Here is a 60948-nt window from a genome sequence, read left to right as displayed (position 1 = left end):
CAACGTACACCAAACATTTGAAGCAAGGCACACAGGATAAATTTCTTTGGCCGGGACTATATGAACTCTAGTCGAAATCTTACTTTTTCTGATGTTTTGCAGCAACCCAAAAAAGGTGCCACGCATGCCACAGAATTGCTTAACTGCGGGATACGTGTCGCCATTTAAGGAAAACAGAAGTAGCTTTGGATTCCTTCAGGCCAGGAACTAATACGCGAAGCAAATCTCCCTCATGTGCTGTGCATTTCAAAACGCACAGCTGCAGCTGCAATGCGTTGCTAGAATTATGTAGCGATAGCTACATTACGGTAGCATTTTGAGCATTCAGCGTGGCGGCGGCGCCACCCTGTGGCTGCGCCGCCACGCTGTCACGTGGGTGGTCAGGTGGTGCGGAGCAGCTGCCCGCGGCGCGGCGCCGTGGCTGATCAAGTGGTTCATCACGTGGTTGGTCACGTGACCAAGTACCACTCAGGCAGCTGTAGCTATTGCGTCACGCCAGGCTTAACGAGAGCTAAACCACCGGCAATTTTTTTTTTCTGCGCTCTCCACTGCATGCTGGTGCTGCGACAATCAAACATTGGGAGCTTTGCGCACTATAACGCGTCAGCCTTAAGGCTTCCACAGTGATGAAAATCCGGAGTCGTCGGCGTCGTCGTCGACGTTGAGTGCAATAAATAGGGTGGCGGATGCTGGCCCAGGCGGCCACGTCTAAAGAAGCGTGGTTGGCTGCTTAGGTCACGAGACCTTATAGCATCATGAAAGACTCTCCACAGAATTGTGTGAGACGTGAATACCCTCGCAGGTGGCAGGTAATGATTAAATACGGAAGTTTCTTGGGAAGAGGGGCCTGGATCGCATGAATCCCAATGGGGGCAGAGCCTGCCATCGCAGAGAAGTCGAGGATCTCTTAACCGCTTCACCATTGCTCAAGGAGTGGTATGGGGACTCCCAGGGGGTATGAATGTAAAGTTGAGAATGACGAATTCCGCATGTATGGACATTAACTCATTAACGCTAGCTCCTCATATAAGTAAGGTGGAGCTTAAGTGCCCCCTCCAATTTTTCTTTCGAGATATTGGCAAAAAAAAATTGTGGATTTATTTTCAGTCTCCAGTAAATATATTTGCAGATTTCGTAACTTTTAACAGGACAGTCCCAAATGCACGTTTTCAAGCAGACAAGAAGTACGTTATATTCTCCACATATTGTTTAGTGAATTCAAGAGCGCTTAATATGCAATTTTGAGGCATGCACTCGAATTTAACGCTCATTGTGAATTGGATCAAAAGCAAGTTACAATTCGTCTCGCAGCATATTGGGTGTCCTAGCTAAAGTAACCAAAATGTTTTGAATCCCAGCGCAGCCTATCCTACGCGGTTGGTCCTAGCTGTGAGTCCTCGGGAGTAATTTCTGCAAGTGTTCTTTATATTTTTTTGTGGAGCCTGAAAAGAAATGTTATAAACTAATTATCTATTCATCTTTCGCTCAGCCATTCGCTCTAGGAATGAAGTGCGAGTTGAAAAGTTGAAGATAACGTTGAAGAAGAAAGAATTGGTGCAAATGACTCGAGTTAAACGGGATGCCTTTCTGCTGAATTCAGATATATAAATTTTCAGCTGCTCGAGTTTACCACCGCATACCCACGGAGACCAGCAACTAACCGTGATAACAGCGGCATCACCGTTCATTACGTTGAAAACTCCGTTTTGGCACTCGCCGTCTGATTCCTCTTTCTGAGGCGCCAGGCGGGCCGTATTGAAATCATGTAGCCGCAGTTCTCGCCTTGCCGCAATGGCAAGCTACTGTCACTAAGCAGCTCCGAGATTCTTTTGAAAAGTTTTGAAGTATATTGAAGAGCGAGCAGGGCAAGGTCAAGTCAGCAAAGTCGCGTAAGCTTCACGTTACTCTTAATTCAATGTTTTTTAATAGAAACAGCCGATATTCTTTCTGAGCGCAGTTCATATCACTGTCACGTCGAGATAACTAGGGCAACATGGCTTAAACACAAAAATACTGAAATATCATTGAAATATTCCTGCTGTTATCCTACCGTTACAAAAGCCGGAAGTTTTTTCTAAAAATACTCTCCTGACTTCAATCCTAAGCTGCAGTGCCACGTGTGTGTGAGTGGCTGTTTTACAGATTTAGCAGCATACTGGAAAAACATAGTGGCTACACGTGCATAATGTATAGGGCAACAGACCATCAAGAAACGAAAACAAAAAAACCCACTCTCGCGTGCTAAACGCCAGCAGTGATATATCTCATTTAGAGGAAAATTGGGAATTTTTTTATTATCTACTGCTTCTATTTACGATGATACCTGCACGACAAATAAAAGAGCACCCATTTCGTTCCCGTGTTCAATAATTTCATTAAAAGCCATTAATGCAGTTTTTTGTTTCAGCCATCGTGGCGATGTTCCTAGTGGCCATTACATATGAACAACATGCCTGTGGCATGATTTTGTCGCCATTTCTGCTTCATACGCAGCGTTTCGAATCGCACGTAGGTGGCTGCGGCTGCCCAAAAAGGTTGAATTAGTGAGCATTGCAAGATTTTCTGCTAATGCTGATAATCGAATTAGATTAATAATCTTGAGAGCGCATAATTTCTTCTGCTGACAAGATTGTAGGTCAACCTTCGCTGGAAAGAGTGAAAACTTTCTTTGATATTTATGTTGCGGATAGCCGGTGTGATTTGGAGACAGGAGTTGTGCGGTTAATTATTGAATGGGGATAATAACATGTATCAGAAAAACAGAAAGCTCATGATGCGAAGGCTAGAAAAGATGTTTTTTGTTTAAATTTTTTTAAACGAGAGGGGGTGGTCAATCCAAAATTGTATGTTTACCTAGAGAGAGAGAGAGAGACTACAATAACCTCAAAAACAGGTTTTGAAAGATCAAATAATCAAATAACTTTTGTCGAAGTCGCCTTAGTTATCAGCTTGCTCTATTAATAAGTGTTTAAGGAAAACAGTGCTCACCATTAATGCAATCTTACACAGTTCATCAGCAAAGATTTGTCACCCACCCTGCTCCAATCAGTAAGTGAAAATAAGAATTATGAATCCAAAACTTAATTTCAACACAACCTTCAATACTGCATAGGCGATAAAGTAGATCGTTGACATTAAAGTGCGCACATATTATGTACATACTCCAGAAAGCATATTTAAAAATGGTAGCACAGTTTAATCGTACGAGATGATGGTGATGCATGAGTTTTTCGGCACAGCTATTATTCATGGCGCCCTGAGCGTCCGCCGTGCATAACCGTCCGAAATCTTGATTTACGCTGACATATTTAAATCCTATACGCCATACACTGACGAAATATTTTCACGCCATTTAATAAATACTACAAGAATTTTGGACTATGTCGACAACGTTTATTAAATAACCTTGTGTTTGAGGGCATTTTCTGCACAGATAGAGGGTGGGGCGAAGGGCGTGATTTTATTACAAAGGTGTTTAAGAAATTCGCACTCTTTAATGCATTTCCTCTTTCAGGTTGCCTCCTCCGCCATGAAGCTATCCAGGTGGTATGCGCCTTTGTTTTGAAATATTTGTTAATTATTGAGTGTATTTATAGATTCCGTTAATTATGCAACCTTAAGAATGTTGTCCAGGGCTACCCAGTTTACCGAGCCCGCCGCGGTGTCCGCGTACATCAAAGTATCAAATCTACTAGCATTTCACAGGTACGTGACAGAGAAGAGGGCAGGGAAAGAATGTTATAATATATCTTGGTTTTTTTATTTCGTTACTGGTTCTTTTTATTGTTCCGTAATTAAAGAAGATTTAGGTGGCAATGTCCTAAACTTGAATTCGCTATGTCCCTCTGGGCTGGAGTTCGTGCGGAAAGTTTGGTAGCGACGAATAAGCGGAATAATAATCGCACAGCTGACATGACTATGTCAGTGCTTATTTCAAGACCGCCAGAGCTTGAAAACGACACTTGTTCGAGCGGACAAAAAAGTGGGCAACGGAGGAATCATGACCAAACTATGCCTCGCAGACGAATGATGCCTTTTACTTTGTAACTTGAACAAAACTATTGCGATGAGCGTTTACTGCATTCGTTTCGCGCTATATTTTGATGTGATTGCAAACAAATTTTCATTTCTCAAAACCATACTAGCCTTCTTGCCTAAGTGAAATCGTGACGGAAGGCGAAGAAATAAAAGGGGCATATCGAGTTTTAATCTCACGTGAAGGGCACCAAATCGTTGCACAGACTAAGGAGCAGCAAGCCACAGCAAAAAAGGTGATTTCAGTCTTTTGAGTGTCCCTCAATGTGGGGCTCCTAATGGGGACAAGAAGAGTATTATTAGGAAATTAAAGGTATTGCGTAAAGTATCGAAAGTGAGCTAGAGAGGTATATGTGACTGTAGTCAGGATATTCAAATAGTCATTTCAGGTTTTTAATTTATTATTTCCATGATGCCACTCTCTAAATACTTTTAACATTCACACTTTTTTGCCGATTTTGATGAAAAATACACCATGTGCTTGGGATCACACCCGACAACATTTTTCCTCGTTATCTCTCATGCTCTATGCGCCTTGCAGGCTTTCAATGCGTAGCGCACGGTTAGAGGCTAAGTGAAAGCTTGTTTTATATATTTTTCCGAAATTCATTTTTATAGTACATCCGCCGAGCATTCTGAGAACTCTCAGTATTTAATGCGTCTCCTGGATGTACAAAGGGATAGTCAGCTGACTGTAATAGCATCCATGCTGATTGTGGTTGCTTCTGTACCATGCAAGGCAACTGTGCTCAGGTGGCATTCAACCTTGAGACCAAAAAGTGCGAGCAGTTCAAATGGGGAGGATGCTGCGCAAACCGCAACAATTTCGCCACGCTTGAGGAATGCCTCGCTACTTGCATTAGTTAATCATGGCATGCTGCTCGAGTCCCCTTTCTGTGTTTCGCATTTAGGAGAGGCAGAAACAGCGCTTTAAAGCAAATAACAAAATGGTCGAAGTGGAAGTTTTGGTTCTTTAGTGAAGTAAATATACTACCAGCCAAAAGCCGGCATCCAATTTTCCTTGTAAACTTGATAAAAGGCATGGGCACAATGGAAGGAAAAGTTGTATCTCTTGGTCTCTGCGGTGTTTGATTTCACCACTCGGCTATGGCGCAATCGATACTTTCCTTTCGAAGCACTGGTGTAAAGCACTACGGTGCGAGAGGGGGTAACCTTGTTGTGTAGATGTCAATTTTGGGCAACTTTTTTTTTGTGTCGAAACGCACAGCCTTACAGAAATGGAAGCCAGATACTAATCCTGTTCTATCCCTACCTGCTGGAAAAGGATTGCAGCTTGAGATTCTCCAATAGGCACGTTTTCATCACCCAGGGGGTTATAATTTTTTCTAGCATAACGGAACGGAACTCTCTACCGGTCATGCTATAGACGCCGTCTGGTCGATACGAATAAAAAAAATTGCCTTAAACGATAAATTGCGAGAATTCCATTGTGCCTTTGTTAAAGTTTCCGAAAAGAAACCGGTGAGTTTTTTTCACCATGCCGAAGGTGGGAAATATCGCGGTGCCAATCACGTGTTACGAAGCGTAACACTCCTGCCGGAGGGCTGCAGCCGGATTGAAATGGGCAAGTACCCCTGCCCGACGAGGGCCTTCTTTAGCATGCAGAAATACTAGAATACTGTCTCCTGCTTGTTCTCCCACACCCATCATGTGTTATTCTCTAGCAGCTTGTAATATGATGCAAGGACGTATGATAAGTTTGGTATGAACTTTGTGTAAAGCGTAAGCATGCGAACGGATGCGGGCAGCTGCTGCACATTTTGCGGATGATTGCTTCGATAGCTGCTCCGTCTGATGTAAACCCACACGGTCAGTTTGGTGACCTAAGTAGAAAACCGATGCCTGAAGAAATTTTCATTGTCCAGTTTGAGTTTAACTCCGCGCTCTCAGAAACCCTGGAGCACAAGCCTTAATGTATAGGCGCCGCCGTGTTGTTTCGATACTAGAATATCGTCGAGGTAAGCCTGGACACCTGACAAGCCCTGCAATACAGTGTCGATTTTTCACTGAACAATAGCAGGCGCGAAAGCTACACCGAAGTGCAAGCGGCTGTAGCAGGACAACGCGCGGTGCTTATTTATAACACACAGTTTCTTCGGCTGGTCATCGAGAGGGGCCTGATTATAGGGATCGCGCAGGTCAAGTGTGTTGAATTGTTCCCCACCATTCAAGACAAAAAAATGTCATCAATAACAAGCAGCGGGTATTGCTCCAACTAGCATAAAGGGTTTAGGGCTAGTTTGAAATGTGCGCAGATTAGAACAGTGCCATCTTTTTTCAGTACAGGCACAATCGGTGTTAATTGGTTTGATCATAGAAGGTTGTGGCCAAGTACTACACCAGGGTGGCCAAATCCTGTTCTGGTGAGAGAGTGCGTTGTCGGTTCTGGTCACCGAGATAAGGCCGCACTCCAGGCCTGGTTATGCAATTCCATCGACACGAGTTTTTTTTTTCTTTAAACCCGGTGGAGAATTGCGCGGCACCAGGATTCGAACCCCGGTCCTCCTGCACGCGAGGCGGATGTTCTACCTCTACGCCATCGCTGCATCGCTGCATCAAAGCAGCTGGGGAGGATCAGGTAACAGCAGATCTGTTGAAGGATGGAGGGGACATCGTGCTAGAGAAACTAGCCACCCTGTATACGCAATGCCTTATGACCTCGACTGTACCAGAAGCTTGGAAGAATGCAAACATTATCTTAATTCATAAGAAGGGAGACGCCAAGGACTTGAAAAATTACAGGCCGATCAGCTTACTATCCGTTGCCTACAAAGTATTTACTAAGGTGATCGCTAATAGAGTCAGGGCAACGTTAGACTTTAATCAACCAAATGATCAGGCAGGCTTTCGTAAAGGATATTCTACAATAGATCATATTCACACTATCAATCAGGTGATAGAGAAATGCGCAGAATATAACCAACCTCTATATATAGCTTTCATTGATTACGAGAAAGCATTCGACTCAGTGGAAACCTCAGCAGTCATACAGGCATTGCGTAATCAGGGGGTAGAAGAGCCTTATGTCAAAATACTGGAAGATATATATAGCAACTGCACAGCTACTATAGTCCTCCATAAAGTCAGCAATAAAATTCCAATAAGGAAGGGCGTTAGGCAAGGAGACACGATCTCGCCAATGCTGTTCACCGCATGTTTGCAGGAGGTAGTTCGAGGCCTGAATTGGGAAGAGTTGGGAATAAGAATAAATGGAGAATACCTAAATAATCTGAGATTTGCTGATGACATTGCCTTGCTGAGTCACTCAGGAGGTGAACTGCAAATCATGATCAACGAGTTAGACAGGCAGAGCAGATCGATGGGTCTAAAAATTAACATGCAGAAAACCAAGGTAATGTTCAACAGCCTAGCAAGGGAACAACAGTTCACAATTGGCAGCGAGGGCCTAGAAATGGTGCCGGAATACGTCTACTTAGGGCAGGTAGTGACAGCTGATCCGGATCATGAGAGGGAGATAACTAGAAGGATAAGAATGGGTTGGAGCGCATATGGCAAATTCTCGCAGATCATGAGTGGCAGTTTACCAATTTCCCTCAAGAGGAAAGTGTACAACAGCATAATCTTACCGGTACTCACCTACGGGGCAGAAACGTGGAGGCTAACGAAAAGAGTTCAGCTTAAGTTAAGGACAACGCAGCGAGCCATGGAAAGAAAAATGATAGGTGTAACGTTAAGAGATCGGAAGCGGGCAGAGTGGGTGAGGGAACAAACACGGGTTAATGACATCCTAGTCGAAATCAAGAGAAAGAAATGGGCTTGGGCAGGGCATGTAATGCGAAGGCAAGATAACCGCTGGTCTTTTAGGGTAACGGAGTGGGTTCCAAGAGAAAGTAAGCGTAGCAGGGGGCGGCAGAAGGTTAGATGGGCGGATGAGATTAAGAAGTTTGCAGGCAAAGCGTGGATGCAGCTGGCAAAGGATAGGGTTAATTGGAGAGACATGGGAGAGGCCTTTGCCCTGCAGTGGGTGTAGTAGGGCTGATGATGATGATGATGATGATGATGATGACAATCGGTGTAACACGCTCTGTGTTTGCTCCCGGGGACAGCACTCCGATGGTTCCAAGCCTTTCAATCACCGTATGCCTTATCGCGCTAAGCAAGTGGAAGAAATCGGGCCTTACAGAATTTTGGTGTGGTTCCTTCTTTAAGTTGGAGATGCACTGGCGGTGTGTCTGTCAAACCCAATTATGTGCTTAAGACGTCTTGTAAGTCCGAGATCACATAGTCTAGAGCTGATGCACCATTCTTCTCTGAGCTCTTGTCCAACTTCGCCCCGACACTGTGGACTGGCGACCTTGCGTTGTTAAGCTTTGTCATCAAGTCGCGTCAAACAGAGGCAGTCGAGAACAATTAATGAGCCCTCGACGAGAGTGCTGCTGTACGAAAGAGGGAGGTCAACTGTCGCAATATTGGCAAGGTTCCTAGGTAACAGGAAGGTATGATGTACCACTGTGACAATGGTAACGATTGTTACTTGTGCTGCTCAGCAAGCTGCCCAGGCACAGCTCAAACAGCCAAACTAGTATCGACGATCATCTGTATGATGCTGCCACACCACGTGAAAGTTCGGCAAATGGAGGTTCCATTTCAGATTTCATAGATGCAACTAAAGTCCAAATGTGCATGCTGTCGGCGGCGTCATCCGAGGTTTCTTCACTCACATTTGACGCCTGTATTTGCCTGTATTGAGCATAGTGTTTCTGGCGTTCCTTGCTTACGTCGCTAACACTCTTTTTGCAAGGTGACAGTGCTCGCCGCAGTGTGGTAACACGAAGCTTTCATCCAGCTGCATGCGTTCCCATTGTGTTTAGGGCTTCGGCCAGCGTCGACATTGTAATACCAGCTCGTCGAAGGACGGTCGCCGTGTGCTTATCTCGATTTCAGCTGCCAAGTGCAGAGCAATCGCTTTGGCACTCTTTCCTGCTGCCTCAGAGCTGAGCGCTATCGCTTCGGCATCCCGCAGGTTGATGCGAGTTTTCGCCAACAACTGTTTTTGCAAGGCACTTGACTTTACGCAGCAGACTATAGCTATCTTGTCACGAATAATTCTACCGAACATGCTTCCGAAGTTGCAGCTGTCCGCTATATGGCGAATTTCAACAACAAAATTATGAACAGACTCACCTTCAAACTGGCGCCTGTTGGAAAAGCGAAAACTGTTCGTTATCTCGTGGCGTTTTGGGGCAAAATACGTACTTAACATTTCGATTACTTCTCCCTACTTCAGCGCATTTGGCTTCTTCGGTGCGACTTTCCCTGAAAGCACTCCGACTGTGCGTGTGCTCAGCGCAGGAATGAATGCCCTCTTCATCACTGAATCGTCGATTTCGGTTGCATCGAAGTAGGCTTCAAGTTTCGTAAGATGCTCCCTGCAGTTCTCGCTCTGGTCGTTGTTGTCGGGAAGCTGGTACGACCATGACCGAAGCGGTTGTATTTACCGGCTCATTCTTGACCGTCGTGAGAGGTTGGTTCCCGTTGTGTTTTCTCTGTGCTCGTAACCACTGTTCCGTCGCAAGTACGCGCATTGCGTGTTTAGCGATTCCATGAAAAAAACGTTGGACGCTCAGGAAGGGAATCGTTCATTCGTACAATCAGTCGACATATATAGCATGACCGGTAGAGGGTCAGGCGGAAGATGTACCGTGAGAACGCGTAAAAATCTTGCGCTTTGGGTCTTTGCCAAGCTGATAAGGTGGCACGTTTACAACATAGACGCCAATTGTTTAAGCTTCCAATGGTTTTCGAACAAGCATTAGAAGGCTCGAACTGAACAAAGCTTACACGGGCGTGATATGTACAGAAGAATCTAAATCGTGTGAGAAAAGTTATTTTTACAACGAGTTGCGCTAAAACGTGGAGTTAGCCTCTTTCATGCCGCACATGCGGCAAGGCTTAAGGAAGCCATCTAGAAGCTTTAATAGAGAGCGGCACACAAGTTGTGCCTGACTGCTTTGATCTACGACTAAAATATGGCGATGACATCCAATCTCGAGCCAATGTCTTCATTCTTCTCTTGAAACGCGATGTGCCCATTTTGAACGCAGTCTGGGCAATAAGAGTTGGCGTTTAAAGCATGGGCCAGACCTGGCGAGGCGACTTTTTCTCACTGGCATGTTGCTGTCGCATGTGAAGCATTCTACTGTGTCCCCGGTTAACCAGGAAAAGCCACAACCATCGTTTTATTTAGATGCTTCATTATGACCAACGGACGCGAAAGGGAAGGAGCTCCCAGGCGAGCCGCCTACCACAGCCTTAATGCATGCTGTGGTTGATCACAGCACGCATGCCACGTTCGTCCTGTTGACCGCTTCGTCTATGGTCTGCAAGAGATCTAGTGCTCTCGCGAGCTCCAGCTTTAACCTGGGGGTCATGCTACTACTGTTTAAGGTGTAGTTTCAGAGAGCAACACTTTGTAGCACGTTCCTGGCTTGCACGGCATCGTCATTGTCAACGTAGCCCGTAGAGGTATAGCAAAGCAAAAAGCAAGGCGAAGCATGAAAGTAGGGCGCTAAAGAACGGATGGCGAGGATAAAAAGTAGGAGGAGATTGTAGTGGGGGCAGAGAAGGGCGAAAGTGTAAGGCAGAAAGCGGAGCCCTTGGGTACGGCGGGACAGGCCAGAGGGCTCGCAGTAAGAGGAGATTGCTGCGTCATGAGTTCCTAAGCCTGTTTGCATATAGCCTGTACCCCTATAACGTGCGCAGCAACCACCTGCGTAAAAGTAAGAGCCGATTGCTGCGTTATGACTTCCTAAGCCTGTTTGCACACAGCCGGTATGCCTAGAACGTGCGCCGCAACCACCTGCGCAAAGGTGACTGGTTAGAAAATTTGACAATCACAAGGAGACGAAAAGTCAGAACTGGGAACACATAGAATACTAGGCAATATGAATGTCATGACTGTGACCATGAGAAAAACACACTTGTACAGCAGAAAATGAATCTCTAATATACAAATGTAGAGAGATGAGATGAACATGAAAATTATCAACTGGGAGGTTAGAGGAATAAGGAAATGAAATCGCCTTCATAAATAGAACGTGAGACATGCATAATCTGTTTTATAATTTATATATATATATATATATATATATATATATATATATATATATATATATATATATATATATATATATATATATATATATATATATATATATATGCAGTGAGGTATTGGATTATCATTGTGATGCATACATGCAGGACACTTATGTTGACACATGATTCGACTAATAGAAGGTGATACAATGGGCGGGAGTAGGCATACTTAGTCCCAAACGACTGATGAGGTTATAAAAATCACCTCGGCCGAAGTAGAACTGTGACGAGTCCGTCGAATACGGATACGAAAGGGTATACGACCAATGGCGAACTTTTTTCCCAAGAAAAAAAAAAACTCTTCCGTAAGGAAGTTCGGGAGCTCCCCACGAAGGCACGCTATGATCGCAAATAGGGCACGCCAGCGTCGACTTGAGCCAACATCCACCCTTCGGCTGCATCAGAACACGAAAGGTCCCGCGACTATCAACAGTCGCGCAAAGCGGCCACGAGGACCACGACTGCTTGATCCAAACCACTAACTCCGATACCTTGACTGCCGGCATGCATCACTCTTCAAAGAACTCGACCACACACACATTCGTTCACTATGTGTCAGCCTGACTCCTAGAACGAGCAGTTAGGTTACTCTGTGTTCCGCACAACGCCCCAGTGGTGCAGCCGGTCCCTCGTAGGTAAGCCCTACACTCTTCAGGTGCCACATGAGTTAACGCAAGTGTCGAAGAAGAACGGGCGCAGTCACCAACAACCAAGAGGCGCACTGCGCCCGCCGCCGGCACTCTAGAGGCAGCAAAGTTGTAAGCAACATTCTCATGTACTGCATTACTGTTTCCGCGGAAAATTGGCGTTAAAAATTGGTTTTGAGGAAAGGAAATGACGCTGTAACGGTCTCACATATCTGTGTGGACATCCGAATTGCGCCGTAGGGGAAGTAATAAAAGAGGGAGTGAAAGAAGGATCGAAGAAAGGTGCTGTAGTAGAGGTCTCCGGTATAATTTCCACTACGTGGGGATCTTTAACGTGCAATCATATCGCACAGCACACGGGCGCCTTTCGTGTTTCTCCTCGATCGAAACGCGGCTGCTGCGGACGGGTTCGATCCCGGGTACTCCGAATTTACTGTTTTTTTAAACATAAAACGTCATACGCTAATATCGCTTTTGCACGTTGGTAATGCGGCCAGGCGGACACAAATTTGTGCAATAATTTTCCCCCAAATTTCCGTAATTAACTGTAATTAATTACCTCCATATTGGCTGAAGTTAGCGTGCATGTTTATATTGAGAACTTGGAGGCAATTGCTTTTGAGGGCTATTTTATACAATTTTCGACGCTGCGGCCCGCGCGTTCAATCTCCGAGCATCGTCCTCACCTCCCGATGCGGGCTCCGACCCCTGTTGGGCTTTAACCTTTAAGGAAATCGCTGAACATTGCCATTTCGGCCATGCAATCTTTCCTAAGCCCTGTAAGGACCTCAGGAAAGCAGAGGAGCGCTTGATCCTTCACCTCCATAATAAGACACTGTTGTGATCGATAGTTGTAACACATTTCGACCCCGCGTGCACAAAGAAGTGCCCACACTTTAAGGAAATGTGTTCGGACATTTTCCACATGATGTGGGCATTCGACTTTACCTCGCACCTTCTCCTATCCCCAGCCTTACTTGGGTGGCAGCCCTGCTCTGCTGCTCTGACCTTTCGAGCCAGAAGTCCCTGGTTGGGCGCACCCGAGCCGCAGATACAGCCAATGGGCTCCTCGAATGAGGAGGCCACCTAGTTTTTGTAAGGAAGGGCATTTTAAGGACCGCTCCCCACACTACCTGTAAATACTTCGGCCAAAAAAGTTTTCAGTCAGTCAGTGAGCAGGTTTCAAGTTACCACGGTGTGCAGGTTGTGACGACGGCACAAAGCAATGTACTTCTTTGGCCAATAAAAGCGGTCAATGGTAGGAGGTGGGTCACCTGATTTTTCGTGACACGGACGGACGAATACCTGCTTCTCTTGAAGATGGGACCTCTAATGCTACCGCATTAAGATCTGAGAAGCGTTGGGTTTAGTCACCGCTTCTGTTACGGCGTTAAGTTTTTTTTCAGAACGCGCAGCTGCAGGTGCAGTGTGCTGCTGGAATTTTCTCCGCATTCAACAGTATACGGGTGATGCGATGGTGACGCGTTGGCACCGTTTTACCGTATTCTTAAAGCAATAACGTTCAGTTTTCAGCAGTGAAGAAAATCCGCCGTCGTCGGGTGTTGTGAGCGATATATAGAGTAGCCTAGGATGGCCCAGGCGGCCACCACCGAAGAAGCGACCTATGTTGGCTACCTAGGTCACATGACCTTGTAGCGTCATCATGACCTGCCCACCGGATTGTGAGCAAACTAACCAGCCCCGCAAGTGACAGTTGAATTAATAATTAACCGCGAGCGGTTGCTCTGCAAAGACTCACTTAGATGGCACCTGACTGACCGGTGGCAGCACCTGCCATCGCAGAGAAGTGGAGCATCCCTTAACCGCAATACCATTGCGCAAGGAGTGGCATGAGGACTGCATGAGACATATGAATGTCGCACAATGACGCATTCAGAGTATATGGGTATTAAGTCGTTTACGCCATCGCGTCGAACACTTTTCCCTCTCCCTGTCCCCTCCAAATTTTGTTCCAGTGATTTCCGCAAAACTTTTGGAGATTTATTTTGGGCCCCCAGAAAATATGTTTGCAGATCTGGTAACTTTTAAAACCATAGTCTTTAATGCATGTTTTGAAGAAGACAAAAAATGCGCTACATAAGCGTCATAGTGCTTCAAATAGGGATCTCTTAATGTGCATCTGTGAGGCACGTACTCCATTAGAACCCTTATTACAAATAAGAGAGTCAGTTAACTTTTATATCTCGTAGTATAATGGGCGTCCTAGCTAAGAGTAACCAAAACTTGTGTAAACAGAGAGAGCCGTATAAATGCCAGTGCTTAATGTGTTTTAGTCGAGCGTAAAAATGAATATTCTGAAGTAATAATCTATATTTTATTTGTTGAGCTTTTGGCTTCAGGGACGAAGTGATGGTTGAACATTTAGAGTTAACATTGAGGAACAAACAACTCTAGCGTTTGCAATGCGGTACACTGGCGGGCTCGAGACAAGTGTGTTGAGTTAAACGGTAAGCCTCTCTTTTGAATTCAGATAACTAAATTTTCATCCCTTAATGTTTACTACCAATTACCACGGACAACAGGAACTGACGGTGTCAATAGCGGCATAACCGTTCATTATATTGGAAACTCTCTTCTGGCAGTCGCTGTCCGATGCCTATTTCTTATCCGCCAGGTGGTCCATATTGAAATCGCATAGCCGCTGTTCCCGGCTAACTACAGAGGCAAGCTAAAATCAGTAAGCATCTCCGCATTTCTTTCGAAATTCGCGAAAGTGCTCGAACAATGCGAAAACTTTACGTGAATCCTAATTCAAGGTTGCTTATAGAAAATGCCGATATTCGTACTGCGTACAATTCTTATCACTCCCACGTGGAGCTAACTGGTGTAAAAATGGCTTTAACACACAAAATACTCAAAATGTCATTGAAATATTGCTGCTTTTGTCATACCATTTCAGAGCAACAGCTTTCCTATAAAAATAGTCTGTTGACTTCACTCCAAAGCTGAGTACACACGTGTATGTGAGGCATAGTTTTACGAATTTAGCAGCATACCGGAAAAATATGGTCGCTGCACGTGTATAATTTATATCAGACCAGACGATCAAGAAAAAAAGACAAAGAAACGTATCCGCACATGCGCACTGCAGGGAGCGATGTATGGGAACTAGAGGAAAATTTTTGAATTTCGATATCCACTGCGTTTTACGATGATGCCCGCTCAGCATATAAAAGAGCACCCCTTTTATTGCCGTGTTGAATGATTTCATTAGGAGCCATGAACGCAGTATTTTTTTCAGCCATCGTGGTCGTTTTCCTAGCCGCCTATTCATGTGGCCAACAGGATTGTGGTAAGATTTTATTGCCATAGTTTCTTCATACGCAGGGTTTCGAACCAAATGTAGGTGACTGTCTAAAAAAGTTTGAAATTGAGAGCATTGCAGCAGTTTCCCTGAAAGGTGATTCTGACGTTAGATTATTTATCGCGAGAGCGCAAAATTGTATTTTTGGTAACGCAACGGCTGGTGAACATTCGCTGGAGACAAAATTTTGTTCGGCGTTTGTTTTGCGGATTGCTGGTGTGATTTCGAAACCGGAATTGTGCAATAATATTGAATCATGGATAATAACGATATGATTCACAAGAACGGAAAGCTTACGGTGTGAAGGCTAGGAAACGTAGCTGTTTTAGTAATGCTGTTGGGCCACATGCTGCGGTCAATACAACATTGTAACTTCACCGATAGAAACAACAAGAACTGCAATACAGGTTATCAATGAAAAAATTATCACTTAAATTTATTGAAGTCATATTTTTCAGCTTGCTGCATTGATAATGTTTAAGAAAAGGTGTTCCCACTAGTAATGCAATTCTAAACCAATCATGAGCGAAGTTTTGATACTTTGTCCTAATTTGGAACTGAAAATGAGTGTTAAAGTCAAAAGCTGGTATCCACACAAGCTGAAATCCTGCTGAGGAAAATATTGCATCGTTAAGAATAAAATGTGTAAATCACATACTGCATGTGCCAAAAAGCATTTATACAAAGATTGTTGGAAAATTAGTTTATACACGCGAGATGGTGGCGGAGAACAGTTTTGTGGCACAGCAATCGTTCCCGGGGCCCTAAGTATTTTTATTTTCATTTTTTATTTATTTGTTCCTCAAAGGTCCACGAGGGACATTACATGAGGAGTGGGCTGAGAAGACATTTAGCATGAATACAGATGACGTTCGAGGGCGGTTTTGAACCTGCTGTAGTCGATGATGGTTTCTACTTCGGACGGAAGGTCATTCCAGTCTCGGGCTGTTTTCAGAAAAAAAGACTGGTGATATGTTTCGGTGCGGCCTTTCACAGGGTAGACGGCGTTAGGGTGACAATTACGGGAAATACGATGAACGCGTGTGATAGGAATAACTTCGTGATTAAAGGTATGGAAAAACTTAAGATATAAGGAAAGACGGGCGACCTTGCGACTACAGGCCAATGTGGGGAGATTAAGCTGAGACTTTAGTGCGGAGACGCTAGTGGGATATGAAAAGTTAGAACAAATGAATCTTGCAGCGCGATTCTGGACTCATTCGAGCATGTCAATCAGGTTAGCAAAGTTAGGATCATAGGCGGAGCATGAAAACTCCAATTTCGACCGTACAAATATTAAGTAAGCAAGCAATTTTATGGAAGGCGGTGCTAAGGCAAGGTTACGGCGCAGGTACCCTAAAACTTCCAGTATGCATACCCGTCCGAAATCGTGATTAGCGCTGTCGCATTTAGAGCATATGCATGGTCCTCACAGGCGATATTCTCACGTCAGTTTACAAATACTAGAAGAAATTTGCACTTTGTCGACCATGTTTATTAAATATTTTTGACTTCTAGCACCTTTTTTTTTGTCTAGACAGAGGGTGAAATGAAGGGCGTGGCTTTATTACAAAGATATTAGGAAAGCTTGCCTTATTAATTCAAATCTCCTTTCAGGCGTACCACCGCCCCCGCCTTGCGTCTATCCTGATGGTATGTGTTTCAGTTTTGAAATTTGTCTGCAGTATTGACTCTTTATATATTTTGATAATTATGCAACCTTAAAGATGCTGTCCAGGGCTGCCGGAGTTTTGAGACCACCGCGCTCCCGCGTGCACCAAAAGATGAAATATAATGGTGTTTCTCAGTTACGTGCACATAGATGAGTGCTGAAAAAAAAAAATCTGGCACTCTCTTGAAGAGATTCGGAGTGACTTTAATGTTACATGAGCCGTGATGTAGAATTTATAATGGCAATCAGGCGTCCTCAAATCTGGTATAATGAGGGTACCTAGCAATCTAAACAATCCTGCCTCAGCTGACACACAGTCCTAAAGCAGTATACAAGGCTTTGCAGTTTCAATACGTAGAAAGTCAAATAACGTGGCTGGCTGACAATGGTTGTTTATGTCCTGTGTCATATAAAAAAATGGTGCCCTTTTTTATTCTATCACTAAAGGAAATTTAGGTGGGCTTGTCATGAACTTGAATTCACCATGTCCCTCTGAACGGAAGTTCATGTGGAGACTTGGCAAGCTGCGAAAAACCGGAATAATGCTTGCGTAGCTCATATGAACATGTCAGTTGTATGTTTATGCGCGCCTCTTTTTGAAACTTAACTTGCTAGATCGAAACAAAGTGGGCCAAGGAGGAATCATGACCGAAATATGCCTCTGAGAATAATGGTGCCTTTCACTTAGTATCTTGAGCAAAACCTTTTCGGGTAGCGTTTACTGCATTCATGTCGCGCTGCGTTTTCATTGATTGCAAAACCCATTTTGAGTTAAGGAAATTATACCAACTTTTTTGCTTGACTGAAATTGCCACGTAAGGCTTAAAATAAGCCGTCAACATCGAGTTTTAATTCTCACATGAAGGGCGCCACATGGTTGCAAGTACTAAGGAGTAGCAAGCCAGAGCAAGACGATGACTTCTGTCTTCTAAGGGTTCCTCAAATGAGAGCTGCCTATGCGGACAAGAAGAGTATTATTAGAAGGTAAAGAAGTTGCGTAGATACTGGACAATACATTTAGTTGAATATTTTAGGTTTTTAATTGAATATTTTCATGATTCCGCACTCTAAAATCTTTTACATACACACTTTTTGCTCATCTCGATGGAAAATACTCCAGGTGCTTGGGATAATATTTGACATCATTTTTTCCTCGTTATCCTCCATACTCTCAGTGCATTTCAGGATTTCAGTGCGTAGTACACGTTTAGCAGGAAAGTGCAGCTGGTGCTAAATATTTTACTGCTATTCATCTTTATTCCACATCATCCGAGGACCCTGTTAATAGTCAGCATTTAGTGTGCTTCTTAGAGGCAGCAAGGCTGTAGTCAGCGAACTGTTTTAGCATCAATGCTGTTCGGGTATCTTCTGTGCAGGTTGCAAGGAGCCGCAAAAAGTTGGACCATGCAATAAATTTGTGCTGAGGTACTATTTCAACCCTGTGACCAAGATGTGCGAGCAGTTCAAATGGGGTGGATGCTGCCCAAACTGCAACAATTTCGCAACGCTTCAGGAATGCCAAAGAACATGCGTTCGTTAATCTTCAAAAGCTGTTCGAGTTCCCTTTGCGTGTTTCGCATTGACCAGCGGCAAAGAGCGTTGTGAAATAAATAACAAAATGGTGGCAGTGGAATTTTTGGATCTCTTATCATTTAATGGTGATACCACACAAACGCCTGCATCCACGTGTCCTAGGAAACAACATATAAGGTATGAATTGTATGGAAGCGGGAGTCATACCTTTTGATCGTTGCGGTGTTTCATTTGACTGATCGTGATCTATACCCTACCTTGGAAGCACTGGTTTAAACCGCTACAGTGCGAGATGGGCAGCCTTGGTGCGAAGATGTCAATTTTGGGCAATTTTTCTGCTTGTGTCTAAACTCGCGGTCTTGGAGAAATGAAAACCCCGATCCTAACCCGGCTCTATCCAATGCTGCTGGACAAAGATTGAAGCTTGAGACTCTATAATAACCGCGTTTTCTCACTGAGGGAATTCTAATTTGTTTTCGTTTAAAGGAACGGCCTTCTCTACCGGTCATATAGCCGGCTTATAGGAACAAATAAACAAATTTCCTTAAGTGAAAATGAATTTTAAGAACTCCGTTCTGTCTTTGTTAAAGGTCGCGAAAGGAAACTTCTGTGCTTGTTCACCTTACCATACGTGTGGAATAGCGCGGCGCCAATCTCATGTTTCGAAGCGTCACACTGCAGCTTGAGGGCTGCAGCAGGATTGAAATGAGCAAGTACCCTGCCCTACAAATGCCTTCTTTACCTTGAAGAAATGCTGCCTCCTGCTCAAGTTCCCACACCCATCATCTACTTTTCTTTAGCAGCTTGTACAAAGGTGCCAGGACGGATCATAAGTTTGCCGTGAATATTGAGTAAAATGTAAGCATCAGCAAAAATTCGCGCAGCTGCTGCATATTTTGCGGATGATTGCTTCGATAGCTTCTTCGTCTTACGTAAACCGTCATAGTCAGTTCGGTGACCTAAGTAGAAAACAAATGCCTGACGAAATTTGTATTGTCCAGTTTGCGTTTAACCCCGTGCTCTTAGAAACGCTGGAGCACAAGCCTTAATGTATAAGCGCCTCCGTATTGTTTCCATACCAGAATATCGACGAGGTGAGCTTGGACACTTGACAAGCCCTGCAATACAGTGTCTATTTTCCACTGAAAAATAGCCGGCGGGGAAGCTATACCGAAGGGCAAGTGGCTGTAGCAGAACACCGCGCGGTGCTTTTTGATAGCACGCAGTTTCTTCGGCAGGTCGTCGAGAGAGATCTGATTATAGGTATCGCGCAGGTGAAGTGTGCTGAATTGCTCCGCACCATACAAGGCACTAAAATATCAACAATAACAGGTGGCGGGTATTGTTCCAACTCGCATGCAGGGTTTAGGGTTAGCTTGAAAAGTGCGCAGATCAGAACAGTGGCATCCTTTTTCAGTACAGGCACAATCAGTGTAGCCGGCTCTGAGTTTGTTATAGTGGGCAGCACTCCGATGGTTTCAAGCCTTTCAGTCTCTTCGTATACCTTATCACAAAAAAGAATTGAAAGATAACGGGCCTTACAAAATTTTGGTGTGGCCCCTTCTTTAATTTGCAGATGCACTGGTGGTGCGTCTATCAGCCCAATTCTATGCTGAACAAGTATCGCAAGTCCGAGATCCCATAGTTCGCAGCTGATGCACCGTTCTTCTCAGAACTGTCTTCCTACTTCGCCCCGACGTCGAGGACTTAAGGCTCTGCATTGCTAAGTTTTTTTTTATCAAGTCGAATTCGCAGAGGTTTGGCCCTGAGCAGTAGATAACAATTAAGAGCCCTGCGCGGCAGTCCCGCTGTGCGAAACAGGTATGTCCAACTGCCGCAGTACTGGAAACATCCCTAGGTAACGAAAGTTTCATGTGGCATGCCGACAGTGATGACCATTGTTACTTGTGCAGTTCAAAAAGTTGCCTAGGCGAAACACACCCAACCGAAACAGTATCGACGATTATCTGTGACTCGCTGTCACACCACATGAAAGCGGTGAGATTGGAGATTAAAATTAGATTTCCGAGGCGCAATTTGATTCCAGTGTATATGCTTTCGGCTGTGTTGTCCAAGGTTTCTTCACATTTAAAGCTTGGCCTCACCTACTTCAAGAATGTGGCTTCTGGCGTTCCTTGCTTACGTAGCTAAGGCGCTTTTTTTGCAAGATGACCGTACCTGCCGGATCGGTAACACCGAGCTTTCAACCAGCTACAACCGTTTCCATTGTGCTTTGTGCTTCCGCTAGCGTCCACACTGTAATACCGGCTCTTCGAAGGGCGGCCGCCGCATGGTTATCTTCATTACGGCTGTCAGGTGCGAAGAAATTGCGTTGACACACTTTCTTGCAGCCTCAGAGCTGAGCGCTGTCGCATCAGCCTTCTGCATGGTGAGGTTTCTTTTCGCCAACTGTTTCTGCAAGGCACTGGACCTTACCAGGAAAACATCTTGCCGCGACGCATTCTACCGAGCATGTTTCTGAAGTTGCAGCTGTCCGCTGTTCTGCGAATTTCAACAATTTGTGAACAGACTCACCTTCAAACTGGTGCCGGTTGAAAAAGGGAAACCTCTCCGGTATTTATTGGTATTTAGGGTCAGAATAGGCACTTAGGACTTCGATTACTCCTTTGTAGCTCAGTAAAGGAGTAGTAGTTAACAACTGGCTTCGGGGTGCTGGAAGTGGTAAAAGAATACTTAGTGCAGGTAGTGACAAGTGATCCGGGTCATGAGAGGGAAATAACCAGTAGGGTAAGATTGGGGTAGAGCACATATGGCATGTTCTATCAGATCATGAATGGCAGTCTACCGATATCCCTGAACAGAAAAGTGTGCAACAGCTGTATCTTACCGGCACTCACCAACGGGGCAGAAATTTGAAGGCTGATGATGATGACGATGACTTCAGCGCATTTGGCTTCTTCGGTGCGACTTTCCCTGAAAGCTCTTCTAGCGTGTGTGTGCTCAGTGCAGACGCAAGCAACGACATCTTATTCACTGAATCGTCGAAATCAACAGGAAATAATGGGCTTGGCCATGGAATGAATGCGAAGGTAAGATAAGCGCTGGTCCTCAAGGGTAACGGAGTGAATTCCAAGAGAAAGCAAGCATTGTAGGGGCGGATGAGATTAAGAAGTTTGCAGGCATAGGGTAGACACAGCTGACAAAGGACAGGGTTAATTGGAGAGACATGGGAGAGGCCTTTGCCCTGCAGTAGGTGTAGTCAGGCTGATGATGATGATGATGATGAATTAAGCGATTTGGCTTCTTCGATGGAACTTTCCCTGAAAGCACTGTTAGTGTGCGTGTGCTCACTGCAGAAACGAGCAACGCTATCTTATTCACTGAATCCTCGACCGCGGTTGCTTCGAAGTAGGCTTCAGCTTTCGTAAGATACGCCCTCCACTTGTCACTCTGATTGTCGTACTCGGGAAGCTTGTGATGCCCCATGACCGAAGCGGTTTTACCCAGCGCCTCAGTCTCGGCCGCCGTGTGAGTTTGGTTTCTGTCGTGGGCTCGCTCTGAGCTCGTCGCCACTGTTACGTCGCAAGTACGCGCATTGCGTCTACCGTGATTCCATAGAACACAGACAGACGCGCAGGAAGGATTAATGTTTACACGGGCCAAAATAATGTCCCAGAAGTTTCCCGCTGAGACCTTATCGTCGAATGGATGTTCAGACCCAGCGTTGGCCACTTGGCTGGTGCTCGGTGTTGCTCCTTCAGAGGCTTTAGCGACGAGATTAGTAGGACTCTTGATTCTCAATGCGGAGACCCAATTATGTGATTAAGACGTCTTGAAAGTCCGAGATCACATAGTCTAGAACTGATGCACCATATTTCTCTGAGCTCTTGTCAACATCGCCCCGACACTGTGGACTGGCGACCTTGCGTTGTTAAGCTTTGTCATCAAGTCGTGTCAAACAGAGGCAGTCGAGAACATCTAATGAGCCCTCGACGAGAGTGCTGCTCTACGAAAGAGAGAGGTCCAACTGCCACAATATTGGAAAGGTTCCTGGGTAACAGGAAAGTTTGATGTGCCACTGTGACAATGGTAACTATTGTTACTTGTGCTGCTCAGCAAGCTGCCCAGGAACAGCTCAAACAGCCAAACTAGTATCGACGATCATGTGTATGATGCTGTCACATCACGTGAAAGTTCGGCAAATGGAGGTTCCATTTCAGATTTCATAGATGCAACTAAAGTCCAAATGTGCATGCTGTCGGCGGCGTCATCCAAGGTTTCTTCTCTCACATTTAACGCCGGTATTGTCCTGTACCGAGCATGGTGTTTCAGGCGTTCCTTGCTTACGTCGCTAACACTCTTTTTGCAAAATGACAGTGCTCGCTGAAGCGGTAACACGAAGCTTTCAACCAGCTGCATGCCTTCCCATTGTGTTTAGGGCTTCGGCCAGCGTCCACATTGTAATACCAGCTCGTCGAAGGACGGTCGCCGTGTGCTTATCTCGATTTCAGCTGCCAAGTGCAGAGAAATCGCTTTGGCACTCTTTTCTGCTGCCTCAGAGCTGAGCGCTATCGCTTCGGCATCCCGCAGGTTGATGTGAGTTTTCGCCAACAACTGTTTTAGCAAGGCACTTGACATTACGCAGCAGACTATAGCTATCTTGTCACGAATCATTCTACCGAGCATGCTTCCGACGTTGCAGCTGTGCGCTATATGGCGAATTTCAACAACAAAATTATGAACAGACTCACCTTCAAACTGGCGCCTGTTGGAAAAGCGAAAGCTGTTCGTTATCTCGTGGCGTTTTGGGGCAAAATACGTACTTAACATTTCGATTATTTCTCCCTACTTCAGCGCATTTGGCTTCTTCGGTGCGACTTTCCCTGAAAGCACTCCGACTGTGCGTGTGCTCAGCGCAGAAATGAATGCCCTCTTCATCACTGAATCGTCGATTTCGGTTGCATCGAAGTAGGCTTCAAGTTTCGTAAGATGCTCCCTCCAGTTCTCGCTCTGGTCGTTGTTGTCGGGAAGCTGGTACGACCATGACCAAAGCGGTTGTATTTACCGGCTCATTCTTGACCGTCGTGAGAGGTTGGTTCCCGTTGTGTGTTTTCTCTGTGCTCGTAACCACTGTTCCGTCGCAAGTACGCGCATTCCGTGTTTAGCGATTCCATGAAAAAAAAGTTGGACGCTCAGGCTGGGAATCGTTCATTCGTACAATCAGTCGACATATATAGCATGACCGGTAGAGGGTCAGGCGGAAGATGTACCGTGAGAACGCGTAAAAATCTTGCGCTTTGGGTGTTTGCCAAGCTGATAAGGTGGCACGTTTACAACATAGACGCCAATTGTTTAAGCTTCCAATGGTGTTCGAACAAGCATTAGAAGGCTCGAACTGAACAAAGCCTACATGGGCGTGATATGTACAGAACCTAAATCGTGTGGGGAAAGTTATTTTTACCACGAGTTACGCTAAAAAGTGGAGTTAGCCCCTTTCATGCGGCACAGGTGGCAAGGCTTAAGGAACCCACCTAGAAGCTTTAAGAGAGAGCGACACACAAGTTGGCTGCCTGACTGCTTTGTTCTACGGCTAAAATATGGCGATGACATCCAATCTCGAGCCAATGTCTTCATTCTTCCCTTGAAACGCGATGTGCCCTTTTTGAACGCACTCTGGGCAAAAAGAGTTGGCGTTTAAAACAAGGGCCGGACCTGGCGAGGCGACGTTTTCTCACTGGCATGTTGTTGTCGCATGTGAAGCATTTTACTGTTTCCCCGGTTAACCAGGAAAAGCCACAACCATCGTTTTATTTAGATGCTTCATTATGACCAACGGACGCGAAAGGGAAGGAGCTCCCAGGCGGGCCGCCTACCAAAGCCTTAATGCATGCTGTGGTTGATCACAGCACGCATGCCACGTTCGTCCTGTTGACCACTTCGTCTATGGTCTGCAAGAGATCTAGTGCTCTTGCGAGCTCCAATTTTGACCTGGAGGTGATCCTACTATTGTTTAAGGTGTAGTTTCAGAGCGCAACACTTTGTAGCACGTTCCTTGCTTGCACGGCATCGTCATTGTTAACGTAGCCCGGAGAGGTACAGCAAAGCAAAAAGCAAGGCGAAGCATGAAAGTAGCGCGCTAAAGAACGGATGGCGAGGATAAAAAGTTGGAGGAAATTGTAGTGGGGGAAGAGAAGGACGGAAGTGTAAGGCAGAAAGCGGAGGATTTGGGAACGGCGGGACTGGCCAGAGGGCTCGCAGTAAGAGCAGATTGCTGCGTCATGACTTCCTAAGCTTGTTTGCACATAACCGGTACGCCTAGAACGTGCGCCGCAACCACCTGCGTAAAAGTAAGAGCCGATTGCTGCGTCACGACTTCCTAAGCCTGTTCGCACACAGCCGGTATGCCTAGAACGTGCGCCGCAACCACCTGCGCAAAGGTGACCGGTTAGAAAATTTGACAATCACAAGGAGACGAAAAGTCAGAACTGGGAACACATAGAATACTAGGCACTATGAAAGTCATGATTGTGACCATAAGAAGAACACACTTGTACAGCAGAAAATCAATATCTAATATACAAATGTAGAGAGATGAGATAAACATGAAAATTATCAACTGGGAGGTTAGAGGAATAAGGAAATGAAATCACCTTCATAAATAGAACGAGAGACATGCATAATCTGTTTTCTAATTTATATATATATATATATATATATATATATATATATATATGTGTGTGTGTGTGTGTGTGTGTGTGTGTGTGTGTGTGTGTGTGTGTGTGTGTGTGTGTGTGTGTGTGTGTGTGTGTGTGTGTGTGTGTGTGTGTGTGTGTGTGTGTGTGTGTGTGTGTGTGTGTGTGTGTGTGTGTGTGTGTGTGTGTGTGTGTGTGTGTGTGTTACGAACGTAGGTTGCGTTGGCTCCGCAGAATAAAGATTTAAGAGAAGTGGGCACTTCTACAAAGACACTTTTATTTATCAACGTTTCGACCACGGTGCGGTCTTCTTCAGGACTGTAGTGTATATATATATAGTGTATATATATATCATCATCATCAGCCTTACTACACCCACTGCAGGGCAAAGGCCTCTCCCATATGTCTCTCCAATTAACCCTATCCTTTGCCAGCTGCATCCACCTATATATATATATATATATATATATATATATATATATATATATATATATATATATATATATATATATATATATATATATATATATATATATATATATATATATATATATATATTGTAAAAACGAAGATGTGTCAACGAGGTAGCGGCAATGCTATCGCTGAGCGCGTGCTGTTGCCGGGCTCTAGAATAACCGCGGACGCCTAGAAAGCCTCGTTCTGCGCCTGGTTCTGCCTTCCTGGTTCTGGTGGTGCCTGAGCTATTAAACCCCCTTTCAAGTGGTGGAGGTTGCTCCTGATCCCGTCCTGGAGCTCCGCAGCGGCACTGTATCGTCAGCAATGCTGAATAACGCCCCCCTGGCTCCCCAGACACCGGCTGCTCCGCTTGTCTGCTCCGGCACACCTCGACAACGGGACCCGGCTGTCTTCAGTGGGCTCGGCGACTCTGACGTCGAGGACTGGCTGGCTTCCTACGAGCGGGTCAACACGCACAACCGCTGGGACGACGCCATGAAACTAAACAACGTCATCTTTTACCTGGCTGATGTTGCCAACCTCTGGTTCCGTAACCACGAAGCCGATATCGCCACATGGTCCACGTTCAAGACGACCTTCACTGAGGTATTTGGCCGTCCTGGCGTGCGCAAACTTCGTGCCGAACAGCGCTTACGCTAACGGGCTCAGCAGCCTGGCGAGACATTTACTAGTTATATTGAGGACGTGGTGGATCTTTGCAAGCGCGTCAACAGCGATATGACCGAGGCTGATAAGATCCAAAATATCATGATGGATATCGATGAAGATGCGTTCCTAATGATTCTAGCCAAGCAGCCGGCCACCGTGGCCTCCGTCATCAGCTTGTGCCAGAGCTACGAGGAGCTCCGCAAGCAACGCGTCCTCACTCGTCGCACCGTACAGCCTGCCGACGTCCTGTCCGCTGATGTCGAGACCGCAGGAGGGCAGCAGCTCAGGCATGACATTCAGAAGTTCATTCGAGAGGAGATCGCACGCCAACTAGCGCTCATCTCTGGAGTTCGGAACCTCCCGCCAGCGCTGTCTCCCACCCTTCAGCAGACGATCCGAGCCCAAGTCGAGAAGGCCCTGCCACCCCTGCCCCAGCAACCTGTGGCTGCCCCTCTTACGTACGCCGCCGTTCTTGCCAGACCACCATCCCATCCCTTGAGCCCTTTTCAAGACGCCACTCAAGCGCCGCCACCTTCGACGCCCCCGCCTGATTTCTCGTATCGGGATCAGGTGGCACAACCGTCGCCTCGCTTCACGCCGGCAGTCTCGCACTACGGTCGTTTGTGGCGTAATCGCGACAATAGGCCTATTTGCTTTGCCTGCGGCTTCGCCGGCCATGTAGCCCGCTACTGCCGCAGACGTCCTTCTTCGCCTGCTGACGTCCTGCCACCATCTGTGTATGGGTCTTACATACAGCCGCCCCGCGTGCAAGCGGACCCATTGCCTCCTGCCTTCTCCACCAACCGCCAGGCTGCCACCTCTCATCGTTCCTCTTCTCCGCGGCGCCGTTCCCTATCTCCTATACGCCATCGGGCCAGCCCTTCCGCTGCGGAAAACTAATGAGCGCAGTTCCCGAGGCAAGAGCTGCGTCCCCTGGGAACTCTACAAGGCCTCTGCTCTCTCCAACAAACGTTATTGATGTTTTTGTCGAAGGTGTTGCAACCTGTGCTCTCGTGGACACCGGAGCTGCTGTCTCATTTATGGACGTGAAATTTTGCCGAAAACTGAAGAAAGTCATGACGCCATTTTCGGGAGTTTCTCTTCGCACTGCTACCGCCGAACAGGTTGAGCCGCTCGCAACCTGCACCGCGCGAGTCGCTATTCAAGACGTCTTGTACATCATTCAATTCCTGATCCTCTCCTCTTGCTCCCATGACGTAATTCTAGGATGGGACTTTCTTTCTGAGCACTCCGCCGTCGTCGATTGTGCCCGCGCCGAAGTTACTTTCTCTGCCCTGCCCAACGCCTACCCGGCCGCACCGTCTACTGAATATCCGACCAAAGTACACCTGTCTCACGATGTCGAGCTCCCGGCAAATTTCTCTGTCCTTGTATCCCTCTCGTGCGCCTCACCACGCAACCAACCTGCTGTAACTGTACTCTTTACCCCCTCGGAGTTATTTCTTCGCCCCAAGAACATGCCGCTACCCTTCGCTGTCCTCACGGTGACCTCCGGAACGACAGCCATGCTCGTCAGCAACCCTCTCTCATCTCCAGTGACCCTGATTCATGGTGAATGCCTTGGGTGCGTCGAACCGGCTGAACTTCTGCAACTTGACGACGACCGAGAAGCCGCTCTCCCGCCATCGCTGGACTCTCTTACTCCTGTTCCCCTGTCAGCCCCACCGCCCTCTGACATTCTGTATAGCGCCATCGACAAAGATCTCACTTCTCCCTACCGTGACCAGCTGTTCCACCTGTTACACCAATTTCGTTCATCGTTTGACGCGTGCCCGTCTCCCCTCGGGCGTTCTTCACATGTCCACCATACAATCCATACCGGCTCTCATCCACCTCTGCGACAGCGCCCATATCGCGTGTCAGCGACAGAGCGTCGAGTCCTCAACGAGCAAGTGGACGACATGCTCGAGCGTGGGATTATACAGCCGTCGCACAGCCCTTGGTCATCCCCGGTCGTGCTGGTTTGAAAGAAAGATGGCTCCATAAGATTCTGTGTGGATTATCGTCGCCTAAACACAATAACCAGGAAAGACGTTTATCCTCTACCACGCATCGATGACGCCGTCGATTGTCTGCAAGGTGCTGAATTCCTTTAGTCCCTGGATCTGCGTTCTGGATACTGGCAAATCCCCATGTCCAAATGCGATCGTGAAAAAACTGTTTTCGTCACGCCCGACGGACTATACGAATTTAACGTCATGCCATTTGGTCTTTGCAATGCCCCCGCAACATTCGAACGCATGATGGATAACGTCTTGCGCGGCTTGCGCTGGAAGACGTGTCTTTGCTACCTCGATGACATCGTTGTTTTCTCGGCCGACTTCTCCACACATCTGACTCGTCTGCGCCAAGTGTTGACCTGCCTCACCGCCGCCGGCCTGCAACTACATTTGAAGAAATGCCACTTCGGAGCTCGCCAACTGACCGTACTCGGCCATGTCGTATCCAAAGCGGGCATCCTTCCGGATCCGGCAAAGCTTCGCGCTGTTGCCGACTTTCCAAAGCCCTCTACTCTCAAAGAACTGCGGAGTTTCATTGGCCTCTGTTCCTACTTTCGGCGCTTCATCCGAAATTTCGCTACAATCATTTCGCCTTTGACGCGGCTTCAAGCCCAGAACTCCTTGTCGTCATGGTCCTCTGAGTGCGATGAAGCTTTTGTTACCCTACGTCGACTCCTTACTTCACCTCCCATCCTTCGCCATTACGACCCTAACGTCCCGACAGAAGTACACACGTATGCTAGCGGCGTGGGCATTGGTGCTGTGCTCGCCCAGCGAATACCTGGATTTCCAGAATACGTTGTCGCCTATGCGAGCCGCACGCTGTCCAAGGCCGAGATCAATTACTCCGTCACAGAAAAAGAATGCTTGGCCATTTTGTGGGCGATAACCAAATTCCGACCATACCTCTACGGCCACCCCTTCGACGTAGTCACCGATCATCACGCTTTGTGCTGGCTGTCATCGTTGAAGGATCCATCGGGTCGCCTTGGCCGCTGGGCTCTGCGCCTCCAGGAGTACGACATTCGAGTCGTCTATCGCTCTGGCCGTAAGCACTCTTACGCTGACGCCCTCTCCCTGTCTCCGTTGCCTTCCGACACTGCGATCATTGACTCCGAGCTGTCCTCGTTGCGCCCGGTAAACATGCTTGTGGAACAGCGCAAGAGCCCCTGGATTACATCTCTCGTGCACCATCTGTCTGGGCCCCCTACTGCAGCTGCCTCTCGCTCACTTCGGCGACAAGCTCGCCACTTCACTCTGCATGACGGCCTCCTCTATCGTCGCAATTACATGCCCGACGGTCGAAAATGGCTCCTCGTCATCCCTCGCCCACTACGAGCTGAAGTCTGCGCCTCTGTCCATGCCGACCCCCTGACTGCTCATGCTGGTGTTTTGTAAACCTACACTCGACTTCGGCACCGGTACTACTGGCGCGGAATGTACAGCTTTTTACGCAAGTACATTCACTCATGCATAGCGTGCCAACGCCGCAGGTCTCCGTCACAGCGCCTTTCTGGCCCATCGCAGCAATTACCTTGCCCTGCCCGTCCCTTTGATCGCGTCGGCATCGACCTTTACGGGCCCCTGCCCTCTACCCCTTCAGGTCACCGTTGGGTTATAGTTTCCATAGACCATCTCACGCGCTATGCTGAAACGGCGGCTCTTCCGGCGGCTACAGCGCTAGACGTGGCCTTCTTCATTCTCCGCCAGCTCGTTCTCCGCCACGGCGCCCCTCGTGAGCTTCTGAGCGACCGCGGCCGTGTGTTTTTATCCGAGGTTGTCCAGGCGGTTCTACAAGAGTGCCGCATCGTTCACAGAACCTGCACAGCGTACCATCCTCAGACCAACGGCCTCACCGAACGGTTTAACCGGACACTCGGTGACATGCTCACCATGTATATCAGTCCCGACCATTCCAACTGGGACCTCGTTCTTCCGTTCGTCCAGTCCACCGCAGGCTATTCTCTGTTCTTTCTTCTTTACGGCCGCGAACCTAAAAGCATGCTTGACACCATTCTTCCCTACTATCTTGATGCATCTGACTGTGCAACTGCTTCTGATATTGCCAAGTATGCCGAGGAATGCTGCCAGCTCGCCCGTTCCCTCACGTCCGCTGACCAGAATCGACAAAAAGAGCGTCGGGATTCCGGTAGTCAAACTCACGTACCCCTTTCCCCCGGCTCACTTGTCTGGCTCTGGATCCCTGCTGGCTCTCCTGGCCTGTCGTCCAAATTCCAAGCCAAATATCAAGGCCCTTACCGTGTTCTTTCTCAACCTTCCCCTGTGAACTATGTCGTCGAACCACTGACACCCTCCTCTGACCTTCGCCGTCGTCGGCGTGAAACGGTGCATGTCAGTCGCCTCAAGCCTTACCATGACCCCTTGATTTGCACTACGCCTTGAGTCGCCAGGATGGCTCCTTTCATCCCCGGGGGCCATTGTAAAGACGAAGATGTGTCAACGAAGTAGCGGCAGTGCTATCGCTGAGCACGTGCTGCTGCCGGGCTCTAGAATAACCGCGGACGCCTAGAAAGCCTCGTTCTGCGCCTGGTTCTGCCTTCCTGGTTCTGGTGGTGCCTGAGCTATTAAACCCCCTTTCAATATATATATATATATATATATATGCATGCAGTGAGGTATTGGATTATAACTGGGATGCATACATGCGGGACACTTATGTTGACACATGATTCGACTAATAGAAAGTGATACAATGGGTAGGAGTAGGCATACTTAGCGCCAAACAAGTGATGAGGTGAAAAAAATCACGTCGGCCGAAGTAGAACTGTGACGTGTCTATCGAATACGGATACGAAAGGGTATACGACTAATGGCGGAGAACGTTTTCCCCAAGAAAAAATAAGCTCTTCCGTAAGGAAGTTCGGGAGCTCCCCACGAAGGGACGCCATGATCGCAAATCGGGCCCGCCAGCGTCGACTTGAGCCAACAGCCACACTTCGGCTGCATGAGAACACGAAAGGTCCCGCGACTATCAACAGTCGCGCAAAGCGGCCACGAGGTAAACGAATGCTTGATCCAAACCACTTAACTCCGATGCCTTGACTGCCGGCATGCATCACTCTTGAAAGAACTCGACCACACACACATTTGTTCACTACGTGTCGGCCTGACTCCTAGAGCGAGCAGTTAGGTTACTCTGTGTTACGCACAACGCCCCAGTGGTGCAGCCGGTCCCTCGTAGGCAAGCCCTACACTCTCCAGGTGCCACATCAATTAACGGAAGTGTCGAAGAAGAACGGGCGCTGTTACCAGCAACCAAGAGGCTTCACTGCGCCCGCCGCCAGCGCTCTAGAGGCAGCAAAGTTGTAAGCAGCACCCTCATGTACTGCTCTACTGTTCCCGCGGAAAATCAGCGTTTAAAATTGGTTTTGAGAAATGACGCTGTAACTGTCTCACATATCTGTGTGGTCACCCGAATTGCGCCGTAGGGGAAGGAATAAAAGAGGGAGTGAAAGAATGAAGGAGAAAGGTGCTGTAGTGGAGGTCTCCGGTATAATTTCCACTACGTGGGGATTTTTAATGTGCAATAATATCGCACAGCACACGGGCGCCTTTCGTGTTTCTCCTCGATCGAAACGCGGCTGCTGCGGTCGGGTTCGACCCGGGTACTCCGGCTTGGTATAACAGAGCCTTAACCACTGAGCCACCGCGGCGGCTACTCTTCCCGCCGCGATATCCAGCGTGTTCAGAATTAGACTTCACTGTTTTTTTAAACATAAAACGGCATACGCTAATGCCGCTTTTGCACGTTGGTAATGCGGCCAGGCAGACACAAATTTGGGTAATAATTTTAACCTAAATTTCGTAATTAACTATAATTAATTGCCTCCTTGTTGGCTGAAGTTAGCGTGCATGATTATATTGAGAACTTGGAGGCAATAGCTTTTGAGGGCTATTTTATACAATTTTCGACACGGCTGCCCGCGCGTTCAATCTCCGAGCATCGTCCTCGCGTCCTCCCGATGCGGACTCCGACCCCAATCGAGCTTTAACCTTTAAAGAAATCGCTAAACATTGCCATTTTGGCCATGCAGTCTTTCCTAAGCCCTGTAAGGACCTCAGGAAAGCAGAGGAGCGTTTGATCCTTCACCTCCATAATAAAACCGCGTGCACAAAGAAGTGCCAACAGTGTAAGGAAATGTGTTCGGACATTTTCCACATGGTGTGGGCATTCGAATTTACCTCGCACCTTCTACTATCCCCAGCCTTACTTGGGTGGCGGCCCTGCTCTGCTGCTCTGACCTGGCGAGCCAGAAGTCCCTGGTTGGGCGCACCCGAGCCGCAGATACAGCCAATGGGCTCCTCCAATGAGGAGGCCACCTAGTTTTTGTAAGGAAGGGCATTTTAAGGACCTCTCCCCACCCTACGTGTAAATACTCCGGCCAAAAAAGTTTTCAGTCAGTCAGTGAGCAGGTTTCAAGTTACCACGGTGAGCAGGTTGTGATGACGGCACAAAGCAATGTACTTCTTTGGGCCAATAAAAGCGGTCAACGGTAGGAGGTGGGTCACCTGCTTTTTCGTGACACGGACGGACGGACACCTGCTTCTCTCGAGGATGGGACCTCTAATGCTATCGCATTAAGATTTGAGAAGCGTTGGGTTTAGTCGCCGCTTCTGTTACGGCGTTAAGTCCCCGTTTTCGCCGCACAATGTTTCCCCGCTTTGATCGAATGACGCATAAGAAGTATTTTCGTGTGAAAACGATCCTCTTAAGGGTAGGAAGTGTGCCTACTCTTGATATCGCGGAAGATAAGCGTTTATAATTACCCATATTCACCACGGTTTTCCCCTTTTGCGGCACACATTTCCTGCCTTCAAACTGCTTCCTTCGAGTCGTCAGAGCACCAGCCTACCGCCGCTCGTCTGCAGAGTGAGATATCCCCATTTTAGTGATCTTAGTAAAGGATATGCTACGATGACTCTAAAGTTTCCGATGGCGAGAAAAGCGCAGCCTAGTAGCCAAGTGAAACATCCCAAGTTGCGATCTACAGAGCCTAATTTTAAGTAGCCACAGTTTTGCCAAGCAAACTATATGTGAAATGTACAATAGATAACTTGGGTAGACAGCGCATTTGGTTTATAGATTGTGGTTTATGGGGGTTACCGAGATCTGTTTATTATTATGAAAAACGAAAGTGACTTTAGATGCTTTAAGGCCAGAAACTAATATGCCTAGTTTAAATCGATCATAAGCTTTGCATTTCAGAACGCGCAGCTGCAGGTGCAGTGTGCTGCTGGATTTTTCTGCGCATTCAACAGTATACGGGTGATGCGATCGTCACGCGTTGGCAGGGTTAACCCGTATTTTTAAAGCAATAACGTTAAGTTTTCCACAGTGAAGAAAATCCGGCGTCGTCGGGTGTTGTGAGCGATATATAGAGTAGCGTACGATGGCCCAGGCGGCCACCGCCGAAGAAGCGGCCTATGTTGGCTACCTAGGTCACATGACCTTGTAGCGTCATCATGACCTGCCCACCGGATTGTGAGCAAACTAACCAGCTCCGCAAGTGACAGTTGAATTAATAATTAACCGCGGGCGGTTGCTCGGGAAGGAGTCACTTGGATGGCACCAGACTGACGGGTGGCAGGACCTGCCATCGCAGAGAAGTGGAGCATCCCTTAACCGCAATACCATTGCGCAAGGAGTGGTTTGAGGACTGCATGAGACATATGAATGTCGCACAATGACGCATTCAGAGTATATGGGTATTAATTCGTTAACGCTATCGCGTCGAACACTAGTCCCTCGCCGTGTCCCCTCCAAATTTTGTTCCAGTGATTTCCGCAAAACTTTTGGAGATTTATTTTGGGCCCCAGAAAATATGTTTGAAGATCTGGTAACTTTTATAACCATAGTCTTGAATGCATGTTTTGAAGAACGCGAAAAATGCGCTACTTAAGGGTCATATTGCTTCAATTAGGGATCGCTTAAAGTGCATCTGTGAGGCACGTACTCCAATAGAACCCCTATTACAAAATAGAGAGCCAGTTAAGTTTATATCTCGTAGTATAATGGGCGTCCTAGCTAAGAGTAACCAAAACTCGTATAAACAGAGAGAGCCGTATACTCCGGGGTTGGTCCCAGCTGTGAATCTTTTGGGCGCCATAAATGCCAGTGCTTAATGTGTTTTTAGTCGAGCGTAGAAATAAATATTCTGAGGCAATAGTCTATATTTTATTTCTTGAGCTTTTGGCATCAGGGACGAAGTGATGGTTGAACAGTTAGAGTTAGCATTGAAGAACAAACGACTGTAGCGTTTGCAATGTTGTACACTGGCGGATTCGAGACAAGTGTGTCGAGTTAAATGGCAAGCCTCTCTTTTGTATTCAGATAAATAAATTTTCAGCCCTTAAAGTTTACTACCAATTACTACGGACAACAGCAACTGACGGTGTCAATAGCGGCATAACCGTTCATTATATTGGAAACTGTTCTGGCATTCGCTGTCCGATGCCTATTTCTTAGCCGCCGGGTGGTCCATATTGAAATCGCGTAGCCGCTGTTCCCGGCCAACTACAGAGGCAAGCTAAAATCAGTAAGCATCTCCGCATTTCTTTCGAAATTCGCGAAAGTGCTCGAACAATGCGAAAACTTTACGTGAATCCTAATTCAAGGTTGCTTATAGAAAATGCCGATATTCGTACTGCGTACAATTCTAATCACTCCCACGTGGAGCTACCTGGGGTAAAAATGCCTTTAACACACAAAATACTCGAAATGTCATTGAAATATTGCTGCTGTTGTCATACCATTTCAAGAGCCACAGCTTTCCTATAAAAATAGTCTGTTGACTTCACTCCAAAGCTGAGTAGACACGTGTATGTGAGGCACTGTTTTACGAATTTAGCAGCATACCGGAAAAATATGGTCGCTGCACGTGTATAATTTATATCACACTAGACGATCAAGAAAAAAAGACAAAGAAACGTATCCGCACATGCGCTCTGCAGGGAGCGATGTATGGGAACTAGAGGAAATTTTTTTAATCTATTTCGATATCCACTGCGTTTTACGATGATGCCCGCTCAGCATATAAAAGAGCACCCCTTTCATTGCCGTGTTGAACGATTTCATTAGAAGCCATGAACGCAGTATTTGTTTCAGCCATCGTGGTCGTTTTCCTAGCCGCCTATTCATATGGCCAACAAGATTGTGGTAAGATTTTATTGCCATAGTTTCTTCATATGCAGGGTTTCGAATCAAATGTAGGTGACTGCCTATAAGGTTCGAAATTGAGAGCATTGCAGAAGTTTCTCTGAAAGGTGATCCTGACGTTGGATTATTTGTCGCGAGAGCGCAAAATTGTATTTTTTGGTAACGCGACGGCTGGCGAACATTCGCTGGAGGCAAAATTTTGTTCGGCGTTTCTTTTGCGGATTGCTGCTGTGATTTCGAAACGGGATTTGAGCAATAATATCGAATCATGGATAATAACGATATGATTCACAAGAACGGAAAACTTACGGTGTGAAGGCTAGGAAACGTAGCTGTTTTATTAATGCTGTTGGGCCAGATGCTGCGGTCAATACAACATGGTAACTTCCCCGATAGAAACAACAAGAACTGCAAAACGGGTTATCGATGATAAAATTATCACTTAGATTTATTGAAGTCATATTTTTCAGCTTGCTGCATTGGTATTGTTTAAGAGAAGGTGTTCCCACTAGAAATGCAATCTTATACAAATAATGAGCAAAGTTCTGGTACTTTGTCCACAATTCTAACTGAAAATGAGCGCTAAAGTAAAAAGCTAGTATCCACACAAGCTGAAATCCTAGTGAGGAAAATATTCCATCGTTAAGAATAAAATGTGTAAATGACATACTGCACGTGCCAAGAAGCATTTATACAAAGATTTTAGGAAAATTAGTTTATACGCGCGAGATGGTGGCGGAGAGCAGTTTTGTGGCACAGCAATCGTTCCCGGGGCCCTAAGTATCCCGCATGCATAACCGTCCGTAATCGTGATTAGCGCTGACGCATTTACAGCTTATGCGTGGTCCTCACTGGCGATATTCTCACGTCAGTTTACAAATACTAGAAGAAATTTGCACTTTGTCATCCATGTTTATTAAATATTCATGACTTTTAGGGCCTTTTTTTGTCTAGATAGAGGGTGGAGTGAAGGGCGTGGCTTTATTACAAAGATATTAAGAAAGTTTGCCTTATTAATTCAAATCTTCTTTCAGGCGTACCACCGCCACCGCCATGCGTCTATCCTGATGGTATGTGTTTCAGTTTTGAAATCTGTCTTCAGTATTGACTGTTTATATATTTTGATAATTATGCAACCTTAAAGATGCAGTCCAGGGCTGCCGGAGTTTTGACCCCACCACGCTTCCCGCGTGCACCAAAAGATGAAATATAATGGTGTTTCTCAGTTACGTGCACAGAGATGAGTGTAGAAAAAAAATCTGGCACACTCTTGAAGAGATTGGCAGTGACTTTAATGTTAGATGAGCCGTGATGTAAAATTTATAATGGCAATCAGGCGTCCTCAAATCTGGTATAATGAGGATACCTAGCAATCAAAAGAATCCTGCCTCAGCTGACTCACAGTCCTAAAGCAGTATACAAGGCTTTGCAGTTTAAATACGCAGAAAGGCAAATAACGCGGGTGAATGACAATGGTTCTTTATGTCCTGTGTCATATAAAAAATGGTGCCCTCTTTTTAATGTATCACTAAAGAAAATATAGGTGGCTTTGTCATGAACTTGAATTCATCATGTCCCTCTGGACGGCAGTTCATGTCGAGACTTGGCAAGCTGCGAAAAACCGGAATATTGCTTGCGTAGCTCATATGCGCCTGTCAGTTTTTTGTTTATGCGCGCCTAGCTTCAAAACTAAACTTCCTAGAGAGAAAAAAAAGTGGGCTACGGAGGAATCATGACCGAAATATGCCTCTGAGAGAAATGATGCCTTTCACTTCGTACCTTGAACAAAACCTTTTCGGTTAGCGTTTAGTGCATTCGTGTCGTGCTGCTCTTTAATTGATTGAAAACCACAGTTTCATTTATGAAAATTATACCAACTTCCTTGTCTAACTGAAATCGCCACGGCAGGCTTAAAACAAGACATCAACATCGAGTTTTAAGTCTTATATGAAGGGCGCCGCATCGTTGACCAGACTAAGGAGCAGCAAGCCACAGCAAGTCGATGACTTCTTTCTAAGTATTCCTCAAATGAGAGCTGCCTATGCGGGCAAGGAGAGTATTATTAAAAGATAAAGAAGCTGCGTAGATACTGGAGTATACTTTCCGTTAAATATTTTAGGTATTCACTCGAATATTTCAATGATTTCCCACTCTCAATACTTTTACATTCACACTTTTTGCTCCTCTCGATGGAAAATACTGCAGATGCTTGGGATAACACCTAACAATATTTCTCCTCGTTATCCTCCATGCTCTCAGTGCATTTCAGGCTTTCAGTGCGTAGTGCACGTTTAGCAGGAATGTGCAGCGGGTGTTAAATATTTTACTGACATTCATCTTTTTTCCACATCATCCGAGGACCATGTTAATAGCCAACATTTAATGCGCTTCTTAGAGGTTACAAGCCTATAGTAACGAATAGCATTTAGCGTCTATGCTGTTGGGGTATCTTCTGTGCAGGTTGCAAGGAGCCGCAAAAAGTTGGACCATGCAATACAATCGTGCTGAGATACTATTTCAACCCTGTGACCAAGAAGTGCGAGCAGTTCAAATGGGGTGGATGCTGCCCAAACTGCAACAATTTCGCAACGCTTCAGGAATGCCAAAGAACATGCGTTCGTTAATCTTCAAAAGCTGTTCGAGTTCCCTTTGCGTGTTTCGCATTGACCAGCGGCAAAGAGCGTTGTGAAATAAATAACGAAATGGTCGGAGTGGAATTTTTGGCGTGTTACTCATGTAATTTTGATACTACACAAAAGCCTGCTTCCACGTCTCCTAGGAAACAACATATAAGGTATGAATTGTATGAAAGCGAACGTCCTACCTTTTGATCGTTTCGGAGTTTCATTTGACTACTCTGCTACGGCGTGATCGATACCACACTATGGAAGCACTGGTTTAAAGAACTACAGAGTGAGAGGGGGTAACCTTGTAGCGTAGATGCCAATTTTGGGCAGTTTTTCTGCTTGTGTCTAAACGCACGGCCTTCGAGAAATGAAAGCCCAGATCCTAACCCTGTTCTATTCAATGCTGCTCGACATAGACTGAAGCTTGAGATTCTATAATAACCGTGTTTTTGTCAACGAGGCAATTCTAATTTGTTTTCGCTTAGAGGAACGGGCTTCTCTACCGGTCATGCTATATAAGCCGGCTTATAGGTAAAAATAAACAAATTTTCTTAAGCGAAAATAAACTTTAAGAATTCCGTTCTGCCTTTGTTAAAGTTCGCGAAAGGAAACCTCTGTGCTTGTTCACGTTGCCATACGTGTGGCGCCAATCCCGTGTTCCGAAGCGTCACACCCCAGCCTGAGGGCTGCAGCCGGATTGAAATGGGCAAGTACCGCTGCCCTACAAATTCATTCTTTACCTTGGAGAAATGCTGCCTCCTGCTCATGTTCCTACAACCATCAGTTCTTTCCTCTAGCGCCTTGTACAAAGGTGCTAGGACGGTTGATATGTTTGGCGCGAATTTTGAGTAAAATGTAAGCATGAGCAGAAATTCGCGCAGCTCTGGCCCAATTTGTGGATGATTGCTTCGTTATGCTGCTCCGTCAGATGTAAACCCCAAGGGTTTATTCGGCGACCTAAGAAGGAAATCGATGTGTGGCGAAATTTACATTTATCCACTCTGAGTATAACCCCGTGTTCTCAGAAACGCTGGAGCACAAGCCGCAATGTATAATGGACGCTGTGTTGTTTCGATACCAGAATATTCTTGAGGTATGCCTGGACACCTGACAAGTCCCGCAATACAGTGTCGATTTTCCACTCAGTCGATAACAATTAAGAGCCCTTGACGGCAGTCCCGCTGTACGAAACAGGTATATCCAACTGCCCCAGTACTGGAAACATCCCTAGGTAACGAAAGTTTTATGTGGCATGCCGACAATGATGGCCATTGTTACTTCTGCAGTTCAAAAAGTTGCCTAGGTGCAACACACCCAGCCGAACCAGTATCGACGATTATCCGTGTATCGATGTCACACCACACGAAAGCGGTGAGATTGGATATTCCAAATGAGATTTCCAAGGCGCAATTTGATCCCAATGTATATGCTTTCGGCTGTGTCGTCCAAGGTTTCTTCACATTTAAAGCTTGGCCTCAACTGCTTAAAGAATGTGGCTTCTGACGTTCCTTGCTTACGTAGCCGAGGCGCTTTTTTTTGCAAGATGACCGTACCTGCCGGATCGGTAACACCGAGCTTTCAACCAGCTACAACCGTTTCCATTGTGCTTTATGCTTCCGCCAGCGTCCACACTGTAATACCGGCTCGTCAAAGTGCTGTCGCCGCCTTGTTATCTTCATTACGGCTACCAGATCCGAAGAAGTCGCGTTGGCACACTTTTTTGCTGCCTCAGAGCTGAGCGCTATCACATCGGCCTTCTGCAGGGTGAGGAATCTTTTCGCCAACTGTATCTGCAAGGCACTGGACCTTACCCGGAAAACATCTTGCAGCGACGCATTTTACCGAGCATGTTTCAGAAGTTACAGCTGTCTGCTATTTGGCGAATTTCAACAATATATTTATGAACAAACTCACCTTCAAACTGGCGCCGGTTGAAAAAGGGGAAACTCTCCGGTATTTATTGGTATTTTGGGTCAGAATAGGCACTTAGGTCTTCGATTACTTCTCCGTAGCTCAGCAAAGGAGTAGTAGTAGTAGTAGTAGTAGTAGTAGTAGTAGTAGTAGTAGTAGTAGTAGTAGTAGTAGTAGGTAAAAGAATACTTAGTGTAGGTAGTGACAACTGATCCGGATCATGAGAGGGAAATAACAAGAAGGGTAAGAATGAGGTGGAGCACATATGGCATGTTCTATTAGATCATGAATGGCAGCCCAATAATATCTCTGAACAGAAAAGTGTGCAACAGCTGTATCCTACCGGCACTCACCTACGGGGCAAAAACTTGGATGCTGATGCTGATGATGATGACTTCAGCGCATTTGGCTTCCTTGGTGCGACTTTCCCTGAAAGCACTTGTACCGTGCGTGTGCTCAGTTCAGAAACTAGCAACTCCATCTTATTCATTGAATCGCCGAAATCAACAGGAAGAAATGGGCTTGGCCGGGGCATGTATGCGATGGTAAGATAAGCGCTGATCCTCAAGGGTAACGGAGTGGATGCCAAGAGAAGGCAAGCATAGTAGGGTGCGGAGGGAATTAAGAAGTTTGCAGGCATAGGGTGGACACAGCTGGCAAAGGGTAGGGCTGATTGGAGAGACATGGGAGAGGCCTTTGCCCTGCAGTAGGTGTAGTCAGGCTGATGATGATGATGATGATGATGATTTCAGCGCATTTGGCTTCTTCGGTGCGACTTTCTCAGAAAGCACTTGTGCCGTGCGTGTGCTCAGTGCAGAAACGAGCAACGCTATCTTATTCACTTAATCGTTGACCGCGGTTGCTTCGAAGTAGACTTCAACTTTCGTAAGATACGCCCTCCAGTTTTCACTGTAATCGTCGTACTCGGGAAGCTTGTGATAATCCATGACCGAAGCGGTTTTACCCAGCGCCTCAGCCTCGGCCGCCGTGTGAGTTTGGTTCCCACCGTGGGTTCGCTCTGATCTCGCAGTTACTGTTCCGTCGCAAGTACGCGCACTGCGTCTATCGTGATTCCATGGAATGGATATTGAATTCTTGCCGTCTCAAGCTCCACTTTGCGAGGCAGCCTGATGGGTTCCTTAGGTTGCCAGCTAACACAAGGCATAATGATCGGTCACCACCTTGAAGTTTCTATCGATTAGGTAGGGACGAAACTTCGAAGCAATCCAAAGAGTGGCCAGGCATTAGTCTTCTGTCTCTACTCTAGATAACAAGTGGCTAGCATAACTATGACACTTTCATGACCTTTTTGGAGTTGAACAACCAGAACGTTTAAGCCTATACTGCTTGCTTCTGAGTGGAGTTTCGTATCAGCATGGTCGTAGAAATGTGCGATAAAGGGCGATGGCTGAAGGTGTCGCTGAAGTTCACGAAATGCCATTTCCTGTGCTTGTTTGCACTTCAAAAGTGCGTCGTTTTTCGTCAGTTGCGTCAGCGGTTCGGCGATGTGGGCGAAGGAATTCAGAAAACGTCTGAAGCAAGCGAATACTGCAAGAAAACTTTGCTCAGATTTCCTGTCTGCATGTTGGCGGAAGTTAGTTGTCGCCACTATCTTGCTTGAGTCTGAGCGAAGGCTTTCGCAGCTTACTACCTCGCTAGGAATTTCAGCTCCTCGTTAACAAAGAGACGTTTTTGTCCTATGCAAGACATTTACTCTGATTTTCTGTTTGCAGTGTATTTGTGCCTTCTGCCGCAAATGGCGGCGACAAGGCGCGCAACTTGTGCTGTTGTAAGCCATATCATGCTGCACTTTTCTTTTTAACACGATAGATTTATTGCTCCCGTTCTGAAGAACCCTCGGAGTCATTCGTGGGCGTAATACAATAATCTGGTATTGTAATGAGGAAATAATGAATGCTGCTTAGTAGATTTATATAACCAAAATGCATTATTTGGGGAAGTTACGTGGAAATATTGAACGAATTTTAGATTCTTGCATTGTCTTTATTACACTTTAATCTTCAAATAAGGTAAAAATGAAAAATGATATGTACATTTCTTATATAATCTGTAAAAGAAAAAAAGAAACTATGTCCTACACACGCTGAGTGCATTTTGTCGAAAGGGCGGAGGTGGTAGAGTTGTATATATACGGGCAGGGTTAGCGTTTAACTGGAATGTCGGAAAATTCTACACCAGATTTTTTAAAGTGAAATATTGAGTCTATACCACTGTTTAAACAAGCCTGTTTCCTCTTAAGCCTCAAGAGTCTTTCTGTTACCACTGGCGATCCAGTTCCCGAACGCTCACCGTGAAAGAAGCGAGAGACGTCTTTCAACAGAGCATTTTCTTTGTAACAACCCCACATACTGGTCGGGTCCACACGGGACGGAGAGGCATAGAAACCGCTAAACTCCGTTGAAAAAAAAAGAAGATAAACTTGAGAATTACATATTACCGAGTACATGATGCAGAGGATGCATTGGCGCAAGATGCATGCAGAGAGCAACATTGGCGCAAGAGTCTCCGTCGCAGGCATTGGAGGGGCTACGGAGTTGGCCTTGTTCGTTTGCTGAGGCTAAGTTTCTCCCCGATAGATTGATCGCTTTAGGCACCGGAGGACCAACTGCCTACAGTGTCGTGTAGGGCACTGCTCGTCACCCCACTGACTAGCTTTTCTCGTTTCTTCACCCGTACATTCGGGCGATACTCCTTTCCAGGCTGGAGCGTCTCCCTCGCCCGCCTCAAAATGCCGGCATCTGCGGCATTCCCCGTCTACCCCGGACCTCCCGCCTGCTTGAGTCTCTTCCCCTCCTGCCGACGCTCCTCTCATTCTTCCGGGGTGTACTTGGGCAGATGGATGCATTTTGGCATGCGAATAAAGGTGACGGCCAGGCTGCCGGCCTTGGGATCCCTAATGAACCTTGGCCGCCGACACCTGACGATTCGTGGCACCAGTATATTTTTCAAGCGCCTTCGAAGTCGCACAAATGGAAGGTGTCGCCGGAGATAGCGGCCCGAAGACGCGCAGCGCACTTGCACAGCTTCCTTTAGAATGCAAACTTCTGTATTACTCCCGTCACAAAACTGCGCAGAGCGCCACTGTTCGTGTTGAGCCAGTTTATATCAAATACAGTAAATTACTTCCACAAAGTCCTTCCAAGCAATACGGCTTTAAAAGCAGCTTGCTCATTGCGCCACCAAAACGACGGAAGTGCCAGCAACGCCAATACCAAGACGGCACAAAGGAACTCCAAAAAGGGTCATTGAGATTGGTCTTATACATGCTTTCATTGCGCTTGCGTGAAAATCCTGCTCCAAGCTTGCTTCTCTGTTTTCGGCGTCCTTGGTTCATTATTTGTTTTCATGAGACTTCAATTCGGCTTCTTATCAGGGCAACAAATATGGAGTTCACTGAGCAGAATTTTGGGCTCCTTGAGGTGGCTCAGTAAATATATACAGCACGGGAAAGATCGGAGGCACCCTTTTGCAAACCTTACGACTAGTTAAAAAGCAGCACGGAACACATTCTCGCATCTTTCTCAGGAGCCGCGTTTTTGCCAGTGTTTTTATCTGGACATAGCGTCCTCACTGCCTCGCCCCGTTGCTTTCTCCATCGCTCTTTCTCCTCACGTTAGGCGCCCTTCCTCATATCCCACCACATTGATGTTTCCTTGACTGAACAAACGTGCGTCATACCCAGAGAAGGCTGCAAGCCACACCGCGTTTTCTTTCAGTCGCCGCGGTGGCTCACCGGGTTATGGCGCTGGGCTACTGACCCTAAAGAAGTGGCTTCAATCCCGGCCACGGCGCTTTAATTTCGATGCAGGCGGGATTGCAGAGGCCCGTGTACTGTGCGCTGTCAGTATGCGTTCAAAAACCCCAGGTGAACTTAATTTCCGGAGCCGTTAACTGCGGCGCCTCGGATCGCCAGACTCGATTTGGGACGTTAAACCCCTCCAAATCCACGCTTAATCACGAGTTTTCTTTTGCCCACAAAGCACTCCCTGCTCACCCTATCCTCCGACAATCTTGAATCTGAACAATGGTCAGCCCGACCGCACAGCCCAGGTGGTTGCTGCCAGCTCATGACTTTGCGTCGCAGGGAAGGGCAAAACAAAATAGAGAGAACGAGTTCAGGTCCTTGCGGCCCGTGCTGGGAGTTTGCTGAAAAATATGGGAATGTCAAACAAAGCTGAGCAAGGTCAGTATTAAGCGACCTGCTGAATACATCTTAATTATAGATTATCATCATTACAATTTTAAAAATGGCTGGAGAGTTTGGGTACGGAAATTATTACGTATGTTTCCCCCAAGAGCGTTCGGATTATTGGCTGCGAAGTGATTTTGAACAATACTTATCATCGTAATCTTCATCAGCCTGACTACACCCACTGCAGGGCAAAGACCTTTTAGCATGTCTCTGCAATTAAACCTACATTTCTTCTGCCAGCTGCGACCACTGTATCCCCGCAAACTTCTTCACCCCATCCGCCCACCTTTCTGTCGCTCCTTGCTAAGCTTGCATTCCATTGGAATGCGCTCCGTTATCCTTAAAGACCAGCAGTTATCATGCCGTCACATTACATGTCCTGTCCGAGCCTATTTCTTCCTTTTGATCTGCCCTAGAACATCATTAACTAGCGTTTGTTCTCTCACCCACTCAGCCTGCTTCCAATCTCTTAAGGGGACAGGTGCCATATTTCTTTCCATAGCTCGCTGCGTTGTCTTTCAGCTGAACCGTTTTCGTTAGCCTCCATGTTTCTGCCCCATAAGTGAACACCGGTGAGAAAGAGTTGTATACCTTTCTCATGAGGGACGACGCGTCAAACAGTACGTCGCACATAAAATTTAAATAAACCATGCCTTCCTGCTTCTTTTTCAACCTCAGAATATAAAGCCTAGCAGAACAAGCGATTCGCACCATTGCAAAAAAAAATCGTGCTGGAATACAAGTTGTAGGCTAGAGGGCATCCAAATCATGAGAGGAACTTTGGGAGAAAAAGTTGAGCGTGACGCTGTGGAGTAAGGGTGGTCTATAGCCATTCAAGCGCAGATGTCCATGCAAAGCAGGCACACTAGGCTGTTGTCAATTGAGAAAGTTGAAAGCGCGCATCACAAATCTCACAAATATGTGTGGACACAGCAAAGCCTAACGAATCGCTTAAATTAATAGGCTAACTTGGCCCGCGCTTGCTTTGCTAGGGCATAAACTCGCAAGGATACTTCCACACGTGAATACCTAATAGAAATACTGAACACAGCCGCATTCACTTATTCTTCTTAGTGAATGTAGAATGCATACCTGTTTCAGGTATATTTTTAGTTATAAAACACTAAGTGCACGGTAATGAACTCCAAGTGGTTGCACTTTTCGGAGTCCCTGATTACGACGCCCCTCGTAGCCTGAGTAGCTTTGGGACGTTAAATCTACATAAATCAAACCAAACTACTTTTTATGTACAGCCAAGTGTGTCGCCGAAAACTATGTACACGCTCACGCTCATCTGAATATTGATGATGAGCGGTACCGTCGACGCTGCTTTTTCAAACCACTGCGCATCTAAAACTCCATTCGAATGCAAAAATTATGTTTAAAAGGACGCAAGCGTGACAGAAGCTGCGTGGTAGCACACTCACTTGGAGAAACCACGAAGAATTTGAAGATGAAAATTTTGGTTTTTATTTCTACACGCTACTGATCTCTCCGCTAAAGGTGAGAAACAGAGAGGTAAGTGCGAACAGCATGTTATTATTGACGATTGGATCTTCTTTGGCATACCTCAAGCGTTGCGAAATTGTTGCAGTTCGGGCAGCATTGTCCCCAGTTGAACGGCTCGCACTTCTTAGTCCAGGGTTGCAATAGTACCTCGGTACAATTTCCAGGCATGGTTCAACCTTTTGCGGCTCCTTAAAACCTGCACAGAAGATACTCTATCAGCATCTGTACTAATGCAGTTTACCGACTATCTTTTTGGTACCTACAAAAGCCGCAGTAAATACTGACCGCTCATGATCTTTGGCTGATATACTTTTTGAAGGTCAAACATGCACTGGGAGCACGGCAAATAATGAGGACAAATATTGCCGGCTGTTCTTCCAAGAATTCTGCGCGTTTATCATCAAGAAGTAGAAAAATGCGCGAATATAAATGTTTTGACAACGCGGAATACAGGAAATATTCTATTAAAAGCTTAAACGAGCAAGTGAAAGTCTTAATAATAATTACTTTTGGGGGAAAGGAAATCGCGCAGTATCCGTCTCATATATCTTTGGACACCTGAACCGCGCTGCAAGGGAAGGGATAAATGAGGGAGTGAAAGAAGAAAGGAAGAGATAATAATAATTGGTTTTTTGAGGGAAAGGAAAGGGCGCAGTATCTGTCTCATATATCGTTGGACACCTGAACCGCGCCGTAAGGGAAGGGATAAAGGAGGGAGTGAAAGAAGAAAGGAAGAATGAGGTCCCGTAGTGGAGGGCTCCGGAATAATTTCGACCACCTGGGGATCTTTAACGTGCACTGACATCGCACAGCACACGGGCGCCTTAGCGTTTTTCCTCCATAAAAACGCAGCCGCCGCGGTCGGGTTCGAACCCGGGAACTCCGGATCAGTAGTCGAGCGCCCTAACCACTGAGCCACCGCGGCGGGTGAAAGGAAGAGAGAGGTGCCGTAGTGGAGGGCTCCGGAATAATTTCGACCACCTGGGGAACTTTAATATGCACTGACATCGCACAGCACACGGGCGCCTTTAGCGTTTTTCCTCCATAAAGTCTTCATTCAGTTCTGATATTTCTACCTCTCGGGCTCACCTCTCATTATGTACGACACTCCTTTATTTTCTTAATTATACTCTTTTTTTTTCTCATGGGCAGCCGCCCTTTGCGGAACTCTTAAAGAACATAAACCATCTCATTGCTTCGCCTTTCAAGTCCCTGGTAGGTCCAACGATGTGGCGCGTTTCATGCGAGATTTAAAGCTTCATTTTGATATCGTATTTCTAATTCCCCCGTCATGTCTTAAGTTACGCGAAAAAGCTGGTATAATTTTTAGAAATGAAAATACGGTTTGCAGTCAGTGGAATTGTAGCGCTTAACAAATGCAGTAAGCGCAGGGATGAAAGCTTTTGTTCAGGTTGTACAATAAAACGCACCATTAATTTCCGGGGCATAAAGCTACCATAAATCGTCCGTATCCTGTATTTCTGTGGGCTAGTACTAGTTTTGTTTTCATTTTGCCGCTTCCATAAGTAAACGGCCGCATGCTCTAGCAGGCTGGGCAACATCATCAGGGGTTTCCTGTGCTTTTAAAGCCTCGGCACCAAATGCAATTCTGAGGAACACTGTGACATCAAGTTCATCAGATTCCGACTTACAAGTGCTTTTATTATGGAAGAATGAAAGGCAAAATTTTTGCATGATACAATCAAATAAAGAACCGTAGCCAATGCTGTGCGTAATTTGCCTGTACGCTTGTTGCAAATGCAAGCCCCAAATATTGTTCAGAACTGTTTGTTAGGCGAGGAAGGAAATTTTTGTTGGATAGGTTCCGTCATAAACGACGGTTTCAAGAGGCAAGATCACCTTTCTGTGATCTATGCTACAGTTCGTACAACATCCCAGTCGTTTCCGAGGATATTGTGGTAGTGATGATTTTCTTCAGGCCCTTTCCACTACGCGCATAACTGAGAAATGTCAATAGAGCTCACCTTTCGAGGTGAGTTGAAATTGCGCCGAGTTGTGAATTCCGGAAAGTTCTGGAGAGCATTCTTAAGGGTGCATAATTAACAAAATCTGTAAATACATTCAATATTGAAGAAAGATGCCAAAACTAACACATACCATTTGGATAGGCGCATGGTAGGGGAGGTAGACCTGAAAGAAGAAATGTATTAAAAAGGTAAATTTTCCTCAATATTTTTGTAATAATGCCACGCCTTGACTCTATCCTGCATCTAGGCACATCGAGGCACTCAATATAACGGTAAGTTAATAAGCATGTTCCACAGAGTGGAAAGTTATTCTAGTGTTCGTAAATTGACTTCACAATATTTCCCGAGAGCAGTAGTAGTAGAAACGTGTATTGACAATCCAAAATAAAGACGAAGCCTTCTGCTTCGGTTGTTGTCCTTACTTCAGGATTCTAATGGTTATGGCTCTATATTGCCTTAGAGGATCGCATATAGGATTTAAATATGCCAGCGCAAACCACGATTTCTGACGGCTATTCATAGATGGTAATCCGTACCCCGTGAATAATTTATGTGCCACATAACTCGTGCCCCGCCATCATCTCGCACGTATACTTAATTTTTGCGTGACAGCTTCAAAGGCCCCGTTCACCAGGAAATGCGTTCGGCGGTAGGCTGCAGCTCCGATTAAAACGTAGGAAAGAGAATGCAGAGAGAAAATATGTCTAGGGAAAAGGGAAAATAGTGCACAACGCAGGTATATATGAATTTCGATCTGCCGGGATTTGTATGATGTGCACTCGTCTTGCCCGTGGAGGGCTCCTTTTCGAGCAAAAATATTGCCGATGTGTCATTCCATCAAAACCGGGGAATCGTGTGCCGGAACAGCGGCGAGGTCACGCCATAACAGAAGCACCAACTAAACCGAATGCTTTCCAAAGCTCAATGCAGTAGCATTAGAGTTCCCGTTGTATAGAGAAACCGAAGTTCGGCCGTCCATCCGTGTCGCGAAAAAAATTACCGTCGATTTGTGTAGATAGGCCAAATCCGACTTACACGGACTATAGCTTTGTGACTATTGTTCCGCATCGTTAACCGTCCAACTGCCGCCTAGGTCAGGACACCTTGTGCCATCATCACAACCTGCCAGGTATATGTATTTTGTAGTTATGGCGATGAAGCACCAGCTCCGACAGCGCTCGGCTTCGAACTGATCGCTGTATTGCGCTCCTCGCGCTGCGAGGCCTAATGCAATCTTTGTTTTCATTGACGGGTGCCGCACACGTAGCGAGTTGTGACCTGCGGCGAGAGGGCAACATGAGGGGCGCTACTAGGCTCCTGCCCGTAGAGCGGAATTGGCAGGGTTGGGCTGTGGACGTGTTTCGATGACGACGAGGAGGAGGATGGCAGGGTCGAACTCAGAGTGAGAGGAGGGACCACGGAAAAGGGGCAACATATGCGTGTTTCATTCGGCCTGAAGAACCGGCGTCTTCACCGCAGATTATGTCTAGTGTCAGCGTTTTAATCGTGCGGTGGAGCACGTGGAAAGGTCCACCGTTGTCCGGTCTTAGGGTTGGACGGGCGTGGCCGCGCCATACGATGACATGGCTGCAGGAGTCCGTATCCTTGCTGAGAAATGCGGACAAGGAGGGGTGGCAAGAAAGGATGGCATGAGTAATGTGTCGCAACGTGTTTCGCAGGTCTCGGATGTAGATGAAAGCATCATGAATGAACGGCATGGACGAAGGCGAGAAGAATTGTCTAAGGAAGGGCAGAGGGACGCCGTAGACTCATTCAGGTGAACAGGAGCCCAGGTGAGCCTTCAGTGCTGAGCGGATACCGCGAAGGACGCGGAGAAGTTTATCGAACAAGCGTTTCCTTGGCTGATAGGTTGTCAGAGCAGTCTTCAGTTGTCGGTTAAGTAGTTCTACCATCCCATGCACCGAAAGATAGTGAGAGATAGTATGACTGCGTCGCACGCCTAGTGTGTTGGCAACAGTGGTGAACAGGGCCGATTTGCTTCGGCGGCCTCGCTTGGTGGTGGGAAATGAGGTTGAGCCAAAAAGAGACATATAAGCGGTCATGAAGGCCGTAGAAACTGCCTCTGCCGTAATATCAGTATTGGGCAATGCGTGGGCCCAGCGTATAAAGCGTATAATATTATTTCTTCAATATTTTTGACAACAGCTTTCCTTACTTCAAATTCATGTTAGTTTCGCTCCTATTTCAAATTCTTGTAACCCTTTCTATATGCTAATCGGCCCATCCATGCAAAACCACGAAAAAAATTGAATACTTTTCATTGCTTCGATGTTTGCTACATCATCCTTCACGATAATGTACAACACTGTTCTCGCGAGATAAACAATGTATTGTGATGATAGCCTTTCAGAAAAAGCTCGCAATGCTGGTGTCACAGCTTTTTGCTCATTGAAGTGATTTTAATTTCCAACAGCAAGAAAACACAAGCTTAGGCAAAAATATCTTATCACAGCCTTCTTCACATGCCACAGAGGAGAAGGAAAGCGCCCCTATGACCAAAGAAAATAGTTGAGTCATGGCTCTTAATGAAATTGTTTAACACTGTTACAAAATGCTTCCTCTTTTATGCAGTGAGCGCGAATCTTTGAATACAAAGTGTGGTAGGTCTCATAAATCAGTGCAACATTTTCCTGCACGTGGCCGACTACAACAGCTTGTTTTCGCAAGAGCACGTGTTTCAAAGCGCGAGCACTGAAGCACGCACTCACAAAAAAGTCTTTTCTCGCTTTTCGCTTTGGTCTAATGTTCAACAGGTGTTTGCCACCTGCCACATTGGCAGGCCTTGATGACGTCACACATTCTCTTAACTAAGGCGCCACGTGGGGCACTTGCCATTCTACATGACGTGCCGACGCCTTATTTTCAGCAGAGCAGCAGCTTTGAGTTGTACGCATGCACTCAGAACACTGTAATAAATATTGCGTCATCAATCTACGGCGCGTCATGTATACCATGCTAACACATACAACTCAGAGAACAGATTTGATATGCTCTTTCAATCAAAATTCAGCATTATGAAGAACAAAGCGTAATCCCCAATAAACAAAGGAAAGTCAATGAATAGAATGCTCAAGCAAGATAAATAATGCAAAACAATAGCCACACAGTGGTAGAGATCAGTTATTAGCCAGCCTCGTGTCATGTTGTCATATCTCCGTGCTGTGTACCGTTCCTCCTTGGCTGCTGTTTAATGTGTAGAGCACCCGACTAGCATTTAGCCAAACTACGCAAATTCGCCGTCACGTTTTTTTCGGCGTTCCGTAGTTTTTCTTAGCGCTGCTTTTAGACACATCTAAGCAGTACATTTCCACTTCGCTCCTATACGAGTAAAATGTAGCAGCTTACTGACACGTGGCAGTTTCTCTTGTGTAAAGGGAGCGAAATAATTATATACCAGTCGTACTCGGATTCGGAAAGAGAAATATTTAAATAACAATACAATACGTTAAGCAATACAAGCCTTGTTTTTGCATTAAAAAGTTTTCTTTATTCGCTATGAGCCCCACGTGGCATTTGGCGCGATGTAAGCAGAGCGAATATAAAACATTAATCTAACAGGCACGTGCAGGTTGTTTCAGCTCGTGTGACACACAGAGGCTTCAGCTATCGGCTCCAGTCCTGGAGCGTAGTTTATCGCAAAATGCGCTCTCAAGTGGTGCTTCCTTGTTATTGCGGAAAAAACATGTTTGCTTTTACCACAACCAGTGTTTCGGGAGGAACTTTACGGGTACCTGACCTGGGAATCTTGAAAAATTTAAGAAACGTAAAGCAGCATGACCCATCGCTCATCGGTGCTCACTGGCCTATTGTAGCTCGCGCTGAGAAATTTTGGCTGATTCTCTCGGCGAGAGCACCTGCCAGTGTGACGGATGAGCATTAGTCGGCGGCTTTGCATAAAACATGATCTTAATTTATTCGTTGGTTTGCGTTCTTAGGTACTTACTCTTGATCGGTTGCAACGCCTCTGGTGGAACTCAAAGGAAAAGTAAGTGAATGACGCTGGTCTTCCTTCATAACGCTAACCCGTCTGCTCTGTGTGCTCCCATACTATGCCCACAAAATACGCTTAAGTGGCGACGCAAGGCTGTCCTCGCAGTGTATAATCACTGCGCTGCATTAGCACGATGCGACCACCTAAGTTCTAAAACATTGCGCCTTATTTGCATTTGAAGTTACTGCCACTACACCGTAAAATATGGCTTTGAGGTTTCCAAAGAAAGTTTCTCTTGTACTTGGCCTGTCTTACTATCAGTGCCAGACACTTGATAAAGCGTAGCTCTGCAGCTGCTTCTCCTCTAAAAGCGAACAAAATTTTCGATGACCTCATGCTGGATTTATTTTTTTTTTCTGAGGTTTGGGGAAAGTGTTTTTGAGGGCAATCTTCTCGAAAAGTCCGCAGTTTCCTAATGTGAATTATTTATGCAGAAAAAGCAAGCTATTCTTCAGGGTGCTTCTTGTAGGAGTGGGAACCACACATTTATGATTCAATACTCTAGTCAGTCATTGAAAACAAAGCATTAAATGTCTTTTAATAGGTATTTTGACAATATTATCTTCTCTTCCTTTATTATTGGTAATGCGCAACAAGCACAAGCAAAAAAGTGAATTTCCTGCATGCAGCTCATCATAAATATGTTCTTTGTTTTCTAAGATAGACGCATGTGAATTCTTTTTTTCACTTCCAGGCTCTCTGCGCAGAATGCGTCTGCAACAGTTCGGGCATAATAAACAGCAGCCCAATAATTAGTGACAAAATAAAGTATTCAATACAATAATCGAAACTTTTTTAAATTTTAATCATAGGAATGTACTTGCCTTTCCCTAACAACCCTCCACAGGCATCGTCTGCCTGTATTTCGAAATTGAGAATTGTAATGAACTTTATTTAGCAGATTTCTTTATGGTTATGCGAACTCAGGTTTTTAAGCACAGAATACTGTAGAGGCAACCTATGCTGCAAAATATTTCTGATCAAAAACAAGCTGATCAAAAACAAGCCGCATGATAAAACGAGCATAGGACTCAGCAGAACAGCTAACTGCTTGTAGAGATTTCTATACGCTGCGCGTGTGTTCCTTCAGGTCACATGAGTAGATTGCTGGCATTTTGCTTGTGCACAATTGGCAACTGACAGCGCGAAATACTTCGAATTCTGCTCAGCGAGTTTTGACAGTGGCACAAGTTTGCATTTTTTTCACGTATGTTGGTCAAATAATTCCAGTGGTTCGGACACGTTCTTGCGTAAAAATATAGAAATCGGTGCTTCTACACAGAGAGAAGTTTTCACAGTGACGCCAGTGATGGCGAATGTAGAACAGAAAATCAATTGTTTAAATTTTAATGTTAACAAGCAAAAATTGTTTTTAATTTTAACTATTACAACTGGACGCCTGCAATCCTCAGGAGATGAATAGTTGATCTTTCCAACAGCTCTATCAGAGCTTACCAATAGAAAAGCACAAGGATTTTAATTCTCCTGTTAGTCCAAATCGTAGCTTCGGCCGTAGACAGAGTGCGCAGTCACACCAACCAGGAGCCACCACTCGAGAGCGTACTTTGCCATCAACTGCGCTAGAGGGCTGGAGCGGATAACTGCAGTCTGGGTGCGTCAGTTGACGTGAGATATCCCGCACGTGCCTGTTAGAGGATCTTTTTCCCGGGAAAAGTCTATATTCGTTCTCTTTCCAGCCAGCCAAATGCCACGTGGCCCTTATAGAGAATCAAATAAATTTTTGAACGGAGAAAAACCTTTGTGGCGTTTTTGTAGTGTTGTTCTGAACGAGGACGTGTAGGATTTGCATAAAAATCTTTGCGCTCCCTTCACGCAAAAATTGACTGCCTCGTGTTAGTAAGCTGCTTTGTTTTATTATTATATGAGAGGGATGGAAAAATACTGCCTGGACGTTTCTAGTACTTGCGCCACAAAAACACTAGTAAACGCCGAAAAACAAGTACAGGTCAATTTCTGTAGTTTCGCCAAATGCGAATGAGGTGCTCAGGTACTGTTTGGCCATATGTGCCAGAAAGTGCGAAAGCTCTTCTCTGAGGCTTGCGCTCGCCACAAAGGGCGTCGGCACGGCGATTTCAACAGCACTTTGTCGTTACTTGATCTTGAAGCGCAAACCTTGCTAATAGTAAGTGGAGCAAGCCAGTTTTGGAAGGTCGTAGGTCATACGTAGGAAGAGGGGATAAACATTTAGGTGGCGGTTGAATGAGATTACGAAGCCTGTGGAGTTGCGATGACAGCTGCTAGCATTTGTTCTGGAGTGGACGAAGTTGCGGTAACGACAATTCTCAAGATGATGATGATGAAAGCTGTATTAGCTATCAGCGCTGGATTGAATCCGCTTTTATATTTCTAAGAAAGATCCCCTTCTACAGAATTTTTAAAGCCAGCCGGGGGCTGGACTTCGGCGCAAGCCTCAATGGCTGCAGACAAGTAGTCCCTTTCGCAATGTCCGTCCGTCACAGCTAGAAAGAGTACCCTCAGGACCACAGGTCCCATTCTAACCTCTTTCAGGTTACGCATTCGTCCGATCTCGGTAAACTCGCTTTTTCTGGGACCTACTTTTTCTGCTAGTGTTACCACACTCCGGGTGGCACCCATGGCCACCATCATGCGTTTGCACATTCAACAACTCTCCCCATATCCTCCAGCGTCCAAGGCAACTCTACCCTGCATTTGTTCACGATAAAATTTTGTCTGTTGTGCATTCTTAAGCTTATGCATCGCCTTCTTCCTTCCACAATAACCCTCATTATCATAATTGCTCGGTAACCACCCTCTAGATGGTAACTGAAGCAGCCCTAAGGTTGGGCATTTCTTCTCTATCGTCAAAGAGAGTTCGCTTTAGAAAGATGTTTTTCTCAGTGTTTTTACAGAATGTTGTCTCTATAAAAATTTTTAAGCACCTGAGCACTGCTTTCAAATTGTGAAAGATGTCACGCTCATCTAGAACATTCCAAAGAACACTAAAATTATTGCAAAATTTTGAATTCTTTTAGCTTGTATCAGATTAACTTACAACGTTACACTCGGCTGAAAAAATTCTGCAGACGCTCTTGTGAATGAGCGTCGAAAGATATTGGAAAACACACATATCACTAGTCTCATATTTCCTCCTAATCACTTTCGCTACATGATATCTGTCCATGATATCTGTCAAGGCGAAGCTTGAAAGACTATGTACTGCCACCCACCGCGTTTTTCTGCTCAGCAGTTCATGGTTCAAGTTTATTGCTACGGCGATGCTTGTCGTGTGATTGATGATGGTTTTGCATTAATATTTTCTTTTAATAAATTCTTCTTAGAGTTAATCATCTTAGTGTAAAGAACAACATACTGGGAAGAAATTAGAATAATGCAAAAAAATTACAACAATACCCGAGAGCTGCGGTCTTTGAAAAATTAAATGCCTTATCTAATGCCACCGATGACTGGGCTAATTCTTTCGGACGTTTGGACTGCTAAATTTCTTTTTGATTCGCTTGATTGAAGTTTGATTTAGAATAAATAAAATTATCAGGTCTGGATGTGCCTTTTTTCGTCGTTAGCGCAGCCGCCATTATGAGCCACAGTCTCATGTATTGCCTGAAAATGAGAGAAAGTATTTTTGCTTAAAACTGAGGCTTCAGCAGAGTGCACGCATACTCAGAAAACCTGGAACAGCCCATTTTACTAAGCGATGCTTATTATAACACACTTTTTCGCATAATGCAAGATTGCGAAATAGGAATCAATGTATACCGAGATCTATCATCGGGACGGTGTCATTTGACCCACCGCGGTGGCTCAGTGGTTAGAGCGCTTGGATACTGATCCGGAGTTTCTGGGCTCGAACCCGACCGCGGCGGCAGCGTTTTTATGGAGGCAAAACGCTAAAGCTCGTGTGCTGTGCGATGTCAGTGCACGTTAAAGACGCCAGGTGGTCGACATTATTCCGGAGCCCCCCACTACGGTACCTCTCTCTTGTTTTCTTCTTTCACTCCCTCCTTTATCTCTTCCCTTACGGCGCAGTTGAGATGTCCAACAATATAAGAGACAGGTACTGCGCCATTTCCTTTCCCCAAAAACCAATTAATATTATTACTATTATTGTTGCATTTGTCACCTTTTTTATTTTGAACAACGCATCCTATTCATTTTCAATTGCAAAATTGCCTTCGCGGTGAGAGCGCAAGCGAACTATAAAAGCAAGAAATTGTTGCATAATCAAACGTTGAGCGATTGCTATTAGTATGTTCCCCGCCCATCAACAATATTCCTCAGCTGCCCCATAATTGAATGTGACGAAAAAGAAGGTTGTACTGCAGAACACATTGAACACATTGTGGGATATCAAGCTGCCGGTGGAACCGCCCGCGGGTATCGTTTCTGTTTTTACCGCGCATATTTTATGCCTGCACGGTTATTCGTTCATTTCATCTGAGCCGCTGGCTCCCTGCCCTGGCTTGCACCCTTTTCGCTTTCGAAACCGTATTAAAGGCTACCTCAGCGAAGAGTTGTTTATGTTTTCGCTCGTGAGGTTCGTGATGTTCCTGTTCGTGAAAGATTCCATATCGCGGGGCATAATACAGCCAAACTTTGGCCTCCTTATGGCGGGAGACAAAATGGAAATAGTAAAATTGGTTTCTAAGGAAAGGAAATGGCGCAGTATTACATCTCTGCGGACACCTGAACCAAGCTGTAAGTGAATTAATCAAGGAGGGAGTTAAATATGAAAGGAAGAAAGAGGTGCTGTAGTGGAAGTCTCAGGAATACTTTCGACCACCTGTGGACCTTTAACGCGCACTGACATCGCACAGCACACGGGCGCCTTTGCGTCTGCCGCGGCGGTCGGGTTCGAACCTGGGTACTCAGGATCAGCAGCCAAGCGCCCTAACAACTGAGCCACCGCGGCAGGTTGAGAGACAAAATGCCTACTTATGGTCAGTGACACGTTGGCTACAAATGAGACACCACTGAGTCAGACTCGGTGTTCATCAAAGTGGCCTAAATGTGGGATTTGGATGCGCCAATAGATGAAGGTGAAAGCAGTGTCACAAACGATCCTAATTTATCGGCTGTGGACGAAACGAGGTCTGAAATTATTCTCTTCTTAGCGCTAGTTTTCAATCTATAACATATTTTATTCAATTCGATCAGAAATATAGGTGAAGACGGCATTTACTTCCTATTATAATCTTGTTATTAAAGCACTGAACACCAACGCACGTTATTCATATCCTTATCCTCCTTAATTTCAGGGTCTGTTGGTTTCCTTTATATGCATGTCATAACAAACCCACCATTTCCCTTCGCTTGTCTGCTCAAAAGCTTGGAAAGGTCCTCGGTGCTGCCACTCTTGTGTTCATAGGCAGCATAAAAAGGTTATCGCATGGCTTCTGACGTTGTGTTCGATTGTTTCACGTCACGGTAGCAGTAATATAGAACGTACTACTACCGCTGCTATGGACGAGGGTGGCGTTGGTGAACACTCTCAAGGTTAGCGTACACGCAATATAAATACCCCTAAAGCAGTACTAAAGACACCCGTCCCTCTAGGCCAGTTGGTACAAAACTGGACGCGTTATTTGGTGGTCGTGGGATCGGATCTTATCGGCAGGCTGTGGCTGGTTTAGTGCGTTAGCACTGAGTGGGCAACCCCACAACTATCTGTTGTGTGTCTGTATGTCTCTGCGTTCGTTTGAACCATGCTTTCTGGCAGGCTGCCAACATGCACACCGACCTGCCCAGTTGTGTGTGTATAAATTTGCACACCTGGCAGGTTGTCCACTTGCCACTGCCTACCAGGTTGTGGGCACTGTACTGTGCGCAACCTGCCCAGGTGTGTATGTATAAATATATACACCTGGCAGAGTACCTGCTTGCCACTGCCCACCAGGTTGTGGGCACCGGGTTTGTGTATATATAAATACACCTGGCAGGGCACCCACATTCCACTTTCCACCAGGTTGTGGGGACCGGGTTGTAGGCAACCTGCCCAGGATTTTTTTATAAATATTTACACCTGGCAGAACGTTCATTTGCCACTGTCCATCAGGTTTTTGGCACCGGGTTGTAAGCAATCTGCCGAGTTGTGTGTATGTAGAAATATATGCGCCTCGCAGAGTGTCCACTTGCCACTGCCCGTCAGGTTGTGGGCAACCTGCCCAGTTGTATGTATGTAGAAATATACACACCTGGAGGGGTGCCCTCTTGCCACGGTCCACCAGGTTGTGGGCACCGGGTTTTTGGTAGCCTGTCCAGGTGTAATTATTCCTAAAAAAACCTGACCAGGTTGCCTACAACCCGGTGCCCACAACCTGGTGGAAAGTACTATTTCCACCTCCCCGTTTTTCTTTGCGTTGTTCTGTCTTTTATTCAGCCACTGCCCCTGTGAGAGCTGCTGCGCGGTCCATTATACGGCCCCTTGCCCTCACATTTAAGTTTGCTTTGAGGGCGGAGATTATACCTCCTTGCTCGCCCTGTGCCCTTATATTGACAAAACTGTTTCATTGTAAGCCTTCCCTGAGGAAGGGAATACCATTCCGGAAACTGTTGGCACAATAAAGCTATAAAACGAACAGTCGCGTTTGTCGTAATACTGTACTAGCACTTGCAAACTGGGGCATTGGAACCCCTACAGAATACTATATATAGATAGATGATGTCATATAAAGTCTGCGGGACTAATACGCGCTTCTGTCCACGTCACTGCCCGTTTCGTTGCATTCTATTCCGTCACATAACCCAGGCCACAGAGCGATCGTCCCGATCTCGCGATCAAGAAGGATTGCAGTGACGACGAAACGCAGGACGCGGCGATGCGTGGCAGACGGGAGTACGAGAGGAAGAAAGATGAAGGGCTTGCCGTCACTATGATAGAGATGAGCAGATCATCAGCGGTTGAAGCAGGGTCCACATTGACGTAGGAGCCACCGGTCGCTGGAAGACAACGCCGAATCCCGTGGACGCACCAAACGGCAGGGGCTGGAGTACTGCGTGCTCATGTACGGGTGGGTGGTCAGTGGGGTCTCTGGTCAGTAGCAGCGGTATAGGATCAGCGAGTTCGTAGGTCTTCTGTGTTCTGAGGTGTCTCGTGTGAGCGGTCTGTGGGGTGTCAGGTGAGTTGTGGCGGTTTTCGATCAGTGTGCGCATTCATGTCATCGTGCTTTCTGGTCAGGACATGGGATGGGGCGGTGGAGAGCGGCGGCGTCGGGGCATGTCTAGCAGGCTGAGGCAGTGCTGGGATGTGCGAAGCCAAGTGCACTCCACAGTAGACCACAGACCTTGGTGCACAGCAGGCTCCTGAGCTCCGGTACTGGGCCGATGAAGGTACCCAGAACCTCGCACAAAACCTTACGTGACGGCTAGCCGAAGAACTTGACTTGAAGGCAGATGGCTATGATAGGATTTAATGATGGCGGGCCTAGCACGAGTGCTCCATCGCGCGACACTTCCAGCTTCGTCGTCTTGTAGTCTGTCACAATATATATAAAGATATAAATCGCATTCTTAAAAAAGGCAGGTTTTCCACTCATCATACACGTGTTGACGCCATGAGACTGTGCGCCTTTTTTCTTGTGGAAATATCACTGCTAAAAACTTGACCTTGATGCGCACGTGCCAGAGGTTTTCACAAGTGTCCAAGATAAATAGGCGTGCAAAAGTTTTCTTTTCACCATGCGAATATCACGAGTACAAAGACTATTAACAACACTCCGATGTGAAAACTTGCGTCACATATACATTTCACACACACAAAAAGTCTTTTTGGCGTTTTTGTACACCAAGTTCAAGCACTGCCTCGTGCACAGTCACTGCTGTGGAAAATATAGTGGCCTCCACATAAATGATAGGTGGCGTACATGCTTTCCGTGTAACTGCTTCCACGAAGAACAGTTTGGGGATTGCTTTTACGCGATAGCGTTATTGGTTCAGTGATGCAGAGAACCCTACGTCGCCGTCGGCTCATTTCACGAAAAGTGCCCATAGGAGCAATCTTGGAGGCAGGTAGGCCACCAAGGTCACGTGACCTTGTGACGTCGTCAGAACCTGCGCACGGATTTTGAGATAACTGCCGATAGTGGCAGATGGCAGTTAAAGATTGTTCGTGTGAGGTTGCCCGAGATGAGCAACCTGGGTCTTAGAAGCTCCATCGGTAGCAGGAACTGAATGAAATTCAAGGGCACTGATAGGTCTCTGCACTATTTCGCGATGAGTCATGTGAGGAGACCCGGGGATCTACGAATGTAAACTATAGAGTAAGCAATAATGGCTGCATTTGGGCGAGTTGGTTTTCCATTCTGAACGTAAAAGCGCAAAAACACAGTCTGTGTCCTTGTGTTTTTGCGCTTTTACGTTCAGAATAGAGTAAGCAATTCCACAAATTTCTCATTTATTTCTAAATGATATTCCTTTAGGCCTTTAGGGCGGACCCTAAGTGTCCCCTCCGGCTTTTCAATATCCCTTCTGCCGACCTTCAATAGGAGGAGACAAAGGTGCCTGTGATTTCAGGGCTTGCCATCTGAAAATAACGCTCAATATATTTGTGTTACTTGAATTCAGGTATTGAAATTAAAATAGCTTAACCTAGATGAAGCCATTTAAAATTTAACCTTAATAAGTAACAAGCAAAGTAATTTTGAAAGACACTGTAGTTTGTTAATACATACAAGTTACAGCCACTGCAAAAAGTTTGTGACACAACCATTGTTCGTGGAGCTTCCACTATGCGAAAAGAATTCTTAAACTGCGCTATTTTCCGTCGCTAGTTTTGGTGAATGATTGGTCCGGTGAGAGGTCCTTAATAAAGCATTTAGTAAGGTTTAGTATGAATTTTTATTGTATTGCCAAGGAATATTTGCGGTCGCTTTGTTTTGGCGTGTCGTGTTTCGACAGAGAAGTGTACAGCGCTGATTCCATTTGCTTGCTAATCTCTGTTTTTTGTCGTTTATATAAGTATGACGTTCCTACTGGCTAAGACTTTCATATTACCAGATCGTACAGCGCAAGCAATCAATTCGTCATCCTGCGATGTAAGTGACGCCACCTTTGCAATGCATTTCTTTTTCCAGCCGATACAAAATGCATCTATCCGTATGGCAAGTATTCCAGTTTTCAAATATCAGGAAAATAAGATTACAGTTCAGAAATTTTAGTAATCCTGCAAATACAATGATCTGTCCAGTGCTTTTACGAATTCCCAAGGGAACGTGATATATTCCAAGCCTGCAAGAAGATATACACTGCTACTTTGGACATTAATGTGTAGAAAAATGCTCTGTCAAAAGTTTATTTGGCTTTAAATTAACCGGAATGATGAACTTGTATCTCTAGCTCAGCAATAGAACTTAGAACGCAAACCTAGTA

At 46.0% G+C, this 60948-nt stretch overlaps 1 protein-coding gene, 1 long non-coding RNA gene and 1 pseudogene across 2 annotated transcripts; all 3 read left to right on the top strand.

The window, feature by feature from the left end:
- Positions 1-14997: 14997 nt before the first annotated feature.
- On the top strand, positions 14998-18447 carry LOC144105206 (uncharacterized). Its single transcript, XR_013308721.1, has 3 exons — positions 14998-15132; positions 16762-16797; positions 18193-18447. It is a non-coding gene; the product is annotated as an uncharacterized LOC144105206 (long non-coding RNA).
- Positions 18448-23574: 5127 nt separating this feature from the next.
- On the top strand, positions 23575-27027 carry LOC144103526 (uncharacterized; annotated as a pseudogene).
- An 8151-nt stretch (positions 27028-35178) lies between these two features.
- On the top strand, positions 35179-38035 carry LOC144105205 (kunitz-like toxin PcKuz1). The gene is made up of 3 exons (XM_077638350.1): positions 35179-35325; positions 36360-36395; positions 37786-38035. Exons 1-3 carry the CDS (start codon positions 35253-35255, stop codon positions 37947-37949), a joined length of 273 nt encoding a protein of 90 aa, XP_077494476.1. The 5' UTR covers positions 35179-35252; the 3' UTR covers positions 37950-38035.
- Positions 38036-60948: the final 22913 nt, after the last annotated feature.

This window comes from Amblyomma americanum, chromosome 9 (assembly GCF_052857255.1).
Source record: "Amblyomma americanum isolate KBUSLIRL-KWMA chromosome 9, ASM5285725v1, whole genome shotgun sequence".
Taxonomy (NCBI): Eukaryota; Metazoa; Arthropoda; class Arachnida; order Ixodida; family Ixodidae; genus Amblyomma; species Amblyomma americanum.
This window is presented reverse-complemented; position numbering and strand designations above follow the sequence as displayed.

Bases quoted from the DNA above. Each gene is read 5' to 3' on its own strand.
- LOC144105205 (XM_077638350.1), top strand. From the start codon at position 35,253: ATGAACGCAGTATTTGTTTCAGCCATCGTGGTCGTTTTCCTAGCCGCC. The intron at 35,326-36,359 runs GTAAGATTTTAT...ATCTTCTTTCAG, and splicing joins ATATGGCCAACAAGATTGTG to GCGTACCACCGCCACCGCCA. The intron at 36,396-37,785 runs GTATGTGTTTCA...TCTTCTGTGCAG, and splicing joins GCCATGCGTCTATCCTGATG to GTTGCAAGGAGCCGCAAAAA.